The 72089-nt window shown below is 43.0% G+C and overlaps 2 protein-coding genes across 2 annotated transcripts; both read right to left on the bottom strand.

The window, feature by feature from the left end:
- Positions 1–31530: 31530 nt before the first annotated feature.
- LOC124674170 (late embryogenesis abundant protein 18-like) lies at positions 31531–31872 on the bottom strand. Its single transcript, XM_047210208.1, has one exon. It carries the CDS (start codon positions 31870–31872, stop codon positions 31531–31533), a length of 342 nt encoding a protein of 113 aa, XP_047066164.1.
- Positions 31873–37841: 5969 nt separating this feature from the next.
- On the bottom strand, positions 37842–38252 carry LOC124671423 (late embryogenesis abundant protein 18-like). The gene is made up of 2 exons (XM_047207795.1): positions 38064–38252; positions 37842–37988 (listed from the first exon to the last, which is right to left on the bottom strand). The coding sequence occupies exons 1-2, from the start codon at positions 38250–38252 to the stop codon at positions 37842–37844; spliced, it is 336 nt and encodes a 111-aa protein (XP_047063751.1).
- Between the last annotated feature and the right edge of the window lie 33837 nt (positions 38253–72089).

The raw sequence follows: 72089 nt of genomic DNA on the forward strand, positions 1-72089 counted from the left end.
AAAGAACACTTCGTCGGGTTCGGCTTGAGGCGGAATTTGTCGAGGTTGTCAAAAGTTTCTTTGAGATCCTCGATCAGCGTTGTTCCCTTTTTTGATGTTATGACGACATCATCGATGTATACTTGCACGTTTTTCCCAATCTGTGTTGCTAAACACTTCTGCATCATCCTCTGATATGTTGCTCCCGCATTTTTTAGACCGAAGGGCATTGTCTTGTAACAAAACACGCCGTAAGGTGTAATAAACGCTGTTTTGGCTTCATCCTCTTCTTTTAATCTGATCTGGTTATAACCAGAGTATGCATCCAAAAAGGAAAGACGTTCACAACCTGCCGTGGAGTCGATGATTTGATCGATCCTTGGGAGGGAAAGTGATCCTTAGGGCAATGTTTGTTTAGACACGTGAAGTCGACGCACATGCGAAGGACTGTCGTGTTTTTCTTTGGCACCATCACTGGGTTAGCTACCCATGTGGCTTCTGTAGATATCTCTCTGATAAAACCAGCTTCCTCTAGTCGATTTATTTCTGATAGCATGGATTTGCGGTTTGGTTCCGAAAAACGCCGCAAAGGTTGTCTGATCGGTTTCGCTGTTGGATCCAAATTTAGGTGGTGCTCGGCAAGTTCCCTGGGTACTCCTGGCATGTCGGCTGGACACCATGCGAAGATTTTCCAGTTCTCACGGAGGAACTCGACGAGCGCGCTTTCCTATGCGATATCCATGTTGTTTGCAATGGATGTCGTCTTTTTTGGATCTGTCGGGTGAATCTGCACCTCCTTAGAATTTTTCTCTGTGTTGAAAGTTGATTCTTTATTTGGCCTTCCGACGTCTGGCAATACGTCGTAATCAGTCATGCTCTTCGACGCCAAGTATTCCGCTTGCATCCCGAAGGTTTCTGATAACCGATGGAAATCCTTGTCGCACTTATCAGCTAAGGCGAAACTCCCTTTGACCGTGATTGGTCCCTTGGGTCCAGGCAATCTCCATAACAGGTATGTATAGTGTGGTACTGCCATAAATCTAGCGTATGCTGGTCGTCCCAACAAAGCGTGGTACTGCGATGGGAAATCCACGACTTCAAACTCCAATTTCTCGATTCTATAATTTTCTCGGGTTCCAAACTGAACGTCGAGGTTGATCTTTCCCAATGGATAGCTTGGTTTTTCTGGTGTGATACCGTGGAACCTTGTGTCCGTTGGCTTCGAGGTTTGCTAAGGATATGTTCATCTTCCTCAATGTATCTGCATACATAAGGTTTAAGCTGCTGCCACCATCTATGAATACTCGAGAAACATCAAATCCTGCGATAACCGCCGGCGGTATAAGTGCTCGACTCGCCCTGGTCGAGGAACCTCGTTGTGGGTGGTCCGCTATGGTGAAACCGATGTCTTGCCCTGACCAATTGAGGTACTCAACTGTTGGTGGAGGCATTTTCTCTGCCATGAACACCTGTCGCGAGATTACTTTTTGAGCTCTATTGGACGGCCTTCCCTTCTGGATCATCGACACTTGCTCCGTTGGAGTTAGGATCAACATAGGGTGGTGGTGCGAGTGCTGCCGCTATTCCGAGCTGGTGTTGATTGCCTTCCGTAATCGCGGGAGGTGGTGGTAGATGAACTTCGCTTCTAGGCTCCCGAGGGTTTCTCTCGTGCTGCTCGTGCGTGAGCGTTTTCGCACATCTGAACATTGCTTGAAAATTTCGACAATCTTTACGTAGATGCCTCGATTGTCTTTTCCCATTCGCTGTCGAGGAAGAAGTGCATCTGGCACGGTCCGTTCAACATTTCTTCGGGAGACAAAAAAGGTCGTGGAAACCTTGGCCCACTATTTTGCCTGTTGCGGGAGTCGTCCCTATTATCGCTTCGCTGCTCATTGCTTCTCTGATAATCGTCTCTGTTGCTTCCTCCTGTATTTGCTCGAAATCCTGCCGAAATTTGCCCTGGGGCGTCATAATTCGGATACTGCCGAGGAAATCGTCGCCTCGCCTGATAATTTCGACTACGATCCTCTTCTGGCGACCTGTGTCGTTTATTGTGGACAGCGTCTTCTCCGTCTGCCCATCTATTTGCTATCTCCATCAACGCGGATACTGTTTTTGGATTGGTCCTTCCCAAATCCTCGACAAAATCTCCGCGCCTGATTCCTGCGACAAACGCATCTATTGCTCTCTCGTCAGATATATTTTCTGCCGAGTTCTTTATGATGTTCCACCTTTGGATGTATTTTCTCATTGACTCATCTGGCTTTTGTCGACACGCCCTCAGCTCTTCCAACGATGCAAGGCTTCTTGCATGTGGATCTGAAGTTCTTGACGAAAACGTCCTCGAAACTTTCCCAGCTGTCGATGGATCCTGGCGGAAGTTTTTTGATCCAAGATCGTGCGGCTCCACTTAAGTGCACCTGAATACTTTGCATCGCTGTTGCTCTAGTTCCTCCAGTTAGCTTCACCGTCTCGAGGTAATCAATTAACCAGTCCTCCGGGTCTTGCGAGGCCGTCGAACTTTTTGAAGTGATCGGGTAACTTGAATCCTGAGGGGACTCGAGTTTTTCGGACTCTTCTCGTGAAGCACGGTAGACCGCACATATCCTCGTCATTAAGCTCCGGGGACTGCCGATGATCTCTTCTGCTTTGCCTTGCTCTATCGACCCTTGCTTGCACTCCTGTGTCTCTTGCTCCACTTGGTCCTTCCGGAGCTGCCGCCGTTGCTGCCGCGGGTCGTGGACTATTTTGCCTTGCTGCTCCTTCGGGAGGCGTTGCTACGAACGCTGTCCCCATAGCTCCAACTCCTGCCAATGCCATGTTGTATAATGTTTCCCTTGGATCTCCTGGGGGTGGCCTGGATGCGAGGATGTAAGCTTGTGTCGCCATATACCCAGCTTCCGGTGTCTTAGGGATAATATTTCCCCTTGTATCTATCGACATAAAAGACATGTCGAGGTTTTGAACCAAGAACTCTCTTTCTGCTTCGGGTATGTGTTGTAACCTTGATCTTCCTCTGTTCCGAGCCTCCCTGTGGCTATCACCCGAAATTCTAGACTGTCCACTTAGATCTGCTCTTCTTCTGCTGGATGCAGAAGCTGCCGCCTTTCTCTTGTTCAACTCAGCTGTCTGTTTTTCTATTTCTCGGGCAGTTCGTGCGAGCATATATTGATAAGCTTGCAGTTCTTGAGCTGTAGCTGTTGTCGTCATTGGTTCTGAACCATCTATGGCTTTTGCCGCTCTATCCCGGGCTGCTCGTGGAAGTTGAACTCGACGCGTGGTGTGGGCCCGACATATTTAGTGCCCATACCTCTCCTTAGATCCGAGGGATCGACAAAAGGATTTCCCAATTGGTCGAAAGCCTCCGATGTTTCCTCTTGATCTTCGATAGCATAAATCCGATGATATTTTGTACTCAGATCTATGTTGGGTTCGGTGACATCATTGTTGAGATTGATGAAGACCTTGCCCATTGTGAGAGATTTGTCGACGAAGTCGTAGCTGTCGACATCGCTTGAGCCATCGCTTATATATGAGTCCGCAGATGACCCAAACGATGCGTTGCTGAAGATCTTGGCGAGTTTCTCTCTTGCTCTGATGCTGACGTAGCGTGTTGCCGAAGTTTCTTCTTCTGACTCAGTTGATGATGCATAGTTTGAAAATTCAGAATCGACCGCCGACGATCCCGACGAAATCGGAATTTCGACACGATACGATCCTTCCTTCTCGACGCGAAAGTGGAACCTTCCGAACGTCATCTCCAAGGGCTCCGCCAGATACGCATATGCATCCAAACGGGAGGGTGGGTGAGGAACAAAATCAACGGGACCGGTAGCGATCTGTTTACCTCGATCCATAGTGTTGCTTCCGGTTGACGATGTCGAAGATCTTGAACGTGCCATCGAGATCAGATCCTTACGCCTCTAATCCCCACGGTCGGCGCCAATTGACAAGGGATTAACTTGTCAATGCCTATGGATTGTAGGCTAGGGTTTAGTTAGAAGTAGAGGGCAAGTAGATCTCGAAGGTTTCAGCCGAAAAGTACTCGACGAATATGAAAACTAGGGTTTGCAGACAATGATTCCATTATCTTCTCGTCCCTCGACCCCCCCTTTATATAGGTGGAGCCGAGGGATTCGTGCTATACAAGGATTACGAGTCCGGGATGGTTTCTAACTCATCCCGCCGGATTACAAATAACACTTCCTATTACAACTCTATCTTTTCCTTAAATACATCTTGGGCTCTCGAGTCTTCTTATTCTTCGGGTAGTGGGCCTTCAATAAACCCCGGGTACTATATTAGGCAGGCCCATTTGGGATGCCTATGTCACCCGGTTCTTTCCTTAAACTGATAAATTCAACCAATGCAATCATGTTCTGTTTACTTACTCTAAGCTCTGTTCTCTTCAATTACTGCAAATATCTCTTTCCGCTCGATACGTCTAATCCTTTGTGTTCAGCACACCATTGTGGGATTGACAACCTCACTGTAAGTTGGGGTAATGTATTTTGGTTGTGTTGTATGCAGGTTCCACGTTGTTGCTAACGTCGGTAGTGCGCCCTGCCACTAGTCAGCTAGCAACACCTTCAGAAGTCATGTTTTTCTCCTACTGGTCGATTAAACCTGGGTTTCTTACTGAGGGAAAACTTGTTGTTCTGCTCATCACACCTTCCTCTTGGGGTCCCCCAACAGCTGCATGCCATCAAGATTTTCTGGCGCAGTTGCCGGGGAGAAAGAGAATTTCTGCAAGGGGAGTCTCTCAACTCCAATCTCTTTACTTTGTTATTATTTTTCTTAGTTTACTTTATTTTGTTTTGTTTGCTTCATTATATCAAAAACACAAAAAGTTTAGTTTTTATTATAGCTGTTATTTCTGTTGCTTAGTCTTAATTTTGCTAAAATGTGTTCCGCTGAAAATACTAAGTTGTGTGACTTTACTAGCACAAACAACAACGATTTTATTTGTACACCTATTGCTCCACCTGCTCCTGAAGCAGCTTTCTAGGAAATTAATCCTGCTTTATTAAATCTTGTTATGAAAGAACAATTTTCTGGTGTTAGTACTGAAGATGACGCTTCTCACCTTAATGATTTTGTTGAACTTTGTGTGATGCAAAAATATAAGGATGTAGATGGTGACATTATAAAACTGAAATTGTTTCCTTTCTCTTTGAGAGGAAGAGCTAAAGATTGGTTGCTATCTTTGCCTAGAAACAGTATTGATTCTTGGGTTAAATGCAAAGATGCTTTTATTGGAAAATATTATCCTCCTGCTAAGATTATATCTTTGAGAAGCGACATAATGAAATTTAGACAATTTGATAATGAACATGTTGCTCAAGCTTGGGAAAGAATGAAAAATTTGGTAAAGAATTGTCCCACTCATGGACTGACTACTTGGATGGTCATCCAAACTTTTTATGCAGGACTAAATTTTTCTTCAAGAAATCTCCTGGATTCAGCTGCTGGAGGTACCATTATGTCCATTACTTTGGGGGCTGCAACTAAATTACTTGATAATTGATGGCGTGTATTTCACACGTTCGTTGGGCAACCCCAAGAGGAAGGTATGATGCGCACAGCAGCAAGTTTTCCCTCAGAAAGAAACCAAGGTTTATCGAACCAGGAGGAGCCAAGAAGCACGTTGAAGGTTGATGGCGGCGGGATGTAGTGCGGCGCAACACCGGAGATTCCGGCGCCAACGTGGAACCTGCACAACACAACCAAAGTACTTTGCCCCAACGAAACAGTGAGGTTGTCAATCTCACCGGCTTGCTCGTAACAAAGGATTAACCGTATTGTGTGGAAGATGATTGTTTGCGAGAAAACAAGTAAAACAAGTATTGCAGCAGATTTGTATTTCGAGTATTAAAGAATGGACCGGGGTCCACGAGTTCACTAGAGGTGTCTCTCCCATAAGATAAAAGCATGTTGGGTGAACAAATTACAGTCGGGCAATTGACAAATAGAGAGGGCATAACAATGCACATACATGACATGATAAGTATAGTGAGATTTAATTGGGCATTACGACAAAGTACATAGACCGCCATCCAACCGCATCTATGCCTAAAAAGTCCACCTTCAGGTTATCATCCGAACCCCCTCCAGTATTAAGTTGCTAACAACATACAATTGCATTAAGTATGGTGCGTAATGTAATCAACAACTACATCCTCGGACATAGCGCCAATGTTTTATCCCTAGTGGCAACAACACAACACAACCTTAGAACTTTCTCGTCATCGTCCCGGTGTCAATGCGGCATGAACCCACTATCGAGCATAAATACTCCCTCTTGGAGTTAAAAGCAAAAACTTGGCCAGAGCGTCTACTAGTAACGGAGAGCATGCAAGATCATAAACAACACATATGTAATAACTTGATAATTAACATGACATGGTATTCTCTATCCATCGGATCCCGACAAACACAACATAGAGTATTACAGATAGATGATCTTGATCATGTTAGGCAGCTCACAAGATCCAACAATGAAGCACAATGAGGAGAAGACAACCATCTAGCTACCGCTATGGACCCATAGTCCAGGGGTGAACTACTCACTCATCACTCCGGAGGCGACCATGGCGGTGTAGAGTCCTCCGGGAGATGAATCCCCTCTCCGGCAGGGTGCCGGAGGAGATCTCCAGAATCCCCGAGATGGGATCGGCGGCGGCGGCGTCTCGCAAGGTTTTCCGTATCGTGGTTTTTCGCCTCGGGGGTTTCGCGACGGAGGCTTTAAGTAGGCGGAAGGGCAGAGTCGGGGGCCCGACGAGGGGCCACACCATAGGGCGGCGCGGGCCCCCTAGGCCGCGCCGCCTTGTGGTGTCGCCACCTCGTGGCCCCACTTCGTACGTTCTTCGGTCTTCTGGAAGCTCCGTGGAAAAATAGGCCCCTGGGTCTTCTTTTCGTCCAATTCCGAGAATATTTCGTTACTAGGATTTCGAAACCAAAAACAGCGAGAAAACGGGAACTGGCACTTCGGCATCTTGTTAATAGGTTAGTTCCAGAAAATGCACGAATATGACATAAAGTGTGCATAAAACATGTAGGTATCATCAATAATATGGCATAGAACATAAGAAATTATCGATATGTCGGAGACGTATCAATGATACGATGATAAATTATTCTGAATGGCACACCGAGAGAGCTCCACAAGGTAAGAAGGTAAATTCTGTCGAAGAAACCTCCTCCTAGAATGATAAAATTGATACTATTATGTCTATGCTTGTTAATGGTAAATCACATGTTGATCCAAATAATATTCCATTAGCTTCTTTTGTTGCTCAAGAAGAGCATGTTGATGTGAATTTTATTAAAATCAACAATTTCAACAACAATGCTTATAGGAATAATTTTGGTTGCAACAATTATAGGCCATATCCTTATAGTAATGGTAATTCTTATGGACATTCTTATGGTAATTTCTACAAGAACAATAAAAGTGCACCCTCTGATCTTGAAGTCATGCTTAAGGATTTTATTAGTAAACAAACTGCTTTCAATAAAACTGTTGAGGAAAAGCTTGGCAAAATTGATATTCTTGCTTCTAAAGTTGATAGCCTTGCTCGTGATGTTGATTTTTTTAAATTAAAAGTGTTGCCTCATGATGTTAAAGAAACTAAAACTTTGAATGCCATTCAAGTTAGAATTGATGAAAATGTTGCAGAATTGCATGCTAGGTGTGAAAGAGAAGATGAAATTGCTAGAAACAATAGTTTGACTAAAATTTGTTGCATCACCACCACCAGTAGTGATGAAGTTTAAAATGCTAGCCACTCTCCTACCATTAATGGTAAAATAATTGGTGCAGGAGAAGTCTCCGCTCCTTCCACAAAATTGCCTAGAACAACTGAAACTGCTCCTGATAAGTGTGCTGAAATTTTTCGGAGCATGGGAGACAAAAGTCCTTTCACTGATAAAAATGAATTTGATTTTGATGATTCAATATCTCGGAAGTAATTAAGTTCTTACAAAATCTTTCTAGAATTCCTAATGCTAGTGCTATAAATATGGGTTTTACAAAGCACATTACAAATGCTCTTATGCAAATTAGAGAGGAGAAATTAAAACGTACGTGAGGCTTCTATTCCTAAAAATTTAGAATATGTCTGGGAGCCCATCATTAAGATGAAAATAGATGGCTTTGATCGCAATGCTTTATGTAATCTTGGTGCAAGTATTTCTGTTATGCCTAGAAAAATCTATGATATGCTTGAATTGCCACCGTTGGAACATTACTTGGATGTTCATCTTGTTGATATTTCTGCAAAGAAAACTTTGGGGAGAGTTTATAATGTTCTTATTATGGTTAACAATAACCTTGTCCCCGTTGATTTTGTTTTTTTATATTGAATGCAATGGTTCTTGTCCAATTATTTTGGAAAGATCGTTTCTTAGAATTGTTGGTGCTGCCATTGATAGGAGAGATGAGATTATTAAATATCAATTCCTACTCAAGAAAGGTATATAACACTTCCCTAGAAATAGAAAGAAGTCACCTTATGACTCTATTGTTAGAATAAATTATGATGTTGATGCTTCTTCACTTGATAATACTTGCTCTTTTTCTGCGCCTAGCTGAAAGGCATTAAAGAAAAGCACTCTTGAAATATAACCCATGTTTATTTTCTGTAATTTTTCTTTTGCTGAGTCTTGGAAGTTATTACCTCTGTAATAACCTCTCCTTATCATTTTTATTTCATTTGTGCTAAGAATAGCCTCTAATAGGAAGAAAGTAAGATTTGGGGAAGTTGCTGTCCTGAAAACAGATTTTGTGTTGTTACAATAAATATTCATATAAATAGCCATAGAGGAATTTTGTTCTGCCATTTTTTATGAATATTCCAAAGGTTATTATCTAACTTTCGTTTTTTACCACTTTTCTAGATGAGCAACGGAGGATTTTCGGAAGAATCGATCTTTGCCTGCTGTTCTGTTTTGACAGATTTCTGCCACTATTTGCATTTGCCTCTTAAATCTCTTTCTTTTTGAGTTCTTTCGATAAAAGAGCTTTTTGAAGAGTTTCTACATTAGCTAATGCTTCAATAGATGTTTTATATATGTTAGAACTGAACCCAAGTGAATTTGTTTCTTTTTAATTGTACCTAATGATGCTAATAAAGAATTGTGTGAAGTTTTGTATGAAGGAAGTTTTCAAGTGTAGGGAGAGAAGAATGATGTGATGAGATGAAGAATGGACAAAAGCTCAAGCTTGGGGATGCCCCTGCACCCCAAGAAATATTCAAGAGGTACAAGCTTCAAATCTTGGCCCTCTTCATCAACAAAGCAACAGGTCATCTCTCTATGCGCTATATTTTTATTGCTTCATACGCTATGTGTTGTTCTTGGAGCATCTTTATTTTTGTTTTTATTTTATTTTTGTTTTGTTTGCTGTAGCATATTTTGGATCCTGGCACATTTGTTTTGGAGAAATACCCGCTTCATTTTAATTGCATAGAACGCTCTAGTTTTCGCTGTTATTGTTCTGCGAGTGTTCTAGTTTGCTAATACTGCGTTTAGCTCTTGGTTTATTCAGAACCTGTTAGTATTCTTTACTTATGTATGATTAGCTCTCTAATCCATATTGTATTTCATCTCCAAGAGCTATTTCAAATAAGTTGATTGGTGTTGGATACGAGTAAAATGTTTCATGCCTATAGTGATGCAAAAGGGAGCTTGTCTAGACTGTGGCATTGACTTTGGCATGTCATGTTGGATGTTATTCTTGTCATATGCTTAGTATTTATTGTTGTAGCATGACTTGTTTCAAATATCTGAGAGTGCATAATGTGTCATTGAAAGAATCATGTGTTGTTTCCATCATAAAAGTATAATATTGTGGTCTCCTTTGATGCTTAATTGGGTTGACTTGGCACATGCTTATACCATGTTATGACTATAACCAGTCAACTAAAGTCTCTATGATCATTTATATTTTGACCCTTGTAATATCACTTTATGCTTTGATTGATAATGTTTTGTAGATATGCATGATTGTGCCATTATTGCTCTCTTAGTTGGTCGCTCCCAGTCTTTTGGTAGCCTCCGCTTGTACTGAGTATGAACTCTACTCGTGCATCCAACCACCAATAACCAAAATTCGCCAATTGTGTCGACCATATCTACCTAGTATCATTATTGCTATTCCAAGTATATTCATCATGTTTTTATTTATCTTCCAAATTAAATTTTGGCATTAGAAAATGGGAATTTGTAAGTCCATGGAGATTGTATATGAGTTAGAGAAACGCGTGGGCCGCTAATCTAAGCCATGCATCATTCATGGTGGAAATTTACAGCGAACCATAGTGAGCATTCTATGAAGCATTTTCAATAAAAAGCTATACCCATAGTAAATAAAAAGATCGCTGAGATGCTCATTGTCTGTTTGTCCTGTCATTTTGGTGTGGGAATGCTTCCATATCATCAGGAAGGAGGTACCCTGTTGGCGGTTCTCGATGATACATGTATACTTACAATGACAAGAACTTATTTGGGACCCAAATTGAGTAGCATGAGGTTTAGGTACTCGTATTCAAGGGGCATGAATTTTTCAGCTTGTGATTTACCAAGCATATAGCTCATATTTGCCATCACATTAACTTCAACCATTCAAGATGCTTATGATAGGGGCAATGAGAGCTCAAAGCTAATAAGTACCATACTTTTTGGAAGGTTTATAAAACTTGTTTATCTTGCTTACTCTGCAAAGAGTCTCTCTTTTACTTTTATGTTGAGTCATAATCTTCTACTTTATGCACCAATTAAGAGAGCATAGTTGTCATTCTTAGTTCAATGTGCATAGTCCCAAAATTATTATTGATTTATTCATGATTATGCTATTGCTTGTTCTTAAATTACTTGTATCTAGTCACCCTTTGAATGTTGAGTACCACTTTGCTATGTTTTATCTATGCTCTTAAACAAACAGTTGCTTTCAATGCACTATTATTCATGATCATTTGTTTGAGTTACTCTTCATGTTATAACATAGTTGCTAAGTTCTATTATTAGAATTATATCTATCATGACTATGTTTAAAATACTTAGATCCCAACTCACAATGCTTTACAATGCTTGATCAAGATTGTGTGGGCTGCATGTCACCTCAAAAATTATTTTGTTATCACTTAACTACTCAAGGACGAGCAGGAGTTAAGCTTGGGGATGCTTGATACGTCTCAAACATATCTATAATTTTTAATGCTCCATGCTTGTTCTACACCAATTTATATATGTTTGGTTCATGCTTCGTTGCACTTTTATACATTTTCTGGCACTAACCTATTAATAAGATGCCACAGTGCCAGTTCCCTCTTTTTTGCTGTTTTGTATTTTAGAAAAGTTGTACAGGAAATATTCTTGGAATTGGACGAAACAAAAACCGAAGTCAATATTTTACCGTAATGAAGACAAAGTCCAGAGGGGAGTCGAAGTGGGGCAGAACCGCGGCCTAGCCCTGGCCCGTGCCTAGGGGTGGTATGCCCCCCTGGCCTCCACTGACATCGCACCTCCGCCTATTTAATCACGATCTCGGGAAAAACCTAAACACCCGAGCCTCCATCCACGAAAAGTTTCATCGCGGCCGCCATTGCAGAACCCATCTTGGGAGGGTTCTGAAGCTCTTCCCGGCATCCTACCGGAGGGGGAAATCATCGCCGAAGGCATCTATATCACCATGCCCGCCTCCGAAGTGATGCATGAGTAGTTCATCCCTGGACTATGGGTCCATAGCGGTAGCTAGATGGTTGTCTTCTCCAATTTGTGCCTCATATATGTTTAGATCTTGTGAGCTGCCCTACATGATCAAGATCATCCTTATGTAATGCTACATGTTGTGTTTGCTAGGATCCGATGAATATTGAATACTATGTTGAGGTCAATTATATATTCTTGTCATATGCTATTTGTGATCTTGCATGCTCTCCGTTGCTAGTAGATACTCTGGCCAAGTAGATGCTTGTGACTCCAAGAGGGGGTATTTATGCTCGATAGTAGGTTCATGACTCTAGTTTTCCGGAAGAGTGAAAATAGCTTCTAAGATTATAGATGTGGTATTGCTACTAGGGAGAAAACAACAATGTTTTCCGAGGGTAATTCTATTGTTTACTTTACAAACATTGCTTAATGCGATAATCTGTTGCTTGCAACTTAATACTGGAGCGGGTTCGGACGATAACTGAAAGGTAGATTATTAGTCATGGACGTAGTTGGATTACGGTCTATGTATTATGTTGTAATGCCCAAATGAATCTCATAATAATCATGTTGTCATGTATGGTCGATATTCTGTCAATTGCCCAGCTGTAATTTGTTCACCCAACATGCTATTTATCTTTATGGAGAGATACCACTGGTGAACTGTGGACCCCGGTCCTTTCCTTTACACTGATAAATTCAACCAATGCAATCATGTTCTGTTTACTTATTGTAAGCTCTGTTCTCTTTCATTACTGCAAACATCTCTTTCCACCCGATACGTCTAATCCTTTGTGTTCAGCAAAGCGGTAAAATTGACAACCTCACTGTAAGTTGGGGCAAATTATTTGGTTGTATTGTGCAGGTTCCACATTGTTGCTGACACCGGTAGTGCGCCCTACCACTAGTCAGCTAGCAACACCTTCAGGAAGTCACGCTAAACCTTGGTTTCTTACTGAGGGAAAACTTGCTGTTGTGCTCATCACACCTTCCTCTTGGGGTTCCCCAACAGCTGCACGCCATCAAGGCTTGACCCGTGGGATAATACTAAGCAATGTAAGCGGTCTATTTGAACTGTCTATGGGCCGGATTATATGGACAGGAAAATGAATTCTTAGCGGAGATTGCTTCTTTTAGACATGTTGTGGATTGTCTCTTTATCATAGGAGGGGACTTTAAAATTTGCGACACTCAAACAAAAAACAAAAAAATCTACCCTACCCCATTTCTCTAATGTTTTTAATTTGATTATTCATACTCTGGATTTGAGAGAGATACACATGTCTGCGGAATCTTATACCTGGTCTAATAAACAAAGGAAGACTACTTGAGAAAAGCTTGATCGTATCGTGATGTCTTCTGATTGGGAGGATATTTTTCCTTTAGTGTAAGTTAGAAAACTTGTTTCTGACATGTCAGATCATTGCCCTCTCCTGCTGATGCCTGGGGATGTTGATGGCTCTATGAATAAAAATCGTGAATTTCTCTTTGATATAGCCTGGCTAAAAAAGTAAAGATTTCCTTCCTCAAGTTGAGCAAGGTTGGAAGAAACCTGTTAACAACGTGGATCCTATAGATATTATGAACGTTAATTTGAAACATTTTAAAAAACATTTAAAGGTTGGGGATCGAACCTCTTTGGCCATATAAAAAATAAAAGAAAACTCAAATAGGAGTTATCTCTTCTGGAAAATAAGAAAGAATCTTGTGTGCTATCCCTAGAGGATTTTGTTAGGAAAATAGAGATCCTTGTTGAGCTTCAAAAAATTTATGCAGATGAGGAACTATATTGGTTGCAGAGATCTCATGAGAGATGGTTACGTGAAGGTGATCAAAACACCACATATTTTCATAGAGTGGCAAATGGTCGGAGAATGAAAAAAATGATACATATGTTAAAACATGGAGATATTAATATTGAGGGGACTAAGAATCTTTTAGACCATGCCACTGACTTTTACAAAAACCTTTTTGGTCCGGACCCTGGTAACTTGCTACATCTTGATGGATCCATGTGGTCGAATGAGAAAAACCTTAATGATAATGATAATCTTAACTTAACTCGGCCCTTTACCATAGAGGAAATCGAGCTTTCCCTTTTTTTCCATGGATGCTAACAAAGCCCCTAGTTCGGATAGTATTCCTATAGAGTTCTTTGAGCATTCCTGGCAGTTGGTGAAACATGAGATTATTTACATGTTTGATTGTTTCTATAGTGGCACCCTTGATGTTAAATGTCTTAATTACGGGGTAATTACTTTACTTCCGAAGGTGGTGGGGCTGATAGAATTACACAGTACCGACCTACTTTTCTCCTTAGATGCATATACAAGTTGATCACCAAAACTCTTACACTGCAGTTGGAACCCTATTCTCACAAATTCTTTAGTATTCGGCCAAACGCTTTTGTTAAAGGGATGAATATTATTGATGGTGTTCTTTCCTGGCATGAGATTCTCAATTGTACACGCGTTAATAAGAAAAGTGGGATTGTTTTGAAGTTGGATTTCGATAAAGCCTATGACATGGTTAAATGGAATTTTTTGTTGGAATGTCATAGAAGTATAGGGTTCAACGAGCTCTGGTGCTCCTGGGTTAAACCAAGCCTATTTGAGGGGACTGTTAGTGTTAAACTTAATAATGAGATGGGCCCTTATTTTCAGAGTGCAAATGGGGTGCGGTAAGGCAACCCTTTTTCTCCAACTCTATTCAATCTTGTAGCTAAATCCTTGACTAAGATGGTGTTGCGTGCTCAATCTAATGATATGCTTGTCAGTTTAGCTGCTGATCTGATTCATAATGGTGTGGTTGTTCTACAATATGCCAATGATACAGTCTTGTGCATCAAGCATGATCCCGAGAAAGCGGTGAACCTGAAGTTGTTGCTTTATTTCTTTGAACTAATGTCTGGACTCAAAGTGAAATTCATGAAAGTGAAATCATTACCATTGGTGGGGACAATGAAATTGCGAGATTCTATTCCGACATGTTTGGGTGTCAAGTTGGTACGCTTCCTATGAAATATTCGGGGGTGCGTATTTCCTCTGTTGTTTTGAATACCTCTGATTGGGATTATATCGATGATAAGCTTATCAGAAAACTTGATGCTTGGATTGGTAATGTTGCTTCCTCTGGTGCTAAGAAAAATCTTATTGATGCTTGTTTATCATCCACTCTTTATTATCCAATATCCATGTTTCTTTTAAATAAAACTTTCTTGAAAAAAACTGATATACATAGGAAGCGGTTCTTCTGGCAGAAGAAGAAGGATAAAACGCTATTACATTGTTAGGTGGGACAAAGTTTGTAGATCTAAAAAGAAAAGGGGCTTATGCATTAAGGCTCTTAGGAAACAAAATATTAGTTTGTTGAACATGTGGTGGTGGAAGCTTGATACACATGATGGTTTGTGGCAGAGAATAGTTAAATCTAGATACTTAAGGAATAAGTCTATTGCTAATATGATTCCTAGATTTCCAATTTTCCTTGTTTGCAATCTTTATTGCAAGTGAAGAATACATATCTAGCTGGGAGGAGAATTTCATTGAATAGTGGCAATATTGTCAGGTTCTGGGAGGACCCTTGGGTTAGTGAACTTCCTTTGTGTGAATTATATCCTAATCTTTTATGGCACTTACACATGCAGGGTTGTACCATCAAGAGTTTTTTGGTGAATGATTACAATATTAGGTTCCGAAGGAGATTACATGGCGATCTTGCTACACGGTGGGGAAGTATCATTGGAAAGTTTACTGTCATTACTTTGGGTGAAATGGACGATATGGTCACATGGGGGTTTACTAGCAATAAGAGGTTCTCAACCAAATCGGTTTATGAATACCTTGAAAGATTTTAGTTGGCCCGATAACAGATTGATTTGGAAGGCAAAAATTCCTTTAAACTTCAAATTTTCATGTGGCAAGTTTTTCGAAAATGCAATCCCTATGCGAGATAACATGCAGAGACGCAAACAACAAGAGTTCATGTTTGTTCCTTTTGTAATCAGACAGAGTTAATTAAACATCTTCTCTTTACATGGTCTATGGCTCGTGTTGCCTAAGGTTATTGGTACTAGCTATTATCTTAATTCCTTTTTGGTAAGCTGTCAATTGGTTCTATGCTTTCCTCAACTCTCGTTTCTCTTTCTCATACCCTTTCTCGTGTGGCTATGTGTGCACCGAACATTATATTTCCGTTCTATGATGAAATTCTACCCCTTTCTCATGTGCGTGGTGATGAAATTCTACCCCTTTCTCATGTGCGTGGAAGGGTGTCAGGTTTCTTGTTATTGCCCTTGCCCCAGCTCTCGCTTCTCTTCCTCCTACCCTTTCTCGTGTGGCTATCTGTGCGTCGAACTGCTTCGGTAGAGGCATGTTACAGGCCGCCCCACTGCTTCCTCTCAGCCACCGGACCTAACCTCCTCTCCCACCCCCCGCGCCGGCGGCGCCGCGCCGGGGCCCAGCCACCGGAGCCCTTACTCCGTCCTCCCTAGGGCGCCCTCCTCCCCCGCCGCCGTTGCCGGAAGCGCTGCCGGGCAAAGCCCTGCAGTGTAGTGGCGGCGGTGGCCTTTCCTCTCGCCCCCACGACCGGAGGGCACGGCGGCGGCGTCCAGCCAGGCCTCTCCTTGATGCGGCGGCGCAGGGAGGCGACGGCCATGGCGTCGATCTGCAGGCGGCGGTCGGGTGGCGGCTGTGAAGATCGGGTCCAATCTAGGTCTGTTGGGCCGGGGCGGGCTCAAACTTTTCCATGTCGTGGCTCCGCCTCCTCGGCAGTGAGGCGTTCGTGGGCATCTCTCGCGTCATGAGGAAACCTGGGGCAGCAACCCCGGGCATGGTTGTGGTGGTCATCTTCTTCGTCGGAGGTGGTCGGCCAGGCTGGTAGTCCTGTGTGGGGGATCATGGGATCTCACACAGGTCTCCAGCCATGGTGATCTAGTCCGGGGTGTCATGGTGGCCGGTGAAAACTGAGCCTCGACCTCGGTCTTGGCGGATGATGGCGGCGTCGGTCGACGTCGTTACCTTGTCGAAGGCGTCATCTTTGCCCGTCTTGGCACTACACTCGGGAGTTGGGGATGCGCGGCTGCCGGTGAAAACCGTTCTCCGACATCGGTTGGCGGATGATGGCGACGTGTCGCGCCGCTACCTTCTTGAAGGCATTGTCGTCGCAGTCTGCGGTCTCTCACTCGTGCTGCTCCGGGGGAAATCCTAGGTCCGGGTCTCCCGGACCGGACGATAGATGGCGCTACGTGCGTCGTTCTACCTCTTGGGGCACCGTCTTTGGAGTAGCGGCTGGATGGTGGTGGTTTTTGGTGTAGTGGTGTTCATCTACCACGTTGTCGTCGATGATTCTCAGCGGCGTGGAGCTGCGGAGTATCGAAGACGGGCGAGGACTGCTCGACACGGGCAGGATGGTGGAGCTGTTTGGTGTTATGGTGACATTGACGGCAGGCCTAACACGATCAATGCGTTGATCTCGCTTGGAGATGGGTTCGAGATAGATGACGGTTGCGAACTCTCGGACGTGTGCAATGGCACACCCGCAGGGTTTTGCTTTTTAGATGATGTGTGTTGGTGTATCGTTAGGGAGTATGGTCTTGTTCATGGTCCCTCAGCGAGTGGTCGCTAGGAAAGAGGCTTCGAGTTGATCTTTGTATTCCCTTTGTAAGGGATTGCGAATAATTTAATAAAGAAGAAAGCTGGGTGCATTCTTTAGATGCCGAGGCTAGGGTTATACTCCTTGATCGAAAAAAAAAATTGTGCGTCGAACATTATACTTTCGTCATTATACTTTCGTTTTGTAATGAAATCCTACCCTTTCTAATGTGGTTGTGTACAACACTATATCTTCTAATCTTCTCAGCACTATATCTTCTGATCTTCCTATATCTTCTGATCTTCTCATGAAACCTGGAGAGAGATATATATATATATATATATATATATATATATATATATATATATAGGGTCGCACTATTCTACAACCGGTGCTCAAAATAATATTCTGAGCACCGGTCGGCCCTATATAGGCGCGGACACGCACCCGATCAAGAAATAAAGGGCACCTACCCAGCACGAACTCCACCCACCCCGTTCGTGCGCAACCCCTGGTAGCTCGCCGCCGTATTGGCTCCCGCCGCCGGCCTTAAGGCTCCCGCACCGGCGCCTGCAGGCCTGCCGCTCCGCCGCTGGGAGGGACCTGCGCCGCCGCTTCGAGGTCCTCGTGCGCCGCCGCCTCGAGGTAATCGCGCGCCGCCGTCTCCAGGTGCTCTCTTCTTCCCCGTCACCGACGCCCTTCTTCCCCATGACCAGCGGCCTGCCTTCTTCCCCGCGGCGCCGGTCCGTCCATTGTTTCCCGCGGCCGGCAGGCCACCTGCTTCCCTCTGCCGCTGATGGAGTCCCTCCGGCAACGCCTGCTCCACGCCCGTGCGGCACCGCGCCCAGGCCATGGTTTTCGGCCAGATCTTATCGAGTACTCCGTACGTCGCAAAGTAGGGATGCCCGCACGCCTGTTTTCCTTCCGTTCTAGTGTCTCCGTGTACGCAGCAACAGCTGCTTTTCTCTCTGCGCCTGCTACTGATGCTCCCTCTTCCTCTAATACTGCGCAGCAGCAGTGCAACTGGTACTCACGGAAGTACAAGGAAGGTCAATTAGAAAAAAAAAATCCAACTTACTAAAACGTGGATGAATCGGAATGTGGGGAGTGCACCGCGCCCCTGCCCCCTGGTACTAATTACTTCAAAGGGGACTTGTACTTTTTTCCACGGCGCATGTACTTCCGTAATTTTCTTATATTGTTATGTTGTGATGGTAAACCATGTTGCATATCGTGGCTGCAAACTGTTGCTATCTCTCTTGGAACTATGTTTTCTATCTTAGTTTGTGGAACACTAAAATATCTCTTTCTATAAAAAAATTCGTAGTGCAAACTGTTGGAACGGGCAGTGCAAATTTTGTGTATGTAAAGATGGCCATCTTTAGTTTCAGTTTGGACTAGAGTCAGTTAGTGTGCGTAAAGATGGCCAGTTTAATCTTTTCTCTGTAAGATGCCAGTTTAGTCTTGTTTCTGTTAGACTTGTACGATGCTTCCACTTAACATCCACTACTTTCTAGATTTTTTTTTCTAGTTTTGCCTCTGTACTGTGTATGTGTGTGGCGGATTCCAGTCCAAAAGCTATTGTCCATTTATCTCTGAATTTTGAAAGTTAAGTACTTGCATCGAGAACTCTGAATTTTCAGTCTGAGCTGCTATTGAATTATTCCGAACTCAATCAATTGATCTGTCATTAGCTCTAGCAAACATTTCCTGCAAGTTTAAGGACAAAGTCCACTTGTATTTAAAGAGCACTTGTCCTTTAACTGCAGTACAAGAAATTCCGAGCGCGGATGATTTTGTAGATGTCGGGGCGACCAAAGTTTGCAGTATCTCTTGCTACAGTAGTCCACCGTCAGCGGCGCTCCCTCCTCTTATTAAAATTGAAAATAAATAAGTAAAACTCATCCAAAAAAAATTAAATAAAAATAGATAGGGGTTGTCATTGTTATGCATTTCTTACTTGCATACTAAAATGTGGAAACGGAAATTGTCGATGCATTTGAAAATGCAGTCTACGGGATGACAAAATATAAGCACTAATCTCATTTTCGCAGATCCCAAAGTAAAAAATTATTCATATCGGATATTAGTTGAAAAAATATATCATAAGGAAAATATTTTGAAAAGAAAAAATGATGGAAAAAAATAATAGGACCAACACTTTGACAAAGACTTAATCAAAAAGTATCCCATCGGTATCCTTAATAGATTAATAGGGTAGGCATTTCAACCTTCACATGGCAGGCTGTTCAACCGTAACGGTAGGCAGTTCAACCTTGATAGACGCGCAGGTCAACCTTGCAGATAGGCAGTTCAACCTTCACACGGCAGGCTGTTCAACCGTAACGGGTAGACAGTTCAACCTTGACAGACGCGCATGTCAACCTTGCAGGTAGGCAGTTCAACATTTTGTAAAACCGCGTCACGCAGTTCAAATTCATTGCACTAGCAGTGCAAGCTCATTTCATCGGAAAGTTCAATGCTATGTTTTTTCGGAGCGGAATCTATTCTGATCGTTTTCATCGACCACCTCAATTGTTGGCAACAAAATCATTATATGGTCGAGTATGAGTCTCATTTCATTACCTGTTGCATTTCACAACAAATCAAGGGATTTGACCCGTCAAATTAAAGTCATCATCTCGCGAAGAACACCGAAAAAGTTACTTTAAAACTTCTAAAATTAGTTTTAAACCGTACGGATTTGAGAAACCATATGGATTTGGTTACTTTAAAACCAAAAATACTTTTTCTCATTTTCTAGTACATATTTCAACTACGATATTTATTTCGGGCAGTACAACTATTAGATACAGTAAGTACACATGTGACTAACAAGAGAAACGAACAAATGATTTATGAAGTACAAGTGTTGTAGGACGGTGCACCTATTTTCTGTCGGTACTACAAGTAAAAAGAAATTGATAGTCTGCAACTAACAGACCGTGTGACGTGCTAAAAACAATATTAAAATCACTAACAGGGAAGTACAAAATATGAGAGCGGAAAGTACAAGTATTGATGTCTGGTAAGTACAATCTTTCGGTTTCGGAAGTTCGGAACCCCTCGTGAAAAAATTGAGGGCAGTGCACCTACTTAATATAGGAAGTGCAACAAAAACGGCTAAGTCCTAATGTAGAAAAAAACAAAATAATCTCGTCACGTGTGTGGAAGTTTATATAATTGACGACGAGAAGTACAACCAGCCGACACGAGCAGTACATCCACTTAATATAGTAAGTACAAGAAAACCGACAAAATTCAAATGTAGAAAAAACTAAATAATCCCGTCATCTGCGAGGAAGTACGAGCAATGATTCCGAGAAGTGCAGGCGGAGACAACAGGAAGTACAAGAGGTAATTACATGAATTAAAAGTGTTCAAAGAAAATACCCTCACATAAGTTCACATAGCAAAAAAAACAATAATAATCTCATCACCCGTAAGAAAGTTCATATACTTGACAATGAGAAGTACAACCATTCGACACGAGCAATACACCCACTTAATATAGGAAGTACAAGAAACCCAACAAAGTCCAAATGTAGGAAAAAACAAAATAATCCCGTCATCTGCAAAGAAGTACGAGCAGTGCTTCCGAGAAGTACAGGCGGAGACAACATGAAGTACAAGCGGTAATTACATCAAGAAAATACCCCCACATAAGTTCACATAGAGACATTGTGATGTTCAAATATTAGGATCCAGGAAGTACATAATCTCTTAAATAGAATATAGGGACAATCCAAAATTATCATTTCGAAGCACACATGCTAGTTTTTATAAAACACACTAGTATCAAAACATTTCCAGGAAGTACAACCACGAAGGCCAGGAAGGACAAGGACATGTCGTGGGAAGTTCAGATGTGCGTGGTTGTGCTGAGCAATTTGTGTGGCCATGGACCTCAAACGGACACCGTATGAGAAACTTATAGTCATTTTACTGAACACTTTCGTGAAACAACGTCGAGAAGTACAACCGTATTTCCCTAGAAGTGCAACTTCGTGTCGAGGGAAGTTCAATGCTCTGTTTTACGGGGCGGAAATTTATTGCTCAAATCTCATCGATTTGATCACCAACCACTTCAATCATTATCACCAAAAGCTTTATATGGTAGAGTATATGTCTAATTTCATTACCTACAACATTTTACAACAAATAAATGGATCTAATCTATCAAATTCAACTCATTATCCCACAAAATATACCGGAAACATGATTACAAAACTTCTAAAATTACTTTCAAACTGTTCGGAGTTCGCAAAAATGGTAGATACGAAAAAGATGCGCCATTTTGAGACCTTTCCAACCGTATATCATTTCATTGTTTACCTATACCGCATGGAAATCACGGAGAAAATCATTGGGTGCCCGTCACATAAAACGGGCGGACAATAATTCGAATTATTCTATTAAACTGTAAGGAATTAGAGAAAACAATTGGAATAAGAAAGTTGCGCCTAGTCCATAGCTTTCCAACGCCATATCATTTGCATCATTCCGACAAACGGTTGAAACAAATCATCCAAATTACTGTCCGCCCATTTTTAAGTACGTCCGAATTTCGGTATTTTCAAAATGATTCAAAAACTGTGAGGATTTTGAAAAAACGTAAAACATGAAAAAGTTGCGCAATTTCATTATCTATCCAACGGTATATCATTTGAACAGTTTCGATAAGCGATTCGAAAATCAAACTAAAAGTTCGTTTTCTGGCCATATAGAAGCATTTTCGTATTTTTAAAATTAAATTTAAACCATGCATAATCTGCGAAAATTGTGAACATGAAAAAGTTGCGGTTTTTCATTATCTATCCAACGGTATATCATTTGCATAGTTCCGACAAATGGTTGGGAAACACGAAGTAGAATCAGTAGCTCTGAAGTAAATGGGAAGTTCAGGTATGTTCGACACAAAGGTCAACCATGTTCTCCGGGAAGTTCAACCTTGTGTCCAGGGAAGTTCAAGTCGGTGCTCAGAATATTATTCTGCAACCGGTTGCAGAATAGTGCTGGTATATATATAACTGGTGCACCATGGTGCCTGGGCACCATGGTTCATATAAGGAAACCTGCACAGCAAACTGGGAAGTGATTTGTCTCTGTTTCTAATAATTGGAAAGTGCATTCTCTCTCCTGTTGATAGTTGGAAAGTGATTTTCTCTCCCTTATACACCTATGATGTAATCTGGCACCCACGATGTAATTGTACGGTCATGATGTATGGTGCCCGGGCACCATGGTGCCCCAATTGAGCTTCCTATATATATATATATATATATATATATAATATTCATACTACACCCGGGTGTAGTTACACCCACGCGTGTTTCTCAAAATCTAGAGAGTATCTATCATACCGGAGAGTGTGTACATGTAGTATGAAGTATATAAGACTATTTTGGTGGGAGTGGTGTTTTGGAACATGGGAGCATATGCTCCCTATATTTTGAAATGCATCTTACACATATTCTAAATTTCAAAAAAATTGAAACAAAAAATTCGCACGTGCATCTTCACGTGCTACGCGCTCACAAAGTCGTTTCATAAAAAATGAACTTATCATGTGACGTGTGTAAAAAAGAAAAAATTCAGTGCTGAAAACAATGCTTTTCACATGATAAGTTTTCTCTTTTTTACATAGGCCACAAAAAATATTATTTTTTCGTGAAACTTGACGTACACACATATATTATGGAGATGTACATGTAGCATTTTTTTTAAAAAAATTTCCACACTTCGAAATATGTTTTGTTGGTAGAGGGAGCATACGCACCCGGGAGCCGAATTGAATTTCCGTATTTTGGTAGTATATATAATACTTTGTAGGCAGTATGTATATTTTTTTACGTAGACTAATTTTTTACGTATACATATGCATGTATTTCGGCTATATTGTGCAAACTACATGGTCACTTGCATTTTTTCCACCAAACTTGGTTTAGAATATCTTAGATATAGTGTAAGAACATACTCAAACCGATAAAGTATCATACATACTTCTGTATGGTAGTATATTAGATATGGGTGTAACTACACCCAGGGGTAGGAAGTATTTATCCTATATATATATATATATATATATATATATATATATATATATAGAATAACTATTCTCGAACCCTTTCTGAACTTCCCGGTACGTGGATATGAACTTCTTCTTCCCTGAATCTGAACTTCCCGACGGACTTCAATATTGTACAGGGCGAACTTCCGAAACTTGAGTCTAGTTTGAAGTGAACTTCAGAAAATATAGCGAACTTCAGTCGCATCTGAACTTCTCTGGAACACTTTGTGCACTTCTGGATGTTTCCAAGTGAACTTCTCGAGGAATACCAGAATTACATGTTCGTGCGGACACTATTTTCATGTTGATTTTCATACCGCTTATCGGATTGATGCATATAATATACCGTTGGATTCGTACGGAAATTTCGCAACTTTTTCATGTTCATTGTTTTCCCAAATTTTGTATTGTTTAAAACTAATTTTAAATATAGAAAACAACGTTTTCACGGATTTCTCTATTTTCGTGCAGTTTTGGGGTTCTAGTTTCCAAACAGTTCATTGGATCGATGCGTATGATATACCATTGGAAAGCTATTGACTAGGTGCACCTTTTTCATGTACAACATATTTCCAAATTCTCTATGGTTTAAGAGCAGATTTGAAAATACGTGATTCCGCTTTTTTAACTTCTCGGTTTTTCGTACTGTTTTTGGGGTCTTATTTCCGAACCACTTGTCGGAATGTTCCAAATGATATTGCGTTGGAAAGATATTGACTAGGCGCACCTTTTTCGTGTTGAAGGTTTTTCAAAATTATGTACGTTTGAAGTTTAATTTTTGTAATACGCAAAAGCGGAGATAACGCCGACACGAGAATATTTTTTAAATTACTCATCTATATTGATTAGGTGCGGTATTGTGGTGTGTTGGGGTATTAATAGAGTTATATGATTGCTAATTGTATGTGGCGTTGATCAATTTACGCAATGAGAGGCCATATGAATGATTTCTATGCCTATGATTTCCGCCCATAAAAATAGAGTACGCGAGCTGCTCGAATATGGAAGTGAACTTCTCGATATCAGTTAGTGAACTTCCAGTCATGGTATAAAAGTTTCATGAATATCCAAAGTACATGAGTTGCTTCAATATGTAAGTGGACTTCTTGATATTTGTTAGTGAACTTCCAGTCGGGGTATAAAAGTTACATGAATATTCAAAGTACATGAATTGCTCCAATATGAAAGTGAACTTCCTCCAAAGCTCCAATAAGTGTGTCAACAGAATGTTCACTTTGAATGCTCGAATAAGTGTGTATTGAACTGTTTTTTTTGTAATGAACTTCCTCCGTTGTCCTAGTGAACTATCGTACACATATGTAACCTAAATCATGTAATTCCCTGTACGTGCATTAACACAAACATATCATGGATGGAAAAAATTGAACTTTCCAGTTGCATTAACTAAATTTCAGCAATAAAAGTTAAACTAATAATTATTAGTACTTCTCCACAACTAAACAGAAAAAATTCCGACATGTTCAAGGCTAACTTTTTGTGGCAATTGTGCTGAACTCGCAGCGCATTTAATGGGAACTTCCAAGCGAAAAAGTACCAATGAACCTGGGAAAGAAAAGTGAACTGTCTGGAGCTAACCAGGTGAACTTGACAACCAAAGGTAAAGTGCACATAATAGCAAAATCTAAGAGTGAAAGTACTGTAAACGAAGTGCAAGTCACAGGAATACATTTCCAATCATAAAAAAAAACTCAATCTGTAAATGAAAATCACATACACATAGCAGCCACAAGTTCAATAGTTACACAGGTCATTGAGCAAGTCTGTTGCATCTATTTTCACAACCCAGCCAGACGCGGTTCGCGAGTAAATTTATACTGAATACGCTAGCAAGTGACCTTGAAACAGCAGCCCAGCTTGTCACCATCATTTCTGTTGTACGCAATACCCAGATTAGGCGTAACATACTCGTATAATCTTCAACAATCTTCATTATATTATCTAAGGCTGATATACCATCTGTTCGTTTGGGTTCCTCAAATTCACATGAGATTTTACCTGAAACAACAAGATGCATGTAAGTCACTTTCTGATAACTCTATGCTAATAATTATTTCTATACTCTACTTAGTGCACTTCTCAAAAACATGGATTACGCCTTCTCTGAGAAATATCCGAACTTCTCCACGAACAAACGAGTATTTGATGATAACATATATACTTTGGCATAACCGAACTGCTCACGAGTTAACATGTGAACCGCCCGAGTGCTATGAAAAACACAAGCAAGTACGGCCAAAATAAAATCAAAGGCAACAGAAGCCTTTTCTAAGACATTATGCTCTAAACAATGGCAATAAAAACCAACTTGCTATGAAGAACTAGATAGTCAAAGAAGTGCAATACGTCCAATAGGGAAACTGAACCTCCGTAGAAGTACAAATATAACTCCACACAAATAGAAGCAAACTTCCTGAATGTGCCGATTTCTATTACTGATCTTTAGTCGAAATTTGAGTAGAGGAGCAGAAACCACTATTCATACCTCGGCAAAATGATTATAAAGAAACAAAGGTAGCTTCTAAATATCGGTAGATATGAAGTCAGTCTATTTAAGCAATTTAGATGCACCATAATTAAAACAAAAGTGAACTTATTTTCACATACTGAACCGGTCTAGAACAATAAGTGAACTTCTTTAGAAATTGCAATAACATTTTTGTAAACTATAGGAGCGTCAACACAGAAAAACAAATTCCTGTGGAAATTTTTCTAGAAACATAGTTTTTCCCTTTAGACATGAAAGCATACACATGTAGGGAAAAGATTCCACTTACATTCACGGGACATGGCGAGGAGGAGAAGTTCAGAAGCGCCCCAGGGAGCGTTCGGACACTTGCTCAGGGTGGGGAGTCCAGCTATTCTTCACACTTCAAATGGTAAGGACTCACTGCGACTGCATGGAAGCCTTCCTAGTCGTGGGCCGCACGTCACAGATGGAGGCTTCAAACTACAGAAGTAAGAAAGAAAGACGCCACAGTTATAAGTCTATTTGGTTCATGCCTTTCTCTGGTAAGAAACTACACAAATCGAGGAACAACACCTCACTAGACAACTTCTTCAATTGGAGGGATCCATGTGCGTCCTGATATAACTATTTTTCAATCCAAAGTGAACTTCCTCTAATGAATGAACTTCCGTGAATAACAAACAAACTATATGATGAAACTTTTTGGACAGAAGAAGGTAAAGTTACAAAAAGAAGAGCACATCTATTTATTTTATATACAATGAACTACCTATTTTCTCCTATGTGCACTTCCAGACATATACTTTGTATTATTACAGCGCACTCGCATAACAATAATTTTTTAGTGTAATCATCCATTCGAAAAATAGATGCGATTCATGCTCGTCGCTCTTGCTAAAGAGTTTCATTTCAATGCGCGGGATACTTCGGACCCTAGATAGCTTGTTCCAATGTTGTGAAAAACAAATTACTCGAACCCTCATTCATCAAAAGGGGAGTTCAAAAATGATAGTCGATATCATAAGCATAACAAGTAGTTTTGACATAGAAAAGAAAATTCCGCACCAAACTGGAATATTGAATGAGACCACATACATTACATAGGTGGTTTTCCATATACATTGATGATTGTAGATATTAAGAACTACTAGTTGCAGAAATTAAGAACTTGCAACCATCATATTTCTTAACTTTCGTAATAGCTCACTCTTAGGCATTACAACAAACAGTTATAGGACATGCAAAATAGCAGTAGATGTGAACTTCACAAATTAAGAGAAGTGAGCTTCACAGATTAGGAGAAGTGAGCTTCACGGATTAGAAGAAGTGCACTTATTAAACACCATATTCTATATTTAATCATGGACTTACTGAACTTCCCCGTAAAAATGAGTTCTCTGAACACTAACTCTATAAACTACACACTCTTTCTAAACTGCATATTGTGTGGCGCTAGCAAGCCACTCACGTTATGGTTCAGTTGTATCCATGCATTTTAAATTAAAGTGAACTTCCCTTTCTGAATAATGTGACCTATACTAGTCCATACTTAGGTTGGACAAGCGAACTTGCATTTTAAATAAAAGTGAACTTCACAGTGTATGAAACAACAAATTTCCAAACAAAAATGAGTAAACTTCATATGTGAACTCCGTGAAATTGTTTTCTATGTGCTGCGATCGTCCAACATTTGCTCAAATACAAAGCTGAACAATCTTTATGACCAAAATCACACAAGGCAGCAGTAAAGAAATATAGTACAACACTAGCAGCAGTTTTTATATCTGAATTTCCCGCACTAACTCTCTGAACGAACTGTGCACCAAACTGAACTTCAGAAAAATAAAAGTGTGAACTCCATCAAAAAATAAAAGAGTGAACTCCATATGAGAATAGAGCAAACACACATACACACAGCTAACCTAAGAAGAGTGAACTTTTCAGGAACAAATAAGTGAACTTCTCCATAGCAAAGAACAAATAAACCACATATGAATTAATTTTATGTGTATAAATAGAGATGCTATTTTTTCTAGATTGAGTTATTTGTTCATAAGCAAAGCTTTCACCACAGAAATAAAACTTCTACAAAATGATATGTAAACTTTTCTTCATAAGCAAAATGAACCTCTACCTTTTTATATAGTCAGAAACACATCAGGACATACATAGTAAGAATGAATCCCCAGTCTAGACGTCCTGAACTACCCAAGCAATGGTTTCTTTTAACATGGTGGACTTGCACGACATGGTATTCCCGTTATAAACCTAATGTGGACTTCATATTATGAATACATGGGAGTTACTTTGAGCTAAACGACTCTACTTCCTGCAATTTTCAGTATAGTACCTTGATCATATAGTAATCATAAGAGCTAGAAAGCTACCTCGAGAATCGGAACGAGTACTCACGACCTGCGGGTGCTACGCTTCAAGGTGGACTCCCGCCACGGCTCCTGGCGAACTCTAGCGATGAGCGCTAGTGAACTCACCATAGGTGTCATAAGTGCACTCGCCCGTAATTAATTTTAGAGATGATTTATTTGTAAAATAAAATAAAAAGGGTCACTTGAAGGAGACCGATGCTAGGGGACTATATGAAAGACAAATGACAAATTTACCAATCATTAACGCAAGATATGTGCAAAATTCATCAAGTCAGGAAGAGCTACCATCCCATATGAACTTTAGTCTCTAATAGTCAAAAAACATTCCAGTTTGGCAGTAATCAATGCATCAGCACTTCTAGATCATTACCAGCAAGAAGAAGGTAATTAAATAAGCATAGTAGAGATGGTTTAATGATTTATACTGTAAGTCATTATGCTTTAAATAGTACAGTACAAATAAAAAAACTAGCATGCCATGAAGAACTAGATACCCAAATAACCAACGCAATATGTACAATACAAAAACTAGTGTAGTATAAACTTCTGAGGTTTTAGATAGTGAACTTTCCTTTCTTTTTGTAGGGAACTATTTGCAGCTTCCTTAAAAGAAATCTTTTCCACGATAAAAAGCGAACTCCCCAGTTAGGAAAGTTAACTTCTTATGTTGACTATAGAAGTTTCACCAGAAATAATTTCCAAATTTGCAGCGCGGACCAACAGGACCATTTTTCAAACGAAACTGAACTTCTGGTGATAGACAAGTCAAACTCGATACAAAATAGAAGCGGACTTCCTCATTACGTTGATTTCTTTCAGTGCTCTGCAGTCAATTTTGAGTGGAGGAGCAACAAGCACTATCCATATTCTCGGCCTAATGATTCAAGAAACAGAGGTAGCTTCTAAATATCGGTAGTATAGAGTCAATCCATTAAGCAATTTGGATGCACCAGAATTTGAACAAGAGTGAACATGTGTTTTTAATGTACTGAATCAGTCTAGAACAAAGAGCAAACTTCTATAGCAATTGCAAGAATATTTTTTTGTAAATTATAGGAACATCAACACAGATAGACAAATTCTTGTGGAAGTTATTCTAGAAACATAGTTCTTCCCAAGAACAAATTAAGCTGACAACTGACGAAAGAAGTGAACTTCTTTTGGGTGAACAAAACTGAAATTACTGGCTGCACGAAGTGAACTTTTATCGATATAGCACTTCTCGAAAAACAGAAGTGAACTAACATCAGCGATCCCTAAGGATGATGTAGTGAACTTCATGGTCGAAAAATGTGAACTTTTATTCCTCATGAATGAATTTCAAGTTTTCCAATTTAAAATGGTGAAATCCTCCGATTGATAAGCGAACTCCACCGGCAAACAAAATGAACTTGACACGTGCTATCTGATGTGTTTTTCACCTGCACATGTTTGTGTGTTTTCAGTGAGCTATTGAACTCCATGTCTATTAGTAAATAGATGTACACTAGTAGTCTGGTACTAGCTCAATTAGATGATCTAGTACTCCAGCATGTTGAGGCAAAATATGCAGTGCCTAAACTCCTCAAGCCATACTACTTGAACTTATCCCTTAAATAAATACAAGTTAACTTCAAAGCAAACACTTTTTCTGTTTCACTTTTGAACTAAAAGAGGCAGTATGAAACGGACTCCTGGAAAATAATAAGCGAATTCGCCAATGGTGAACTACTTTTTTAGTACCACCCCGAAGGCATCAACCTCTATTTCTATGTATCAAATACATACAAAGAAAGCATCAAAGAACAAAGAAACTCTAGAGACAAACTAGTAAACAACATCTAGTAAACAACATCAATGTATTGACTAGCAAATTAATCAACGGCTCAAGCTGCTGCTTCGCTATTGCTCAGCTCACTGCTACAATTGCACGAATGCAAACAAATCAAGAAGCGGGGCTCATCAGGAGAACTAAAACAACACGTCACTTCAGACCACACGAGTGTGCATTGAAGTTCAGTTGGTCGAGGATTGTGGAAGAACTCAATCGAGGCAGCGACGCCTTGCCAACATTTCTTTCTGTCTTACACGAGTGGGCAGGACATCAGCACTATTCCGGCGAATAAATACACCACAGCCTAATGTGAACTGCGCCAAACCCCGTTGTGTACTCGTCCACTGGCGCCGCTCGTTGGACAGCAGGTCGAGGAGGGGAGGGGGGCTGGGCAGAGCCGGTCGCCAAAATTAGTGGTGAACGGTAGATTTCCTAGTCTCACGTGGTGGACTCGCGCGCGGAACACAGTGACCTCTTGGGTCGCGCCGCACTAGCTAGTCTCCCATGGCAGGGCGAAGTGGACTCACCGTGGTCTCGCTGCGTGAGGCGAGGAGCCCCAGTGGCGCGGGATGCTGCGGGCACAAGAGGTGGAGTAGGCCGGCGGCGGGCGAGGTGGAGGTGGGCAGGCGGCGCGATGCGGCGGGAGGTCGTGGACGGCGCCGATCCGCCGTGAGGCCGGGATCTGTGGACCGGTGGCGGCGTGCGGCCGCAGGAGGTCGTGGGCGGCGCCGCTGCGTCGGGAGGACCGGATCCGTGGATCAGTGGCGGCGCAGGCGTCGTAGGGGAAGGGGTGAGACGGCGCACCGGAGGGGAAGGGGTGGGTGGCCGCGCCGGTCGATGGTGGAGGGGGCCGCGCCGGTGGGGGTGGAGGGGCTCGCGCTGGTCGGGGGTGGAGGGGGGCGCACCTGCAAATCGAGAAGAGGGAAAGGGGAAGGAGCTTGTGGTGCACGAGGAAGAAGGTAGTTCACCTGTGTGTGGTACGCACGGTTCGTTCGGCCTGGTTGGTTTTTTCGGCGCGGTGGTCTGGTTCGGGATTAGAAGGTCTTTACTTAGGTGGTTCTAGAATAGCTATTCTAGAACCACTCTTAAGGGGGGTTCGAGAATAGTTGGGCTCTATATATTGATATGAAACTATACCGACACTTACCCAAGTACACTTAGAACAAACAATACATTGAAGAGAACAAAAGAAAGGAGAATTTTGTAAGATAATGAGCGACACGATAAGAGTGACGGATCTGGTGGCTCCAAAACCCCCATTTCAACTGTGACATACTAGCGTCCAGACATAATCATGAACCGACGAGCCTGGTGTAACAACACCACGTAGATCAAGATTCATTTTACAAGTGACAGTACTTTTATTCCTGCACACGCATGCGCACACAAACGTGTTGCACTCCGACCGACGGGGCAGGATCACTAGCTAGTAGCTACAGCCTACAGACTAAAAGGAACACAGACTGAAGAAACACTGACGCCATACACACTTCTAGATATACTTCTCCGCCGCCGGGTTGGTGCCGGTGCCCGGATACGCCGGGTCGACGGGCGCGCCGACGGGGCCGTGGTGACCATGCGTCCCGGCCGTGATGGGCACGCGCGTGCCGTGGCGTCCCGGGGCGGCGTCTGTGCGGTGTTCGGCCTTCTCCTGGTGCTTCTGAGCTTTGGCCTGGGCCTTGTGTGCCCGCTCCTCCTCCCTGGCCATCTCCTTCTCGCCGTGCGTGCTCGACGCTGCCATGCCCGTCTTTCCCTGCACCTCCGCTGCCCCCTCCTTCACCTTCTCCTTTGCCGAGCTCACCATGTCCTTCGCCTTCACTTTCGCCGTCTGCATCTTGCCTGCCGCTGGCTCCTCCAAATGCTTCTTCTTGCGTCGCGTGGATGTGTACTGTGGAGTGTCGATACTTGGGTGTTTTGCTTCTGTGAGCTAGTAACGTTCGTGTGGTGGTGGATTTTATAGGGAGATGATGGTTTTGGGCGGTCGGTGCTCGGCGGCGTCTGGGTTTTGCTGTCGGGTGCGAGCTGCGGGTGGGTAGGTGGCACGCATACGGTGCTTCGATTGCAGCAGGAGTTACACGTCGCACCGTATGCTCTGTGGCGCTCTGCTGAGGTGCCGTGTGCTCCTGTCCACTGTGGTCGAAACATGCAAGAACACGTGAGCGCAAGTGGATCAGCATCAGGGAGCATCGGTATCGTGTCGGCCAATGTTGGCCCAATCCAAAGGAGAAACGACGGGATACCAAGTGGGCTGACCATGCAAGCTCTACTAAGAGCATCTCCACACTGAGGGTGAAAATGGGCTCGCACCGGCACGCCCCAAACGACGCCGGCGAATTTTGGAGCCCAATAGAAGCACCGGCAACCCCGTGCCAGTCCCTTCGCCAAGGGCGCGAATCGGGCGCGCCGGCCTCGCCAGGCTCAAAATTTTGGGCGTGAGAGCCACCTGTCAGCCACACACCAACAAAATATAAATCTTCTCCCCCAAAACCCCGTCCCCTCCACCGCTCATTTCTCCCGCCAACCGCTCAATCTCCCATCCAACGTCGAACCCGAAAAACCCTCGCCGCCGCGCCATGCCACCGAAGAGAAGGGCTCCGGCGAAGGCAGCGAAGGCGCCGACGAAGGCACCGCCGAAGACGCGCACCATCACGCCGAAGGAGAAGCCGGCAACCATTTCGCATGAGGATTGGGAGACGGAGATGGATCGCCGCCGCCTTCATCACGGCCGACCGCAGGAGGCGCCGCATCGCCGCCCTCGACGCAGTGAAAGCGGTGGCCTCTGCGGAAGCGTGCCTGAGCTTGGGTGGCGGTCTGAACAGCATCTCGAGCTCCCCGTCGTCGCCGGGTTACTACGCTGGGTACATTGCAGACGCACCGTCGATCTCGCAGATGCGGCTGTCGCAGATGGACGGCCGCGCCCGCTACTCCCCCAAGTTCGGCGACAGCGACATGATCGTCGACAACAACGCCCCGTTCTCGCCGGATTCAACGGCTCGGGTCAGCGGCGCCTTCCGCTTCCCCGACCATAACGATTTGCCTGACCTGCGCCGCACCCAGGGCCACGTGACGGACGACACCGGCCTTCCCCGCGACCTCTTCCTCGGCGACGGCAGGCGCACCCAGCAGGTGTTCGGAAGTGGGTCCGGTGTGTCCATGGCCAGGACGAGGTGCGTTTCCTTTCTTTCTATGTGTTGTGTGCATCGTAGACACCGGCGGCGACTCAAAGATTGCAACTTTATGCGTAGATTGCCGGCGAGGAGGAGATCTTGAACGGCATCATACGCGGCCATGCCTACGAACCCCCGGTCGACGACTACGAAGAAGAGGCCGACGAGGATGAAGGTGAGGAGGAAGTCCAGGAGGAGCTGATCGACGCCGAGACCAGCGCGAGCGGAGGAGGACGCGCATGCGTTCCGTCGGCACTCGTGGTCCGAGGTGGAGGTCCTTGGAGGATGAATGCCTCATCGAGGCGTGGAAGCAAGTGAGCTTTTTCCCCATCACCGGCGCAAACCAAACCGGTGGCAAGTATTACAAGCGCATCCTTGATTGTTTCAACGAGAAGAAGAACTATGGTGATTACGCTACCATAGAGATGAACCGGAACGAGGGCGCCCTCTCTCACCGTTGGAACTTGATCAAGGGGTCGTGTAGCAAGTTCCACGGCTACCATGAGAAGATCAAGGCACAGAAGGAGAGCGGCACGACGATGGTGGATTGGGTATGATCTACGCCTATCTTATTTGCATATGAATTGGTCATCAATGTTGGTGCATATGATTTGATGATCCAACTTTTGCATATGAATAGGTGATCAATATTGTTGCATATAAATTGATGATCCAACTTTTTGCATATGAATTGGCGATCAATGTTGTTGCATATGAATAGATGCTCCAAGCCCTCGAAATGTACAAGCACCAACACGAGTACAAAGACTTTCCGTTAATGCATTGCTTCAACAAGCTCCAAGGTTGCAAGAAATGGCATGACCTCCTCCACACTCTCTTGAAGGACGGGGAAGATGGGCCGGTCGATCCAGCCGGCACCTCCACCGGGCGCCCCATTGGCAACAAGAAGGCCAAGGCCGACAGGAATGCGGCGCCGGTATTGGCAGCCATGGACGCCTCCATCGAGAAGATGATCACCTCATTCTCGATGGAGAAAAAGGAAGCTGCCGATAGAGCCGCCGTCGTGTGGAAGGCCATCCTCGACAAGCAAAACGCCAAGATCGAGTTGGAGAGGGAGAGGGTGGAGGCGGCGAAGATGGAAGCTCACATCGTTGCCATGAAGGCCAACAACGAAGCGACGCAGCTATCGTTGGCCAAAATGTCTCAAGAATCGAAAATCTTGATGGCCGACATGGAGAAGATAGACCCCTTAGCACGGGCGTGGCATGAGATGTACCGCGAACGCATCGGCCAAGAGGTGATGGCGGCGCGATCTGCGTCGGCGTCTCCACCGGCACCGTCCATGTCTACCCCACCGTCCACGTTCATGTCTCCACCGCCACCGTCCACGTTCATGTCTACCCCGGCACCGTCCGCGTTCATGTCTACCTCGGCACCGTCCGCGTTCATGCCTCCCCCGGCGACCGTGGATCCTGTTGTAGCGACGGAGCTGCCGCCGGCCGCCGATGAGGAAGCCATCGAGGTTGCGCCGCCCGTGAACTCCTTCGTGTGATCATGCGATCATCTGGCTTCAAAGCCCTTTTTTTTGCACCGGAAACGGCGATCTGATGGCCGTCTGTTGGTCCAAACTTCTTATTCCAAAACCTATTCGTATTTGGTAGCCGTGTGTTGGCCCAACTTCATATTCGTAGACATATTCGAATTTATATGGTTGTGTTTGAGATTTCAAATTCAAATTATCTATCAGAGCCGCATGTTTGGGAGCGCCGGTGTGGGAGCAGCTCCCCCAAATGGAGGATGTTGTGCCGGCGTCCCCCAAACAGAGGTGCCGGTGCCCCTGCCGGCGCCTATTTGGGGGCTACCGGTGGAGATGCTCTAACCTAAAGTTCAAGCAATCCTTATTCTATGCTTCGCGCTCGGGAGAGACTTATATAGGATCTCAATATGATCAACTCACATAAAACATATTTTAAATATGCAAAAAAAGTCTGAAAATAACATACTACATACCTATAGATTGTATGCGCAACTCTAAGTAATTTCAACTCAAAATTTGATCTACATTAGGAGAAACGAAAAACACAAATCCAACTGTGAATAGTGTCAGATCTGATAGAATAGCATTTCATACTATTCACACTCAAATTTATCTTTTATTTGTTCTCTAGGTGTGTGTCGAATATGAAGCTATAAATTTTTGGCCTTGCATAAACACATATGTGTGTTGTTATTGTTTTTCAGAATATTTGAACATATTTTGTATTTCCAAAAAAATGTTCAAACAATCCTATCTAAAATCTGACCCTACCCAAGTCTTCCCCACGTTAACCTGTCTACACATACATTTCTCATTTTTTCCGACAGCTGCTAGACCAGCCCACTTCTCTCTCGCGCGGACATGATCAAGATGACATGAGCAGGAAGAACTGAAGAAGATGAAGTTTGATGATGTAGCTGAAGATGGGGGCGGCGCAGCTACCCACGATGTCGCTGGAGAGGTGAGACCTGGACCTCGCCCCGGGGATGGGGACGATGCGACTGGCCACAACATCGTCGGAGGAGGTTAGGAAAGAAACTTAGGGTTTAGGTGTAGGGGTGTAGAAGCTTAGGGTTCCAAGAGGTGCGGGAGCTCACCGACGATGTAACTTATGGTTTGGGGGCTGTAGGGATCGCTATAGCCGGAGATGGGGCGGGTTTAGAGGGAGGTCTCGGGGCTCGGCAGACCGGCGGTGGGCTGCAATGGATGAGGCGAAGCGGCAAGGCAGGGATGAGGAAAAAGAAGACCCTGCACGACATGCTCCCGTTAGTGGGCCATGTCCCACTTCCTCTCATTGCGAGCATCGGCGCCCTATCGCGTCAAGCATCAACTAGGACTCACCCAAAGTTGGCTTACAAACTGTCGTCCAATTGACCTTGCATTTTCCGTCGGAAGCCTTTTCGGTGCGCGCCCAAAAGAAACTTTGGATGGCTTGGAGCAGTTCTACCGGGACATCTAGTGTGGTGAGGGGGGGTAGATGGCTTGGGAGGTGAGGACCAACTTCACAAGGGTACGTCTTTCTTCCCGTGATACTGATCCACCTCCCCTTCCAAGGGGCAAGGCACCCGCCGTCTTGTCTTCAAGATATTGGAAGTGAGTTCTTTTTAGTCTTGTATCTGTGAGGGGGAACCCAAGGTATTTCGTGGGAAAGCTACTCATGGTAGCCGGAAGATCTTGTAGAATGTATGGAAGATCAATATCATTGAAAGGTATTGGGGGCCCAAAACTCTTCGCAAAAAAATTCATGAGACCCGTGGCTTTCCCAAAGTTGTTCCAAATGCGGGCAAGGCTACAGATGTCTTCTCGCCACGGCGCCATAAAGACAGCCGCATTGTTCGCATAAAGGGATGTTTGGAACCGGGCTCCTCTTCCAGGAAACTTTTGAATGAGGCCTTGGTAGTTTGAAACTTGAAGGATGTGTTGTAGATGGTCTTTGCAATATCAAAGCCCCTTGCCTGAACCCATGGCCATGCTTAATTGGGTCACCGGGATGCCATTGAGAAGCACTCTCCGAGAAGAAGTGGAGAAAAGTTCCGCCAACCAATCCTGGAAGCGTGTGGGAAACCCAAGTTGTTGGAGAAGCTTGTAATGTAGTCTCATCGTACATGAATACATGATCAAACGCTTTCTTAATGTCGAGTTTGAATAGGAGAGTAGGCTTCTTCCTTCAATGTAGCCACCTAACGTAGTTGCGGAAAAATTTGAAGTTATCGATGCTTCTCCTTTTATAAAAGTATTTGTGTGCATGTGAGATTATATCATTCATGCGAGGTACCAAGCATCTGGAAAGGATTTTAGCCACAATCTTGGGCTCTTGGTAAAACCATGAATTAGACTAATGGGTCTAAAGTAAGATAGCTCTTCCACCCCTCTTTCTTTGGAATAAGCGCAATATTTGTTGAGTATAGCTAATGTAGGGTCCTAGTTTGGAGAGTGGAGAAGCGTCGTATGACCGCCACCACATCCACCTTAACTCTTTCCCAATAATTTTCCGGTAAATCCATCCGGCCCTGACGCCTTATCACTAGGCATATCCATGCTAGCATCTTTAACTTCCTTCTCTGAAAAAAGGTTCATCCAACCCATCAAATTCGGGGTTGGAAGGCTCAAGGATTCCAAATTGGAAGTTAAATGGCTAGACCCCTCACGTTGAATGTCCGCGGTGAAGTGGGATTGAATGACAAGTTGTTTTTTGAGAAGTGACCCAACCTTAAGTTGTTTTTCTGGTTGTGGTGGAGTTTGTAGTCTTGTAGATCAAGTTTCTTTCTTCTTCCAGAGTTCACCTTCCTATGGAAGTATTTGGTGTTTGCATCGCCATCGTTAAGGTTGCAAATTCTCGCTTCAACGTCTCAGCGGCTTCATCGCCTTATATATGTGGATTTGTTAATTGAAATCTGCCGTATGTGGCATTGTTAATTGAAAAATCTGGGCTCATTTCGATCTTCAGTCTAAAAAAAGGATAACGCATTGCACAACAAGCCAACAAGGTACATTTTACAACCCATATACAACAAGTTACATTTTTATTCCAGCACACAACATAGACGCATACTCCGATCGATACGCAGGATCGCTAGCTAGCTACAAACTGTAAACCACTAGCGCTAGCTCCAGGTATCTCCTCCCTGATCACTCTCTCTAGAGAGTGGTGTTGTCCGTCGTCGGGTATGCGCCAGCACCTTGGTTCGCGGGATCGGCGGCGACGGGTGTGTGGTTGTCGTGCGGGCCGGTGAGGGGCTCGCGCGTGCCGTGGTGTGCAGCGGCGACCTCGCCGCGGTGCTCCGCCTTCTCCTGCTGCTTCTGCGCCTTTGCCTGGGCCTTCTCGGCACGCGTCTCCGCGGCCTCGACGCGGTGCTCCGCCTTCTCTTGGTGCATCTGCGCTTTGGCCTGGGCCTTGTTGGCGCGCGTCTCCTCCTTGGCCATCTCCTTCTGGCCGTGCGTCGTCGCCGTGGCCTTGCCCGTCTTGCCCTGCGTCTTGGCCGTCCCCTCGTTCACCTTCTCCTTGGCCGAACTCACCATGTCCTTCACCTTCACCTTAGCAGTCTGCATCTTCCCCTGCCGCTGGTTCCTCGCAGAAAACCTTCTTGACTATGTGTATTTTCTTCTGTGAGTGTGCTAGTGCTGTGGAATGTGGAAATTCTTGTCGGACATGTCGTCGATTTATAGGCAACGATGAAACGTTGGATTGGATTATTGTAATGGCGGCGCTGGCATTTGGGTTTTGTCGGATGGGAGACGTGGGGGTAGTAGGTGGCGCGCATGCGGGTTCGAGAGCAGACCAGAGTTGCACGTCGTGGCGTGAGGTGGCGAATATGTTGGAACGACTGAGCGGGCGAGTAAGCTGCGTGGCGCCTCGCTAGAGATGCAAGTAAACTACCATCCTATTTAGTTTAAACAATATCACGATACTTTTTTGGGTTTACACTATCTTATCTTCAGTCGCGCCCCCCAAAGCATCCCTCAAAGGGATTTGGGGTACGCCGGATAGAAAATGCGTTCCAGCCGCGTCCCCCAAAGTCCATTTTTGTCCGGCGTGGCCCGATACGGTGTCCGGCGCCCCGAGCCCGTCCCCGTCCCACGGAGGACGCACCGGGGACGCCGGACACAACGAAAAGCGAGACGGGCTCTCATATGTCGGCGACTATTTGCATAAACCGTTGGTTCGCGCCTCTTTTCTCGTCGCTCCTTCCTTCCCGCGCCTCCCACCCCACCGCCGCCGCTGGATTTCCCGGCCGTTTGGACGTCTGATCTCTGCTGAGAGTCGGCACCGTTGTCGCGGCTGGGGTCCCGCCGGTCGTGCCGCCGCCGCCGCGTCGCCAGCGCGTCCCAGAACGCGCCGTCCAATCCGCCCCACCTCCGCGCACAGAAGGTGCTCGACGACTTGCCAGGTAGGCGCGATTGGCCGCTATTTGTTGCGTCGTCTGCCTCGGCGCAAATTTAACCATTGATTTTGCTTTAGCCATGGACAGCGACGATGAGATGGTTGCCCTGCTGCTGGAGGACGAGCAAGCCTTCGACGACGACCTGCGGGAGCATTTGCTGATCATCGCGTCCGTCCAGGACATGCTTGACGCTGAGGCGGAGAAGAGGAAGAGGCCGCGCCGCGGAGGATCAAGGCCGGGAAGAAGGAAGTCGAAGCCCCGACAGAGGCTGGAGGGGCATGCCATGCTGCACAACGACTACTTCGCCGACGAGGCAACACATGCCGACAATTTTCGGCGCCGGTACAGGATGAGCACTGTTCATGAATATCCTCCACGGCGTTCGAGAGTTCGACCCCTACTTCAAGCTCAAGCTCGACGCTGTAGGCGTTCTCGGGTTCTCGTCCATTCAGAAGTGCACCGCCGCCATGAGGATGCTTGCATACGGAGCACCTGCCGATACACAGGACGACTACCTTCGCATGAGTGAGTCTACTGCCATTGAGTGCATGTACAAGTTTTGCCGAGCTGTGGTGGGAAAGTTTGGCAAATACTACTTGAGAGGGCCAACCGAGGAACAGATCGCAAGGATCATGGCACAAAATGCTGCCGGAGGATTTCCCGGAATGCTTGGAAGCATCGATTGCATGCACTCGGGCATGGAAGAACTGCCCGTTTGCTTGGCAAGGTATATACAAAGGGCGTCATGGATATTGCAGTGTGGTGCTTGAAGCTGTGGCAGATTATGACCTGTGGATTTGGCATTCTTTCTTTGGCATGGCGGGATCACACAATGACATCAACGTGTTGCAGCGGTCTCCGGTGTTCAGCAGACTAGTGGAAGGGCATGCTCCACCATGCAACTATGAGATCAATGGCCACCAATATACCAAAGGCTATTATCTAGCCGATGGTATATATCCAAAATGGGTCACTTTTGTCAAAACAATCTCGGATCCATCTGGTCTGAAGAATTCCCACTTTGCTACACGACAGGAGGCTTGTAGGAAGGATGTCGAGCGGGCATTTGGTGTGCTTCAAGCACAATTTGCTATTGTCCGGTACCCTGCTCTAAGCTGGTCTCACGACCAAATGTGGGAGGTGATGCAGGCTTGTGTGATCATGCACAACATGATCATCGAGGATGACCGCAAGAATCATGCGAGGACACATGTTGGTCCCTATGAGTTTCAGGGCCCTCTCGCGGAGGTTGATCATGAGTTGCCTGCAGATTTTGCTGATTTTCTCGCTATGCACGTAGAGATCCGTGACAGCAATGTTCATGATCAACTTCAAGCTGATCTTGTTGAGCATTTGTGGAGGATCAAAGGAAATACTGTGGCACCTTGATGTAGCATCTAGCCCTATTTATTATATTTGTTTACTTGTTTTATTGTTTGTTGTAATTTAATTTGAAAACAATCCTCGCAAACATTTTTATTCATATGCTACATTTGATAAATAGTTATGTGTTAAAAAAAGTATTTTAAATGTTTGGGGGCGGCGTTTGGGGGACGCGGCTGAGGAGCGACGTCCCCCAAACGCGGCACGAATAAAACACGTCCCTAAACGCTCAATCCGGTGGGGAACGGTTTGGGGAACGCGACTGGAGATGCTCTTAGTGTTTGGGGTCTATGAAAACATAAGCCTTTAGTTTATATGCGTGCTTCACTGCGCACCCTGGCTGCACCGCTTCGGAACCGAAAGAGTGTCGTGGTCGTCATTTTCTAACAGTTGACCCGAGCCTTGGTCGTTTTCTATGGGTACTAGATCATCTCGGTTCGGTATATTTGTTCACCCTGGTGACCCTCTACTCCTCAAGACGAAGCGAAGACCGTACCACTTCAGAGACGCTTGTTTGCTTAGTATCAAATGATGATACCAGATCAAGAGCTTTATTGAAAAATGTGAATCGACTCTTTGAGGCGATTGACTTAGTTCAGCTTGACCCTGACATAGTGTTTTCTTCACCCGCTCCACTTTTTTTTCCCACCGAAACCTATATCCAAATTCAGTACAGCCTCGTATTGGTATAAGGGGCTGACGTAGCCATACGTCACGATCCCACGTGGTTCTCACCTACTAGCCTAATCACAGTGATTAGCTCTCACATCCATGCATGCACCTTTTTAAGCGGAACTGAAGATCTGAGGTAGGCTGTTCCCTGCCATCGCTGGGTAAAACGCTGGTGTTGGTAGGCCGTTCGACGACCCTCGAACCTGCTGCGGGGCCACCTTGCTTTTCACATCACACCACCGCCGATCTAACCCCCCTGACGACCCCGACCCCGCGGATCCACGACCGTGGAAGGCGAGCCAACGGCTCAGCATCTTCCGCGCTAGGGTTTCTATACCAAATATACGGCGGCTTCTTTGTCTTTTTAAATTGAGATAATTCTCTGGTCCATGATTTTAACTTGTAATAGTCAAACACACGCAATATTGTCGATTTTAATTATATGGCGCAATACTAGCGAAGATGGTGGACTATAGGTTTAGTATCATTGAGGAACAAAATGTGTACGCCAGCAATGATGATTCCAATTCGGAGAACATGTCACTACATCAAAATTTGTAGCACGAAGCCGGCTGGAGTGAAGAAGAGTTTGATTTGAGCCACATTAATTTTCATCTTGCATTATTTTTCATGTTAACTACGAGCGACATCAAATAATATACAGTTTCTCCTATCCTATTTTGTTTAGAATAAAAGCAACCTTGTGAAGGCTGGTGGACATAGTTCTTCAGAATAAAAGCAATATTTTGAAAAAATGTTTTAAAAAACTTGCATTGCCTATGATTTTCTGGTTCATGGCTGTAGCTAGTGCATTAAACACCTATTTACTATAATGAACTTGCTGAGTAAGATCGTACTCACCCTTCTTTGAACCCTCTGCTTAGATATGGAGGCATCGAAGGAGGTTCTACAGTGAAACTCGAGGACAGAGGAAGTAAACTACTTCAAGAAACAAGACCCTGTGACAGGAGTCAGCGGAATCAACCACTACATCCACCATGGAGAAAACCTAGATTAGAAATAGTAGGGAACTAGCTCCCTAATCGTAGCACCTAAGTAGCTAGAATTCAATCTAGACTCTCTAGCCAGTCAAGTACCTCTATAGGTAGAGTCAGGATAAGTCATGTCTGATACGTCCATTTTGCATCACTATTTTATATCATAATTTGCTGTTATTCATTGATATATTTCATAGTTGGAGATGATACTTATGTTATTTCATCTATTTTTCATGGTTCATGATTATTTGGGGATCGCGCACCGGAGCCAGGATTCTGCTGGAAAAAGCACCGTCAGAATGCAATATTTCGGAAGATCAACGCTTGACGGAAATTATATGAAAAATCCTATTTTTCCAGATGACGAAGGGAGCCAGAAGGGGGAGCCGAGGGGACCCGAGGTGGGCCCACCTCATAGGCCGGCGTGGCCCAAGGCCTGGCCGCGCCGCCCTGTGAGGAGGGGGCCCACAGCCCCTCTCGCCTCCTTTTCTTCGCGTACGTCTTCGTCCCGAAAACCTAAGCCCCAGAGGATAGTCGCGACGAGACACAGCCGCCTCTGCGGGGCGGAGAACACCAGAGAGAAAAGAGCTCTCCGACAGGCTGAAATCTGCCGGGGAAATTCCCTCCCGGAGGGGGAAATCGACGCCATCGTCACCGTCATCGAGCTGGACATCATCTCCATCATCATCACCATCATCATCATCATCATCATCACCGCCATCTCCACCGCTGCACCTCGTCACCGCTGTAACAATTTGGGTTTGATCTTGATTGTTTGATAGGGGAAACTCTCCCGGTGTTGATTTCTACTTGTTATTGATGCTATTGAGTGAAACTATTGAACCAAGGTTTATATTCAGATTGTTATTCATCATCATATCACCTTTGATCATGTTCCATATGATGTCTCGTGAGTAGTTCGTTTAGTTCTTGAGGACATGGGTGAAGTCTAAATGTTAGTAGTGAATTATGTTGGTTAGTATTCAATGTTGTGATATTTAAGTTGTGGTGTTATTCTTCTAGTGGTGTCGTGTGAACGTCGACTACATGACACTTCACCATTTATGAGCCTAGGGGAATGCATCTTGTATTTGTTTGCCAATTGCGGGGTTGCCGGAGTGACAGAAACCTAAACCCCCGTTGGTATATCGATGCAGGAGGGATAGCAGGATCTCAGAGTTTAAGGCTGTGGTTAGATTTATCTTAATTACTTTCTTGTAGTTGCGGATGCTTGCAAGGGGTATAATCACAAGTATGTATTAGTCCTAGGAAGGGCGGTACATTAGCATAGGTTCACCCACACAACACTTATCAAAACAATGAAGATTAATCAGCTATATGAAGCGAAAGCACTAGACTAAATTCCCGTGTGTCCTCAAGAACGTTTGGTCATTATAAGTAAACAAACCGGCTTGTCCTTTGTGCTAAAAAGGATTGGGCCACTCGCTGCAATTATTTCTCTCGCATTTTACTTACTCGTACTTTATTTACCTGCTATATTAAAACCCCCCTGAATACTTGTATGTGAGCATTTACAGTGAATCTTTCATCGAAACTGCTTGTCAACACCTTCTGCTCCTCGTTGGGATCGACATTCTTACTTATCGAAAGTACTACGATACACCCCCTATACTTGTGGGTCATCAATGTCTACGAGTTGTTCTTCTGAAATTTATTTGAAGTTTTACCTCATTATAAAGTACGGGGCTGTGTGTTTTCTTCTGTAAAGAGTCGATATGTGTGTAATTCTATAGACATGCCTTGGACCCGCAAATATTTCTGTTGTACCACTCTGAGGGGTGTAATATGACACGTCTCCAACGTATCTATAATTTCTTATGTTCCATGCTAGTTTTATGACAATACCTACATGTTTTATTCATACTTTATATCGTTTTGATGCATTTGCCGGGGAGTGAAGCGCTATTGGTAAGTGGAATTGGTAAGGGAAACTTTTTTACTGTACGTGCTGTTTTTATTTCTGCCTGTTGCTATAAATCATTATGGAGAGGTCTTCTCTTGAATTCCTCTTTGGGAAATCTACTACTACTGCAAGGGTAGTGGATGAGGCGCCAGGTGAGAGCGAGGTTCCATACAAAATACCTATGAAAATTATTGAACGTGTTGTGGATAACCGCTATGAAGGGGATGGAACTCGTCCATCCCGGTGATCATTTACTCGTTTTTACATGAATTATGCGGGTTATTCAAATGTGCAGGTATTGCTATGGATGAAGTGAGGAAGAAACTATTCTCTATATCGCTGTCTGGTAAAGCAGCGCACTGGTATAAATTGCTGAAGAATAGGGATTCTCTTAATTGGGAAGACATTGTGCCTTTATTTTATTCCAAATTCTATCCTCCAAGTGAAATTCACAAAGATCGGAACCGCATATATAGTTTCTGGCCTTATGATGGAGAAAGTATTGCCCAAGCTTGGGGGAAATTGAAGTCTTTAATGCTCAAATGCCCCATTCATGAGCTTCCTGGTAATATTATTATTGATAATTTCTATGCAAGATTGTCTTTTCAAGATAAGACTTTGCTGGATACTTCTTGTTCTGGATCATTTACACGCAATGAAGAAGAGTTTAAAAGAGACCTTCTTGATCGGATCCAGGAGAATACTGAAGGATGGGAGAACGACAAAGATAGAGAGTCAGGTATAAACTTTGATTATAAATGCATTGAAGTTTTTATGGATACCGATAAATTTCGTAATATTAGTGCTACTTATGGTCTTGATTCTCAAGTCGTTGTAAATCTTTATAAAGCTTTTGCCTCTCACTTTGAATTGCCTAGGAAGAATTTTGATAAGTATCATGAACCATATAAAGATAAAATTGATCCATCTATAAATAAATGTGCTATAATTGAAACTGTTGATCATATTCTTCCGGAAGCTTATATTGAGAAAACTCCTTTCCCCGCTAAAATGAAGTAGTACTCGTTATATCTAGTGCGGTTAATAAAAGTGCAAAGAAACCTATAGAACCTTAAGAACAAATTAAGGTTGAACCTCGTCGTTGCAATAGTTAAAGATCTTGTGACCGAAAATGTAGAAGATGGTCATATTATTTTCTCGTGAAGATGCTTCTAATATTGTTTCGCATCCTAATAAGTCTAGGAAAGCTAGTGTTCCTATGCTCTCTGTTAGAATTGGTGATCATTGTTAGTATGGTTTATGTGACATTGGTGCAAGTATTAGCGCCATTCCTTATGAGCTTTATACGGAGATCATGCATGAAATTGGTTCTTGTGAACTTGAAGATATTGATGTGGTTATTCGGCTAGCTAATAGAGAAACTATCTCTCCTATTGGTATTATTCGAGATGTGGAAGTTCTATGTGGTAAGATTAAATATCCTGCCGACTTTTTAGTACTTGGTTCTGCTCGCTAGTAAGTATTGTCCTATTATTTTTGGTAGACCTTTCCTAAATACTTGTGGAGCTGTTATAGATTGCAAGAAGGAAAAGATTATGACTAAATTTGCTCGGTGAATCTTATGAGTTTAATTTCTCTAAATTTGCCAAAACTCCTTATAAAGCTGATTTGCCTAATAATGATTTTAGAGTTGAACAAGTGTGCGTCTATTGCTCTTGCTCCTAATAATCCTTTGCAAGCAACATTTGGAGAATAGTGAGAGTGAAGTCTTTAGGGAAGAAAGAAATGAGCTTGATGAAATCTTCCTTCGTCAACCTATTCTTAAACATAACTTGCCGGTTGAAGATTTAGGTACAACACCACCACCAAAGGAAGATCTTGTTTTTGATTTAAAACAATTGCCTGATAATCTTAAGTATGCTCATATTGATGATAAGAAAATATATCCTGTTATTATTAGATCTAAGCTTTCAGATATTGAGGAAGAAAGGTTATTGGAAATATTGAAGAAACACCGAGGAGCTATTGGCTATACTCTTGATGACTTAAAGGGGATTTCTCCCTCTATTTGCCAACATGCTATCAATATGGAAGATGATGCAGAGCCTGTTGTTGAACATCACCGTCGTCTAATCCCGAAGATGAAGGATGTGGTAAGGAATGAGGTATTAAAACTTCTTGAAGCCGGTATTATATATCCTATTGCTGATAGTAGATGGGTTAGTCATGTGCATTGTGTTCCTAAGAAAGGAGGAATGACTGTTGTGCCTAATGATAATGATGAGCTCATCCCTCAAAGAGTAGTTGTAGGGTATAGAATGTGCATTGATTATGGAAAAGTCAATAAGGTTACTAAGAAAGATCATTACCCTTTACCATTTATTGATCAAATGTTAGAAAGGTTGTCTAAAAATACTCATTTTTGCTTTCTTGATGGTTATTCTGGGTTTTCACAAATTGCCGTTAAAACTAAAGATCAAGAGAAAACCACTTTCACTTGTCCCTATGGAACTTATGCTTATAGGCGTATGCCTTTTGGTTTATGTAATGCTCCCGCTACTTTTCAAAGATGCATGTCCGCTATTTTTCATGGCTTTTGTGAGAGTATTGTAGAGGTATTCATGGATGATTTTTCTCGTCTATGGGAATTCTTTTGATAATTGCTTGCGAAACCTTGATAAAGTATTGCAGTAGATGTGAAGAAACTAATCTTGTTCTTAATTGGGAGAAGTGCCACTTTATGGTTAATGAAGGAATTGTATTGGGACATAAAATTTCCGAGAGAGGTATTGAAGTTGATAGAGCTAAAGTTGAAGCAATTGAGAAGATGCCCTATCCTAGGGATGTGAAAGGTATTCGTAGTGTTCTTGGTCATGCTGGGTTTTATAGGAGATTTATTAAAGACTTCTCTAAGATTTCAAAGCCTCTTACTAATCTTCTTCAAAAAGATGTACCTTTTGTTTTTGATGATGATTGTAAGGAAGCTTTTGAAACTCTAAAGAAAGCCTTAACAACTACTCCTGTAGTTGAACCTCCTGATTGGAATTTGCCTTTTGAAATTATGTGTGATGCTAGTGATTTTGCTCGTAGGCACTTTTCTTGGACAACGAGTAGATAACAAATTGAATGTTATTCATTATGCTAGCAAAACTCTTGATGCTGCTCAAAGAAATTATGCTACAACCGAAAAAGAATTATTAGCTGTAGTCTTTGCTTGTGATAGGTTTAGATCCTATATTGTTGATTCAAAAGTTACAATTCATACCGATCATGCTGCAATTAGATACCTTATGACAAAGAAAGATGCTAAGCCAAGGCTTATTAGATGGGTACTTCTTTTGCAAGAATTTGATCTGCATATTATAGATAGGAAAGGTGCTGATAATCCTGTTGCTGATAATTTGTCTAGATTGGAAAATATTAATTATGATCCCGTTCTCGTTAATGATAGTTTTCCAAATGAACAATTGGCTGTAATAAAGGTGAGCTCGCGAGATAGTCCTTGGTACGCTGATTATGCTAACTTTATTGTATCCAAGTACTTGCCTCCAACCTTTTCAGCTCAGCAAAGGAGGAAATTCTTTTATGACTTGAGGCATTATTTTTTGGATGGCCCACACTTATATAAAGAAGGAGTGGATGGTATTCTCGCGAAGATGTGTTCCTGAATATGAACAACAGGAGATATTGAGTAAATGTCATGGTAGTGTTTATGGAGGACATCACGCCGGAGATAGGACCGTGCAAAAGGTTCTACAATCAGGTTTTTATTGGCCAACTCTCTTCAAAGATGCAAGAAAGTTTATTCTATCTTGTGATGAATGTCAAAGGGTTGGTAATATCTCCAGACGCAATGAAATGCCTATGAATTATACTCTTGTTATTGAACCATTCGATTGTTGGGGATTTGCCTTCATGGGTCCTTTCCCTTCTTTAGAAGGTAACACTCATATACTTGTCGATGTTGATTATGTTACTAAATGGGTGGAAGCCATACCTACAAAAAGTGCTGATGGTGAGACCTCTTTAAGAATGCTTTTAGATATTATTTTTCCTAGATTTGGAGTTCCTAGATATATTATCACTGATGGAGGTTCTCATTTTATTCATGGTGGTTTTAGAAAAACTCTTGCTAAATATGGTATTAATCATAGAATTGCTTCCGCTTATCATCCTCAAACTAGTGGGCAAGTAGAATTATCAAATAGAGAGATTAAATCTATCTTGCAAAAAACTGTTAATAAAACTAGAAAGAACTGGGCTATTAAATTGAAAGAAGCACTATGGGCTTATAGAACTGCTTATAAAAATCCCATGGGTATGTCACCATATAAAATGGTTTACGGGAAAGCTTGCCATTTACCTTTAGAACTAGAGCACAAAGCTTATTGGGTTGTGAGAGAACTAAATAAAGATCCTAAACTTGCCGGTAAGAAAAGATTGCTACAATTGAGTTCTCTAGATGAATGGAGAAGTGAAGCATATGAAAATGCTAAACTCTTTAAAGAAAAAGTTAAGAAATGGCATGATAGAAGAATTATTAAAAGAGAAATTAATGTTGGAGATAAAGTCCTGTTGTATCGGTCTCGTCTCAGATTTTTTGCAGGAAAATTACTCTCAAAATGGGAAGGACCATATGTCATAGATGAGGTGTATCGATCAGGAGCAATTAAAATTAGCTCTCTGCAAGGTAATGCCACACAAGTGGTGAATGGACAAAGACTCAAGCATTATATCTCGGTGATTCTTATAATGAAGATGTTGATGTTATTCAAGTGGTAACTCCGAAGCCTTCATCAAAGGCCAAGTTGACAATCTCCGCGAGTCCGACTTTGATTAGGTAACAGTTCTGGTAAGAAAAAGTCCGCATTTAACTTTCCGAACAATGTTTTTGCAACTTTTGGAAAATATGAAAAATTACGAGATCGAAACGGAGTGGAGTAGACGCACGAGGGCGTGCCCCCACAGGCCGGCGCGGGCCCCAGCCTGGCCGCGCCGCCCTGTGAGGAAGCCGCCTCGTCGCCCCTCTCCGACTCTAGTTCGACCTGGTACTTTCCGTTTTTCGTGAATTTTTTTGCTATATAATCCCTCGGACCCCTGGAGGTCCGTATATCATTTTCTCGACGTGTTTTGTTTTGAGCTGTTTCTGCCGGGTGATACGTCTCCGACGTATCGATAATTTCTTATGTTCTATGCCATATTATTGATGATACCTACATGTTTTATGCACACTTTATGTCATATTCGTGCATTTTCCGGAACTAACCTATTAACAAGATGCCGAAGTGCCAGCTTCTGTTTTCTCGCTGTTTTTGGTTTCGGAAATCCTAGTAACGAAATATTCTCGGAATTGGACGAAACGAAGACCCGGGGGCCTATTTTTCCACGGAGCTTCCGAAGACCGAAGAACATACGAAGTGGGGCCACGAGGTGGCGAAACCACAAGGCGGCGAGGCCCGGGGGCCCGCGCCGCCCTATGGTGTGGCCCCCTCGTCGGCCCCCGACTCGCCCCTTCCGCCTACTTAAAGCCTCCGTCGCGAAACCCCGATGCGAAAAACCACGATACGGAAAACCTTACCGAGACGCCGCCGCCGCCGATCCCATCTCGGGGGATTCCGGAGATCTCCTCCGGCACCCTGCCGGAGAGGGGATTCATCTCCCGGAGGACTCTACACCGCCATGGTCGCCTCCGGAGTGATGAGTGAGTAGTTCACCCCCGGACTATGGGTCCATAGCAGTAGCTAGATGGTTGTCTTCTCCTCATTGTGCTTCATTGTTGGATCTTGTGAGCTGCCTAACATGATCAAGATCATCTATCCGTAATTCTATATGTTGTGTTTGTCGGGATCCGATGGATAGAGAATACCATGTCATGTTAATTATCAAGTTATTACATATGTGTTGTTTATGATCTTGCATGCTCTCCGTTACTAGTAGAGGCTCGGCCAAGTTTTTACTCTTAACTCCAAGAGGGAGTATTTATGCTCGATAGTGGGTTCATGCCTGCATTGACACCGGGACGATGGACGAGAAAGTTCTAAGGTTGTGTTGTGTCGTTGCCACTAGGGATAAAACATTGGCGCTATGTCCGAGGATGTAGTTGTTGATTACATTACGCACCATACTTAATGCAATTGTCTCGTTGTTAGCAACTTAATACCGGAGGGGTTCGGATGATAACTCTGAAGGTGGACTTTTTAGGCATAGATGCAGCTTGGATGGCGGTCTATGTACTTTGTCGTAATGCCCAATTAAATCTCACTATACTTATCATGTCATGTATGTGCATTGTTATGCCCTCTCTATTTGTCAATTGCCCGATCGTAATTTGTTCACCCAACATGCTTTTATCTTATGGGAGAGACACCTCTAGTGAACTGTGGACCCCGGTCCATTCTTTAATACTGAAATACAAATCTGCTGCAATACTTGTTTTCACTATTTTCTCTGCAAACAATCATCTAATCCCGAAGATGAAGGATGTGGTAAGGAATGAGGTATTAAAACTTCTTGAAGCTGGTATTATATATCCTATTTCTGATAGTAGATGGGTTAGTCATGTGCATTGTGTTCCTAAGAAAGGAGGAATGACTGTTGTGCCTAATGATAATGATGAGCTCATCCCTCAAAGAGTAGTTGTAGGGTATAGAATGTGCATTGATTATGGAAAAGTCAATAAGGTTACTAAGAAAGATCATTACCCTTTACCATTTATTGATCAAATGTTAGAAAGGTTGTCTAAAAATACTCATTTTTGCTTTCTTGATGGTTATTCTGGGTTTTCACAAATTGCTGTTAAAACTAAAGATCAAGAGAAAACCACTTTCACTTGTCCCTATGGAACTTATGCTTATAGGCGTATGCCTTTTGGTTTATGTAATGCTCCTGCTACTTTTCAAAGATGCATGTCTGCTATTTTTCATGGCTTTTGTGAGAGTATTGTAGAGGTATTCATGGATGATTTTTCTCGTCTATGGGAATTCTTTTGATAATTGCTTGCGAAACCTTGATAAAGTATTGCAGAGATGTGAAGAAACTAATCTTGTTCTTAATTGGGAGAAGTGCCACTTTATGGTTAATGAAGGAATTGTATTGGGACATAAAATTTCCGAGAGAGGTATTGAAGTTGATAGAGCTAAAGTTGAAGCAATTGAAAAGATGCCCTATCCTAGGGATGTGAAAGGTATTCGTAGTGTTCTTGGTCATGCTGGGTTTTATAGGAGATTTATTAAAGACTTCTCTAAGATTTCAAAGCCTCTTACTAATCTTCTTCAAAAAGATGTACCTTTTGTTTTTGATGATGATTGTAAGGAAGCTTTTGAAACTCTAAAGAAAGCCTTAACAACTACTCCTGTAGTTGAACCTCCTGATTGGAATTTGCCTTTTGAAATTATGTGTGATGCTAGTGATTTTGCTGTAGGCACTTTTCTTGGACAGCGAGTAGATAACAAATTGAATGTTATTCATTATGCTAGCAAAACTCTTGATGCTGCTCAAAAAAATTATGCTACAACTGAAAAAGAATTATTAGCTGTAGTCTTTGCTTGTGATAAGTTTAGATCCTATATTGTTGATTCAAAAGTTACAATTCATACTGATCATGCTGCAATTAGATACCTTATGACAAAGAAAGATGCTAAGCCAAGGCTTATTAGATGGGTACTTCTTTTGCAAGAATTTGATTTGCATATTATAGATAGGAAAGGTGCTGATAATCCTGTTGTTGATAATTTGTCTAGATTGGAAAATATTAATTATGATCCTCGTTCTCGTTAATGATAGTTTTCCAAATGAACAATTGGCTGTAATAAAGGTGAGCTCGCGAGATAGTCCTTGGTACGCTGATTTTGCTAACTTTATTGTATCCAAGTACTTGCCTCCAACCTTTTCAGCTCAGCAAAGGAGGAAATTCTTTTATGACTTGAGGCATTATTTTTTGGATGGCCCACACTTATATAAAGAAGGAGTGGATGGCATTCTGCGAAGATGTGTTCCTGAATATGAACAATAGGAGATATTGAGTAAATGTCATGGTAGTGTTTATGGAGGACATCACGCCGGAGATAGGACCGTGCAAAAGGTTCTACAATCATGTTTTTATTGGCCAACTCTCTTCAAAGATGCAAGAAAGTTTATTCTATCCTGTGATGAATGTCAAAGGGTTGGTAATATCTCCAGACGCAATGAAATGCCTATGAATTATACTCTTGTTATTGAACCATTCGATTGTTGGGGATTTGCCTTCATGGGTCCTTTCCCTTCTTTAGAAGGTAACACTCATATACTTGTCGATGTTGATTATGTTACTAAATGGGTGGAAGCCATACCTACAAAAAGTCTGGCTAAATGGTGAGTACCTCTAATCTATAGAATTGCTTTTAGATATTATTTTTCCTAGATTTGGAGTTCCTAGATATATTATCACTGATGGAGGTTCTCATTTTATTCATGGATGGTTTTAGAAAAACTCTTGCTAAATATGGTATTAATCATAGAATTGCTTACGCTTATCATCCTCAAACTAGTGGGCAAGTAGAATTATCAAATAGAGAGATTAAATCTATCTTGCAAAAAACTGTTAATAAAACTAGAAAGAACTGGGCTATTAAATTGAAAGAAGCACTATGGGCTTATAGAACTGCTTATAAAAATCCCATGGGTATGTCACCATATAAAATGGTTTACGGGAAAGCTTGCCATTTACCTTTAGAACTAGAGCACAAAGCTTATTGGGTTGTGAGAGAACTAAATAAAGATCCTAAACTTGCCGGTAAGAAAAGATTGCTACAATTGAGTTCTCTAGATGAATGGAGAAGTGAAGCATATGAAAATGCTAAACTCTTTAAAGAAAAAGTTAAGAAATGGCATGATAGAAGAATTATTAAAAGAGAAATTAATGTTGGAGATAAAGTCCTGTTGTATCGGTCTCGTCTCAGATTTTTTGCAGGAAAATTACTCTCAAAATGGGAAGGACCATATGTCATAGATGAGGTGTATCGATCAGGAGCAATTAAAATTAGCTCTCTGCAAGGTAATGCCACACAAGTGGTGAATGGACAAAGACTCAAGCATTATATCTCGGGTGATTCTTATAATGAAGATGTTGATGTTATTCAAGTGGTAACTCCGGAAGCCTTCATCAAAGGCCAAGTTGACAGTCCTGCAGAGTCCGACTTTGATTAGGTAACAGTTCTGGTAAGAAAAAGTCCGCATTTAACTTTCCGAACAATGTTTTTGCAACTTTTGGAAAATATGAAAAATTACGAGATCGAAACGGAGTGGAGTAGACGCACGAGGGCGTGCCCCCACAGGCCGGCGCGGGCCCCAGCCTGGCCGCGCCGCCCTGTGAGGAAGCCGCCTCGTCGCCCCTCTCCGACTCTAGTTCGACCTGGTACTTTCCGTTTTTCGTGAATTTTTTTGCTATATAATCCCCCGGACCCCTGGAGGTCCGTATATCATTTTCTCGACGTGTTTTGTTTTGAGCTGTTTCTGCCGGGTGATACGTCTCCGACGTATCGATAATTTCTTATGTTCTATGCCATATTATTGATGATACCTACATGTTTTATGCACACTTTATGTCATATTCGTGCATTTTCTGGAACTAACCTATTAACAAGATGCCGAAGTGACAGTTCCTGTTTTCTGCTGTTTTTGGTTTCAGAAATCCTAGTAACGAAATATTCTCGGAATTGGACGAAACGAAGACCCAGGGGCCTATTTTTCCACGGAGCTTCCAGAAGACCGAAGAACATACGAAGTGGGGCCACGAGGTGGCGAAACCACAAGGCGGCGCGGCCTAGGGGGGCCCGCGCCGCCTATGGTGTGGCCCCTCGTCGGGCCCCCGACTCTGCCCTTCCGCCTACTTAAAGCCTCCGTCGCGAAACCCCTGATGCGAAAAACCACGATACGGAAAACCTTACTTAGACGCCGCCGCCGCCGATCCCATCTCGGGGGATTCTGGAGATCTCCTCCGGCACCCTGCCGGAGAGGGGATTCATCTCCCGGAGGACTCTACACCGCCATGGTCGCCTCCGGAGTGATGAGTGAGTAGTTCACCCCTGGACTATGGGTCCATAGCGGTAGCTAGATGGTTGTCTTCTCCTCATTGTGCTTCATTGTTGGATCTTTTGAGCTGCCTAACATGATCAAGATCATCTATCACGTAATTCTATATGTTGTGTTTGTCGGGATCCGATGGATAGAGAATACCATGTCATATTAATTATCAAGTTATTACATATGTGTTGTTTATGATCTTGCATGCTCTCCGTTACTAGTAGAGGCTCGGCCAAGTTTTTACTCTTAACTCCAAGAGGGAGTATTTATGCTCGATAGTGGGTTCATGCCCGCATTGACACCGGGACGAGTGACGAAAGTTCTAAGGTTGTGTTGTGCTGTTGCCACTAGGGATAAAACATTGGCGCTATGTCCGAGGATGTAGTTGTTGATTACATTACGCACCATACTTAATGCAATTGTCTGTTGTTAGCAACTTAATACTTGGAGGGGTTCGGATGATAACCTCGAAGGTGGACTTTTTAGGCATAGATGCGGTTGGATGGCGGTCTATGTACTTTGTCGTAATGCCCAATTAAATCTCACTATACTTATCATGTCATGTATGTGCATTGTTATGCCCTCTCTATTTGTCAATTGCCCGACTGTAATTTGTTCACCCAACATGCTTTTATCTTATGGGAGAGACACCTCTAGTGAGCTGTGGACCCCGGTCCATTCTTTAATACTGAAATACAAATCTGTTGCAATACTTGTTTTCACTATTTTCTCTCGCAAACAATCATCTTCCACAAAATACGGTTAATCCTTTGTTACAGCAAGCCGGTGAGATTGACAACCTCATCTGTTTCGTTGGGGCAAAGTACTTTGGTTGTGTTGTGCGGGTTCCACGTTGGCGCCGGAATCTACGGTGTTGCGCCGCACTACATCCCGCCGCCATCAACCTTCAACGTGCTTCTTGGCTCCTCCTGGTTCGATAAACCTTGGTTTCTTTCTGAGGGAAAACTTGCTGCTGTGCGCATCATACCTTCCTCTCGGGGTTGCCCAACGAACGTGTGAAATACACGCCATCAAGCATATCTTCTGGCGCCGTTGCCGGGGAGATCAAGACACGCTGCAAGGGGAGTCTCCACTTCTCAATCTCTTTACTTTGTTTTTGTCTTGCTTTATTTTATTTACTACTTTGTTTGCTGCATTATATCAAAACACAAAAAAATTAGTTGCTAGTTTTACTTTATTTACTGTCTTGTTTGCCATATCAAAAACACAAAAAAAAAATTAGTTACTTGCATTTACTTTACTTATTTCATCATGTTTCCTTTTAATTTTACCACAAAGAACATACCGGTAGGACGTGGGTCTATCATTGGGAGAAACAATATAGAAGAATTTTTCACCCATGTTAGTACCATTGAAGATTTTGAAGATAGACACTTGGTAGAACTTGCTCCTACTTATGAAATTGATGCTGCTGCTTTAGTTCGCTTGTTGGAAACTAAATTTGTTAATCTAAATCCTATAATCCAACACATGTTTCTTACACTTGGTGATATGGAAGAGGGGGAAAAGAAATATTTTGTTTTAGAAACCCTTCTTAGAGAATTTGGTGGTCTAGCAAGAGAGGCTAGAAAGGTCTTTGCTAAATTTAATATGCTTGGTTCTCATACTGATTTTGTTAGTCTCCTTGAAAAAATGGACATGGATAGGATAAGGTATACTAATAATGCTAATGATGGTGGGGAGATCAAAGCACCAATACCATGCAAACTCCTAGCTATGAATGATGCACTAGAAAATAACTATGCTTGGCTTGTTCCTGAAAACTTGTTCGATGAGAGTAGCAAGCCCAAGACTAATGAAAATGGAGACGCTGAAACTTATGTATCCAATATACTATGCATGGTTGAGAAAACTCCAAACCCCGCTGTAGGTGCACCACCCTTTGATAACACTTGAGATACACTTTACGCGCCTAGCTGAAAGGCGTTAAAGAAAAGCGCTTATGGGAGACAACCCATGTTTTTACTCCAGTATTTTTGTTTTATATTTGTGTCTTGGAAGTTGTTTACTACTGTAGCAACCTCTCCTTATCTTAGTTTTATGTTTTGTTGTGCCAAGTAAAGTCTTTGATAGAAAAGTAAGTACTAGATTTGGATTACTTGCACAGTTCCAGATTTCTTTGCTGTCACGAATCTGGGTCTACCTCCCTGTAGGTAGCTCAGAAAATTAAGCCAATTTACATGCATGATCCTCGGATATGTACGCAACTTTCATTCAATTTGAGAATTTTCGTTTGAGCAAGTCTGGTGGCCTAATAAAATCCATCTTTACGGACTGTTCTGTTTTGACAGATTCTGCCTTTTATTTCGCATTGCCTCTTTTGCTATGTTGGATGAATTTCTTTGATCCACTAATGTCCAGTAGCTTTATGCAATGTCCAGAAGTGTTAAGAATGATTGTGTCACCTCTGAACATGTGAATTTTTATTATGCACTAACCCTCTAATGAGTTGTTTCGAGTTTGGTGTGGAGGAAGTTTTCGAGGATCAAGAGAGGAGTATGATGCAATATGATCAAGGAGAGTGAAAGCTCTAAGCTTGGGGATGCCCCGGTGGTTCACCCCTGCATATTCTAAGAAGACTCAAGCGTCTAAGCTTGGGGATGCCCAAGGCATCCCCTTCTTCATCGACAACATTATCGGGTTCCTCCCCTGAAACTATATTTTTATTCCGTCACATCTTATGCACTTTGCTTGGAGCGTCGGTTTGTTTTTGTTTTTTGTTTTGTTTGAATAAAATGGATCCTAGCATTCACTTTATGGGAGAGAGACACGCTCCGCTGTAGCATATGGACAAATATGTCCTTAGGCTCTACTCATAGTATTCATGGCGAAGTTTCATCTTCGTTAAATTGTTATATGGTTGGAATTGGAAAATGCTACATGTAGTAACTCTAAAATGTCTTGGATAATTTGATACTTGGCAATTGTTGTGCTCATGTTTAAGCTCTTGCATCATATACTTTGCACCCATTAATGAAGAAATACTTAGAGCTTGCTAATTTGGTTTGCATATTTGGTTTCTCTAGAGTCTAGATAACATCTAGTATTGAGTTTTGAACAACAAGGAAGACGGTATGGAGTCTTATAATGTTTACCATATGTCTTTTATGTGAGTTTTGCTGTACCGTTCATCCTTGTGTTTGTTTCAAATAACCTTGCTAGCCTAAACCTTGTATCGAGAGGGAATACTTCTCATGCATCCAAAATACTTGAGCCAACCACTATGCCATTTGTGTCCACCATACCTACCTACTACATGGTATTTATCCGCCATTCCAAAGTAAATTGCTTGAGTGCTACCTTTAAAATTCCATCATTCACCTTTGCAATATATAGCTCATGGGACAAATAGCTTAAAAACTATTGTGGTACTGAATATGTACTTATGCACTTTATCTCTTATTAAGTTGCTTTTTGTGCGATAACCATGTTTCGGGGACGCCATCAACTATTCTTTGTTGAATATCATGTGAGTTGCTATGCATGTCCGTCTTGTCTGAAGCAAGAGAGATCTACCACCTTCATGGTTGGAGCATGCATATTGTTAGAGAAGAACTTTGGGCCGCTAACTAAAGCCATGACTCCTGGTGGAAGTTTCAGTTTGGACATATATCCTCAATCTCGTAAGAGAATAATAATTGTTGCCACATGCTTATGCATTAAAGAGGAGTCCATTATCTCGTTGTCCATGTTGTCCCGGTATGGATGTCTAAGTTGAGAATAATCAAAAGCGAGAAATCCAAAATGCGAGCTTTCTCCTTAGACCTTTGTACGGGCGGCATGGAGGTACCCCATTGTGACACTTGGTCAAAACATGTGCATTGCAAAGATCCGGTAGTCCAAGTTAATTAGGACAAGGTGCGGGCACTATTAGTATACTATGCATGAGACTTGCAACTTGTAAGATATAATGTACATAACTCATATGCTTTATTACTACCGTTGACAAAATTGTTTCATGTTTTCAAAATAAAAGCTCTAGCACAAATATAGCAATCGATGCTTTCCTCTTTGAAGGACCATTCTCTTTACTTTTATGTTGAGTCAGTTCACCTATCTCTCTCCACCTCAAGAAGCAAACACTTGTGTGAACTGTGCATTGATTCCCACATATTTGCATATTGTACTTGTTATATTACTCTATGTTGACAATTATCCATGAGATATACATGTTATAAGTTGAAAGCAACCGCTGAAACTTAATCTTCCTTTGTGTTGCTTCAATGCCTTTACTTTGATTTATTGCTTTATGAGTTAACTCTTATGCAAGACTTATTAATACTTGTCTTGAAGTACTATTCATGAAAAGTCTTTGTTTTATGATTCACTTGTTTACTCATGTCATTTCCATTGTTTTGATCGCTGCATCCACTACATATGTTTACAAATAGTATGATCAAGGTTATGATGGCATATCACTTCGAAATTATCTTTGTTATCATTTTACTCGCTCGGGACGAGCGGAACTAAGCTTGGGGATGCTTGATACGTCTCCGACGTATCGATAATTTCTTATGTTCTATGCCATATTATTGATGATACCTACATGTTTTATGCACACTTTATGTCATATTCGTGCATTTTCCGGAACTAACCTATTAACAAGATGCCGAAGTGCCGGTTCACGTTTTCTGCTGTTTTTGGTTTCGGAAATCCTAGTAACGAAATATTCTCGGAATTGGACGAAACGAAGACCCGGGGGCCTATTTTTCCACGGAGCTTCCGGAAGACCGAAGAACATACGAAGTGGGGCCACGAGGTGGCGAAACCACAAGGCGGCGCGGCCTAGGGGGCCCGCGCCGCCTATGGTGTGGCCCCTCGTCGGGCCCCCGACTCGCCCTTCCGCCTACTTAAAGCCTCCGTCGCGAAACCCCCGATGCGAAAAACCACGATACGGAAAACCTTACTTAGACGCCGCCGCCGCCGATCCCATCTCGGGGGATTACGGAGATCTCCTCCGGCACCCCTGCCGGAGAGGGGATTCATCTCCCGGAGGACTCTACACCGCCATGGTCGCCTCCGGAGTGATGAGTGAGTAGTTCACCCCTGGACTATGGGTCCATAGCAGTAGCTAGATGGTTGTCTTCTCCTCATTGTGCTTCATTGTTGGATCTTTTGAGCTGCCTAACATGATCAAGATCATCTATCTGTAATTCTATATGTTGTGTTTGTCGGGATCCGATGGATAGAGAATACCATGTCATGTTAATTATCAAGTTATTACATATGTGTTGTTTATGATCTTGCATGCTCTCCGTTACTAGTAGAGGCTCGGCCAAGTTTTTACTCTTAACTCCAAGAGGGAGTATTTATGCTCGATAGTGGGTTCATGCCCGCATTGACACCGGGACGATGACGAGAAAGTTCTAAGGTTGTGTTGTCGTTGTTGCCACTAGGGATAAAACATTGGCGCTATGTCCGAGGATGTAGTTGTTGATTACATTACGCACCATACTTAATGCAATTGTCTCGTTGTTAGCAACTTAATACTTGGAGGGGTTCGGATGATAACCTCGAAGGTGGACTTTTTAGGCATAGATGCAGTTGGATGGCGGTCTATGTACTTTGTCGTAATGCCCAATTAAATCTCACTATACTTATCATGTCTATGTGCATTGTTATGCCCTCTCTATTTGTCAATTGCCCGACTGTAATTTGTTCACCCAACATGCTTTTATCTTATGGGAGAGACACCTCTAGTGAGCTCGTGGACCCCGGTCCATTCTTTAATACTTGAAATACAAATCTGTCTGCGATACTTGTTTTTACTATTTTCTCTGCAAACAATCATCTTCCACACAATACGGTTAATCCTTTGTTACGACAAGCCGGTGAGATTGACAACCTCACTTGTTTCGTTGGGGCAAAGTACTTTGGTTGTGTTGTGCAGGTTCCACGTTGGCGCCGGAATCTCCGGTGTTGCGCCGCACTACATCCCGCCGCCATCAACCTTCAACGTGCTTCTTGGCTCCTCCTGGTTCGATAAACCTTGGTTTCTTTCTGAGGGAAAACTTGCTGCTGTGCGCATCATACCTTCCTCTTGGGGTTGCCCAACGAACGTGTGAAATACACGCCATCACCGGGATCGACGTCGGATCTAGAGCCACCATGTCTTCGGCGGGAACTCCGAAGGATAGCTTCCTTGAAGAAGTCGTCAACCCGTACTTGAGCGAGTTGAAGATGCACCCCAAGGAGTTGTTGCTCGTCAATGGGGAGTTGCAAATTGAAGATGTCCGGGGTCCTAAGGGAGAAGGAAGCTTGGAAGACAGGATGGAGAAGCTAGAACAAGAGGTCTTTAACTACAAGAAGATGGCTGAGCGTGAAGTGCACATCTTCCACAAGATCGTGTCTGAACTCATTGATGAACACGAGAAGGAGACTGCAAAGCTGTGGAGCGACATCCTCTCACTTCACGACACCACCAACAAACTCCAAGCTCAGCTCTATGATGTTCGGAATCAAAGCGTGAGTATGAAAACAGGTTTAAACACATAAGCTATGCTGCTAGTTTCAGGATCCCTGAGACCAAGATGTCGTTTGTTGATGGAGAGCCTCTTCCTTGGAAGTCTGATGATGGGAAGAATTCACCACCGCCGGAAGAGTAATTCGTCATCGGTATTGGCATCCCCTTGGTTTGTTCCAAGCTTGGGGGAGTGCCGCGGTATCATATCATCACTATCTTTTACCTTTTTACTTTCAAGTAGTGTCATATCATGAGTAGGGAAGTTGTCATATAAGATATGTTGCGGTATGGAAGTATCTCTCTTTAGTTGGTTATCTATGTATCCCTTGGTGTGAGTTATCGTTATGGAATATTAATGAGAAGTCTTATCATTTACATTGCACATCTTATTTTAGTTTGCAATCTCTATTATATGATTGATCTTGTTGTTAGTATTGGTATCACTTTGGGAGCATTGAGTAAATCTATTTGGTTTTGGCAAACTTAGCATTGGTCAATAGCAACAACACTTTGAGTTTTAAGTAGAGAAGAGGAAATACATGTGGATATGTTATTATCTTTCTTGTTAGTTCCTAGCTTAGTATTCTGAAGTTAAAATTGTTTGTGCTTACAAGTAAGATGCATGATTATGTCTATCGCATGTATATTTGTTTGTTTCCCTCAACTCTTATGCTTGCTAATTAACCTTGCTAGCCAAAGACCTGTACCGAGAGGGAATACTTCTCGTGCATCCAAACCCTTAAACCAAACCTATGCCATCAGTGTCCACCATAACTACCTACTATGTGGTATTTCCCTGCCATTCCTAGTAAATACTTCATGTGCTACCTTTAAATAATTCAAAAGCTATTACTTCTTATTTGTGTCAATGTTTTATAGCTCATGAGGAAGTATGTGGTGTTTTATCTTTCAATCTTGTTAGGCAGCTTCCACTAATGGACTAGTGGCTTCATCCACTTATCCTTTAATTTTGCAAAAAGAGGCGGCAACGGGATTCCCAGCCCCAATTAATCAACCTTCATTAATAACTCTCTTCACATGTTTTGCCCCGATTCATCGAGTAAGCAACTTAATTTTGCAATAGACACTCCTCCATGGTATGAGATTGTTGGAAGGCACCCGAGGATTCGGTTAGCCATGGCTTGTGTAAGCAAAGGTTGGGGGGGTGTCATCCTTAAATAAACTAAAGTACATGTGTAAACAAAAGAGAAGAGGGATGATCTACACCTTGCTGGTAGAGATAACGTCCTTCATGGGAGCCGCTCTTTGGGAGTCTGTTTGGCAAGGGGGTTAGAGTACCCACTACCATTCGTTGACAACAACAAACACCTCTCAAAACTTTACTTTTATACTCTCTATATGATTTCAAAACTTAAAAAGATCTAGCACATGATTTAATCCCTGCTTCCCTCTGCGAAGGGCCTGTCCTTTACTTTATGTTGAGTCAGTAAACCTATTTCCCTCCATCTCAAGCAAGCATTTGAGTTGTTGTGATCAATCCATCTATATTGTGATCTATTTCATCATGTCTTTTATTCTTCCTTGTTTAGTACAAGTTTTATCTCAATGAATATGGCTTTGAAAGTTATTAATGATTATGAGGAGATTACAATGACTGAGTATGCAAGTTTACCATAAGCTTTAATATGAGAGCGCTGCTCAATAGATAAGTATAATCAGTTAACTGTTCTCTGACCAAGAACAAAGTTTGACATCACCAATTATGATTTCTTATGCACCTTTATTTGTGATTACCTTCTACTTGTTTCAAGTTGAATTATATGAGGAAGTTGTCTACTAGAATGCCTTGTGTGAGTGAATATGATGCTTCTTGTCCGTATTTATTTATCGACTCTTCACTCCATAAACATGTGGTCTTGTTTACCGAGTTCAGTTTCGCTTGGGGACAAGCGAAGTCTAAGCTTGGGGGAGTTGATACGTCCATTTTGCATCACTATTTTATATCATAATTTGCTGTTATTCATTGATATATTTCATATTTGGAGATGATACTTATGTTATTTCATCTATTTTGCATGTTTCATGATTATTTGGGGATCGCGCACCGGAGCCGGGATTCTAGCTGGAAAAAGCACCGTCGGAATGCAATATTTCGGAAGATCAACGGTTGACGGAAATTATATGAAAAATCCTATTTTTCCGGAAGGACGAAGGGAGCCGGAAGGGGAGCCGAGGGGGACCCGAGGTGGGCCCACCTCATAGGCCGGCGCAGCCCAAGGCCTGGCCGCGCCGCCACTGTGAGGAGGGGCCCACGGCCCCTCTCGCCTCCTTTTCTTCGCGTACGTCTTCGTCCCGAAAACCTAAGCCCCGGAGGATAGTCGCGACGAGACACGGCCGCCCCTCGCGGGCGGAGAACACCAGAGAGAAAAGAGCTCTCCGGCAGGCTGAAATCCGCCGGGGAAATTCCCTCCCGGAGGGGGAAATCGACGCCATCGTCACCGTCATCGAGCTGAACATCATCTCCATCATCATCACCATAATCATCATCATCATCACCGCCATCTCCACCGTTGCACCTCGTCACCGCTGTAACAATTTGGGTTTGATCATGATTGTTTGATAGGGGAAACTCTCCCGGTGTTGATTTCTACTTGTTATTGATGCTATTGAGTGAAACTATTGAATCAAGGTTTATATTCAGATTGTTATTCATCATCATATCACCTCTGATCATGTTCCATATGATGTCTCGTGAGTAGTTCGTTTAGTTCTTGAGGACATGGGTGAAGTCTAAATGTTAGTAGTGAATTATGTTGGTTAATATTCAATGTTGTGATATTTAAGTTGTGGTGTTATTCTTCTAGTGGTGTCGTGTGAACGTCGACTACATGACACTTCACCATTTATGGGCCTAGGGGAATGCATCTTGTATTCGTTTGCCAATTGTGGGGTTGCTGGAGTGATGAAACCTAAACCCCGTTGGTATATCGATGCGGGAGGGATAGCGAGGATCTCGAGTTTAAGGCCGTGGTTAGATTTATCTTAATTACTTTCTTGTAGTTGCGGATGCTTGCAAGGGGTATAATCACAAGTATGTATTAGTCCTAGGAAGGGCGGTACATTAGCATAGGTTCACCCACACAACAGTTATCAAAACAATGAAGATTAATCAGCTATATGAAGCGAAAGCACTAGACTAAATTCCCGTGTGTCCTCAAGAACGTTTGGTCATTATAAGTAAACAAACCGGCTTGTCCTTTGTGCTAAAAAGGATTGGGCCACTCGCTGCAATTATTTCTCTCGCATTTTACTTACTCGTACTTTATTTACCTGCTATATTAAAACCCCCTGAATACTTGTCTGTGAGCATTTACAGTGAATCCTTCATCGAAACTGCTTGTCAACACCTTCTGCTCCTCGTTGGGATCAACATTCTTACTTATCGAAAGTACTACGATACACCCCCTATACTTTTGGGTGATCAATGTCTACGAGTTGTTCTTCTGAAATTTATTTGTAGTTTTACCTCATTATAAAGTACGGGGCTGTGTTGATCTTCTGTAAAGAGTCGATCTGTGTGTAATTCTATAGACATGCCTTGGACCCGCAAATATTTCTGTTGTACCACTCTGAGGGGTGTAATATGATACGTCTCCAACGTATCTATAATTTCTTATGTTCCATGCTAGTTTTATGACAATACCTACATGTTTTATTCATACTTTATATCGTTTTGATGCATTTTCCGGAACTAACCTATTAACGAGATGCCGTAGTGCCAGTTCCTGTTTTCTGCTGTTTTTGGTTTCAGAAATCCTAGAAAGGAAATATTCTCGGAATTGGACGAAATCAAGGCCCACGATCATATATTCCCACGAAGCTTCCAGAACACCAGAGAGGCACCAGAGGGGAGGCCCAGGGCCTCCACACATGGTGGCGGCGCGGCCAGAGGTGGGGGCGCGCCCCCCTGGTGTGTGGGACCCCCAGACCCCTTCCGACTCTGTTTCTTCGCCTATATAAGTCGTCGTGACCTAAAACTTCGACAGGAATAAGCCACGGGACGAGAAAAGTTCCAGAGCCGCCGCCATCGCGAAGCCAAGATTCGGGGGGATAGAAGTCTCTGTTCCGGCACGCCGCCGGGACGGGGAAGTGCCCACGGAAGGCATCTCCATCGACATCACCGCCATCTTCATCGCCGCTGCTATCTCCTATGATGAGGAGGGAGTAGTTCTCCCCCGGGGCTGAGGGCTCTACCGGTAGCTATGTGGTTAATCTCTCTCTCATGTACCCCAATACAATGATCTCATGAATTGCCTTGCATAATTGAGATCCATATGATGAGCTTTGTGATCTAGTTGAATATCATCTATGTGCTACTCTAGTGATGTTATTAAAGTAGTCTATTCCTCCTTCATGATGTAAAGTGGACAGTGTGTGCATCATGTAGTACTTGGCGTAGGTTATGATTGTGATCTCTTGTAGATTGTGAAGTTAACTATCACTGTGATAAATATATTATCTTGGATTTATGATTTGACGTGGATATCCCTATGAGTGGTGTTTGTCAAGTACTTGATGAACTCTGAGCGGAGCTTTTGTAGCCACTACACGATTAGTGATTCCATTAAGAGAGTTATCCAGAGTAGCACTATTATACACTCTAGAGGTTACTTTAATATGAACTCCGGAATTACTCTCTATGGTGTGACAGTGACAGTGTTTGCATCTTGTGTGATTCCTTTATGACGTTGTGGAGCTTGTTTACTCCGGCTTGAGGTGTGCTCTCGTAGCCCTACACAATGAATGGTGTTTGTTATCCAACAAGAGAGTGTAGCATTTATTTATTCAGTTATGTGATCAATGTTGAGAGTGTCCACTAGTGAAAGTATGATCCCTAGGCCTTGTTTCCAATACTGCAAACACCGCTTACTTACTGTTCTGTTGCATGTTTACTTGCTGCCATATTTATTTCAGATTGTTATTACCACTCATATTCATCTATACCACCTGCGTTTTAATATCTCTTTGCCGAACTAGTGCACCTATACATCTGACAAGTGTATTAGGTGTGTTGGGGACACAAGAGACTTCTTGTATGTTAATTGCAGGGTTGCTTGAGAGGGATATCTCTAACCTCTACCTCCCTGAGTTCGATAAACCTTGGGTGATTCACTTAAGGGAAACTTGCTGCTGCTCTACAAACCTCTGCTCTTGGAGGCCCAACACTGTCTACAGGAATAGAAGCGTGCGTAGACATCAAGCTACTTTACGGCGCCGTTGCCGGGGAGGTAAGGTAAAAGGTATTCACATCCTCCGACTACTAAGCTATTTCCTAGCACTGTTGCCGGTGTGTGAGTGCTCGAAGGTATTTCCTTTAGATCCTGCAATTATATCTTTTTGTTTCTTGTTTTCACTAGTTAGGCTTAATGGAAAACAACAACAAAATGAGAGATCTTTATGAACTTTATCTTGAGTTAGGACATGAGGTGTTTGAAGAGAAAATTAAAAAACCTATGGAACTTTATATGCATGCTAATGGGAATTTTATTAGTATGAATGCTTTGAACACCATTGTTGCTAATGCTATGGAAAATTCTAAGCTTGGGGAAGCTGGTTTTGATGAGCATGATATTTTTAGTCCCCCAGGTTTTGAGGAGAAAATTTTTCTTTGATGATACCTTACCTCCTATTTATGATGATTATAATGATAGTGGTATGTTGGTGCCACCTACTATGGAGGATAAAGGTTATTATGATTATACCATGCCTGCAATTTATGATGATTACAATGATGGTTATGGTAGTTTTACTCCCACTATTACTAATAAAATTGATTATGCTTATGTGGAGAGTAATGATACTTTTATGCATGTGAATAAGAATGCTTTATGTGATACTTATATTGTTGAGTTTGTTCATGATGCTACTGAAAGTTATTATGAGAGAGGGAAACATGGTTATATGCATCTTAATAATATTAAGTTTCCCCTCTTTATGTTGAGAATCTTGAAGTTGCGCTTGTGTTGCCTTTCTATGCTTGTTGCATTGTGCTTACATGACTTGTTTATTTACAAGATTCCTTTTCATAGGAAGTGGGTTAGGCTTAAATGTGTTTTGAATTTGCTTCTTGATGCTCTCTTTTACTTCAACTCTTATTTCTTGCGTGAGCATCATTAAAATTACCGAGCCCATCTTAATGGCTATAAAGAAAGCACTTCTTGGGAGATAACCCATGTTTTATTTTGCTACTGTTTTGTTGCGTCTTGGAAGTTGTTACTACTGTAGCAACCTCTCCTTATCTTTATTTTATTGCATTGTTGTGCCAAGTAAAGTCTTTGATAGTAGGGTTGATACTAGATTTGGATTACTGCGCAGAAACAGATTTCTTACTGTCACGAAATTGAGCAGCCCCGTCTGTAGGTAACTTAGAAAAATCTGCCAATTTACGTGCGTGATCCTCAGATATGTACGCAACTTTCATTCAATTTGAGCTTACTTTAATATAAACTCTAGAGGTTAATTTAATATGAACTCCGGAATTACTCTCTATGGTGTGACAGTGACAGTGTTTGCATCTTGTGTGATTCCTTTATGATGTTGTGGAGCTTGTTTACTCCAGCTTGAGGTGTGCTCTCGTAGCCCTACACAATGAATGGTGTTTGTTATCCAACAAGAGAGTGTAGCATTTATTTATTCAGTTATGTGATCAATGTTGAGAGTGTCCATTAGTGAAAGTATGATCCCTATGCCTTGTTTCCAATACTGCAAACACCGCTTACTTACTGTTCTACTGCATGTTTACTTGCTGCCATATTTATTTCAGATTGTTATTACCACTCATATTCATCTATACCACCTGCGTTTTAATATCTCTTCGCCGAACTAGTGCACCTATACATCTGACAAGTGTATTAGGTGTGTTGGGGACACAAGAGACTTCTTGTATCTTAATTGCAGGGTTGCTTGAGAGGGATATCTCTGACCTCTACCTCCCTGAGTTCGATAAACCTTGGGTGATTCACTTAAGGAAAACTTGCTGCTGTTCTACAAACCTCTGCTCTTGGAGGCCCAACACTGTCTACAGGAATAGAAGCATGCGTAGACATCATAATACTAGTGGAACGGTGTTTCATTGGTGTTTTGTCAACGATTTGCATACTACACCATGCAGTGGTATGCTGGGTCACCACACTGGGCTACAGAGTTGTAACAGTGGATCAAAAGTCTACAATCATAGTAGAACGCAAAAGCTGTAGAGAATTTGGACGTTCCCTCCACAATATTTATCCCTATTTGAACATGACTCATGTTGCTCTTATTATTATTATCTTTATTCCATATATATGCACAACTGCAGGTGAATCCTAGACCCTTGCCTATCTCCATCCATAAATACACAACAAAAACAACAAAAAAGTTAAGATGGAAAGGTCCAGTAACATGAAGACAACCAAGCTACACCAAGAAACTTTTTCCCAAGGTTCGATTAAACCTATATCTTCTAGGAAAAAAGCTACTATATTACATTTGTAATCTGGATCAAAGAAATATACAACTACCCACACATCTGCGTTTCAGAGATAGAGAGACATGCATTAGGGTTTCATTGCCTCCCGCTGGCACTGATCAACCTCGCGTCTTGTGGCCTTAGCACCATGGGGGCCTGATGGATCCCGGCCATTGTCATCCGGAGGGTTCCCTTCTTTGTTGTATTCTTCAATCTCTTTAGGGTTTGTTTCCTACTAAGAAAGGTGTGGCGCTGGCAACTCCTTGAAAATGGAATAAAGTCCTTCCCATCTAGCCTTAATTACGGTGATGCATCTAGCGTCACCAGAGGGCATGTAGAGGTTTGTCTCTAGCAGATCTCGCTAAATTTGGTATGTGTTCCTTATGATATATGTTTATGTTCATCGGTGATGGTTACTTCTCTCGTGCATTGGCCCTTTGGAGTCTTAGCACGATAACTTTTCGTTTGTCTAGTACAACAATCTGTACTACGATAAATTTTACCGGCTCCAACGAGGGCGGGGCGAGGATGGCGGCGTGCCTTCAGCTCCTTCGAGTGATTGAAGTCGACGCTAGGTGGTCCAAATATTTTGTGTGTGTAATTTTTAGTATTTTTGGTTTTCGTGTATTGCTTTGGAGGATTTTGCATAGATTAGTGATCTTTTTGCAAAAAACATACTGTGACACCGATGACATGCCCACATAGGCTTCTCACGTTACCTTGGGATATGGCATCGCTCGGACTCCACGCGCGACACAACTCCATGTGAGCGAGAAAACCCGCGCCTATAGGCGTCGGCATCCTGCATCTCTCTAACGGCATCAGAGCATCTCTAACAGATTCTGCATATGGGCCAAATCCACGTAATAACCGCTCGCATGCGGCGCAAACCCGCCAAAACTGCAAAATTTTATGGGAGAGCCGCCGTATGCCGCCTCACAACCCGGAGAATTGCATGTTCAGAAGACAAACCAAACGTGGTCCTCATCTGTATGGGTCGTTGACGCGAAGGAAATTTCATCCCTCCCCCTCCTTCGTTCCCGCCCGCTCCGGACTCAACGCGCCTCCCTAGCGCTGGCATGGCCGCTCCCAACCCGGCGGTGGTAGCTAACCAAAGTCACCCCGGTCCAATCGACCGCGTCCGCAGCTCCCACATCTGGATCTGCTGCAGCCGACCCCGCCGCCTAGCTCCAGGTCGTCCCATGGCCGCCTCCGGCAGCGGGGCCATCAAACGCAACTGGCAAGGCAACCACGTCGTCTCCGTCGACGCTGCCGCTCCACTGCTCCGTCGTCGTTGCCGGTAGGTGGCGTGCCCAAGGCGCGGCAGAAGGTGGGTGCGAAGGCGGCACCCTTCGGTTGCTTTGATTGCGTCCACCGCGAGCGCTCCAACCTTTGATGAGCCGGTCTCGTTTGTGAGCATGTTCAACGAGGCCGCTGTTGAACTCGATGACCGACGCTCTGAGAAGACTATGAGAACACGAACTCGGCATGGGCGATGGGGTCGAGGAGATAGAGGAAGAGGTGTTCAATGGGGGTGCCCACGAAAGGGGATTGGTGAGTGCATACTACACTGACAAGAACGAACATGGAGTCGAGTTAATCCAGTAATTTTCTGAAGCAGAAAGAAAACAACTCTCGAAACATTGTGAGCCAATCATGTACCCTCCGTTCGGATTAAATTGACGCGGAGGGGTGCCAAATCTAGCATGCACTCAGTGTTGTTCCGCGTCAATTAAATGTGACCAGAGGTAATACATGTTAAGGACCTTGCTAGGGCATAAGAGCATCTCCAATAGAGAAGCAATATTTCGACGCTGCAAAAGTTCTTGGCGCGTGTTGCAAATGCTTAGAGCGCTGCACCGAATTCTCCTCCACCGGAGGCTGTATTTCACAGTGCACGGCTGTTGGAAAAGCGCCCGCAGAGGAAACGCTAATTTACTATGTCACAAACACATTTTAATACTAGCTAGGCTTAATAGAAGATCTAAAAACGGAAATTCAAAATACATTAAAAATACATTAAAAATAGATAAACGACTAGTTCTAGGGACTAGTTCTACCCATGGTCGGAGGTGGTCGCAGTCCAAATGGCGTCCCACCTATCATCATCGTCGCCCAAGTCGTATTGGGGTTGACCAACTCCCGCTCGGCGATATTCTGACGGCGATGCTAGTCATATTGGGGTTGACCAACTCCCGCTCGGCGATATTCTGACGGCGGTGCTGGTCTGCCATCCTCTGCGCCCTTAGGTCGTTGAAGAACACCGCTCCGTCGATGACACCGGCGCATCAGCTCCTCGTCACGATCGACGATGGCGAGCCGGCGCTGCGCCTGTCGTCGAGGAGGCGCTGCGCAAGGAGCTCAGCTTCGTCGAGCGACTCCACGATCGGAAATTTTAGTGCGCGCCGCGGGCGCCGGAATTGCCACGCAGCCGCGTCGTACGCGCGCCGAAAACGCGCCGAGTGTGAGGCGGAAACTGCCGGCGCGGAAGTACGTGTCATTGGGCCGCGCCCGAATGACCTGCGGCGACATTCCGGCGAAGGAGAAGCGGTGGCGCGCTGGCGCGTGGCGAGACAGAAGCGATGTGGAGAAAGTTGTGTGCGCACATGCCCTTTTATAGTACGCAGCAATATTTGCGCGCTTTCTTTTCCGCACCGGTTTGACGCCTCCGCCGCCGAAGGAACGTTCGTCCTGCCTTTGTTGAAGATGCTCTAAAGCATGTGCATTCATTTTGGGACTATCTATTTCACATTCGGTTGTTTTTCTTTTCACCAACACTCGAAAAAAAAATAGACCAATAAGATTGTTTCCCTCCTTCCACCACTTCTGGCATTCCCTTTATTAATTCCGAACGGGAATCTGCAGGTCTCTTCTTCCATGTCCCTATGTACATCTCCCGTGAGAAAACACAAATATGTAGTACTGTACCTGCAAATAACCAATACGAAGAGGAAAATTAGTCTTACTCCCCTAGAAACTAACGTATTTACACTGGATTTACATGTGATTTACGGAAAAACTGATGTATTTACAATGGTATCTTACAGGAAAACTCACGTTTTATAGTGGATTTACATGAGATTGACGAAAAAACTCATGTATTTACAACGCGGGAAAACTCATGATTTGTGGGGTTTTGAAAAACCCCATGTATTTTCATTGTATTTACAGTAGAACTTACAGTGGTATTTTAGAGGGGGGGGGGGGGTCATATTGATTTACATGAGATCTATGGAAAAACTCATGTATTTACAGTGGTATTTACGAGAAAACTCAAGTATTTATGTTAGAACTGACATTGGAATTTACACAAAATAATGATGTATTTACAGTGGTTTTATAGTGGTACATGCAGTGGTACTTATGGAGATAAACTCATGTATTTTCATTTGTATTTACAGTAGCATTTACAGTGGTATTTACAAAAAATACCTCATGTATTTACAGTTGTATTTACGAATAAAACTCATGTAAATACCATAGTAAAAAATGAACATTTCTTTAAAAGCAGCGACTCATAATCAAAATGACTTCCCTATGGTTTGGAATTGCAAAATGAACATTTCATTAAAATTTGAAAAAAAAAAGGTTTGGAGAAACGCCATGCAAAATCACTGAATCATCATTCATTAAGCAAAACTTCCGTACATGAATATGGCAACATGGGAGGTTCCAGACTTTCAGTGATGCGACTCACGCATATTAAATTCTTGCAAAATGAACAACATGAAGAAAGTCTTTGTTCTTATCCTAGTGCTACTGATCTGTGCCTGCTTAGTCTGAACAGAGAAGAACGGTCCAGCCTAAATCTCATGGCACCGAACGGAAAAGAAAGACTGACCGAACGCACAAAGAATTTGATTGTTGCTGAATTGGAAAACACTCGGTTGTTAAATAGCAAAAGTGAAGATTTAATCTAATTAAAGTTGGACTATCTATTTGGTATTCGAGTGTTTTCTTTTTAGACATCACTCAAATTTCCTGCACCAATAAACAAGCGCCAGCTGTTCGTGGTTCCTGCGCCAAAAATTCCAGAAAAGTGGGCGTGTTTGGCT

Source organism: Lolium rigidum, chromosome 7 (assembly GCF_022539505.1).
Source record: "Lolium rigidum isolate FL_2022 chromosome 7, APGP_CSIRO_Lrig_0.1, whole genome shotgun sequence".
In the NCBI taxonomy this organism is placed as follows: Eukaryota; Viridiplantae; Streptophyta; class Magnoliopsida; order Poales; family Poaceae; genus Lolium; species Lolium rigidum.

Bases quoted from the DNA above. Each gene is read 5' to 3' on its own strand.
- LOC124674170 (XM_047210208.1), bottom strand. From the start codon at position 31,872: ATGCAGACGGCGAAAGTGAAGGCGAAGGACATGGTGAGCTCGGCAAAG.
- LOC124671423 (XM_047207795.1), bottom strand. From the start codon at position 38,252: ATGCAGACTGCTAAGGTGAAGGTGAAGGACATGGTGAGTTCGGCCAAG. The intron at 37,989-38,063 runs GCGGAGCACCGC...CAGCAGGAGAAG, and splicing joins CGCAGATGCACCAAGAGAAG to GCGGAGCACCGCGGCGAGGT.